The 66619-nt window shown below is 44.5% G+C and overlaps 1 protein-coding gene and 1 long non-coding RNA gene across 3 annotated transcripts; one reads left to right on the top strand and one right to left on the bottom strand.

The window, feature by feature from the left end:
* Window positions 1–18326: 18326 nt before the first annotated feature.
* On the top strand, window positions 18327–36498 carry LOC128080373 (uncharacterized). 2 transcript variants are annotated; one of them, XR_008206630.1, is made up of 3 exons: window positions 18327–18833; window positions 21194–21291; window positions 33921–36498. It is a non-coding gene; the product is annotated as an uncharacterized LOC128080373 (long non-coding RNA). The 2 variants fall into 2 exon arrangements; XR_008206629.1 differs by lacking the exon at window positions 33921–36498 and adding an exon at window positions 25536–25861 and having other exon boundaries at window positions 18328–18833.
* SMOX (spermine oxidase) lies at window positions 20141–65605 on the bottom strand. The gene is made up of 7 exons (XM_052682469.1): window positions 65461–65605; window positions 40918–41152; window positions 36494–36720; window positions 29714–29887; window positions 26598–27297; window positions 21871–22031; window positions 20141–20638 (listed from the first exon to the last, which is right to left on the bottom strand). Exons 2-7 carry the CDS (start codon window positions 41123–41125, stop codon window positions 20501–20503), a joined length of 1608 nt encoding a protein of 535 aa, XP_052538429.1. The 5' UTR covers window positions 41126–41152; window positions 65461–65605; the 3' UTR covers window positions 20141–20500.
* Between the last annotated feature and the right edge of the window lie 1014 nt (window positions 65606–66619).

Here is a 66619-nt window from a genome sequence, read left to right as displayed (position 1 = left end):
TTCAGGAAATGTGGTGGAGTCATCATCCCTGGAGATGTTCAAGGAAAGAGTAGGTTTGGCACCGAGGGATACGATTTAGTGGCCATGGTGGGGATGGGTTGGTGTGGGGACTTGATGATCTCAGTGGTCTTTTACAATCTTAATGATTCTATGGTTATGCTCAGATCTGGTGAACAAACTTCCATCAGGGTAAGCTTTTTAATGAAAACTGAAATCTCAGCTTATTGAAGATTTCTCTAGGGAGAAAAGAAATAGTTTTACTTCTAAAGTTCAAATTCCATCATCATTCACAAAAAAAAAAAAAAAAAAAAAATCCACCAAAAAACCTACCTATGGTGAAATAAAACAGCATTTCACATGCTCCAGCTTCACTTTAAATAGTCTGCTTTCCAAAATGCATCCTGATGATACCAGGCAGCAGTTTCCTCATGGCTGTGTATCATGGGAAGGGCTCTAAGCTGGAAATCCCAAAGGGGAGAACAGGTTAAGAAAAGAAGATAACTGCCCCACAGAACTCTAGGGCAGCAGCATATAACAGAGACTGAAATGTGGTGAAGGAAGAAACAGAGCTCTGAAAACATCCAACAGAGGTATCCCAGAAATAGTTCTTTACAAAGCAAATGATGGAACAGAGCCCAAGGCTGTCTGTCCTACAGAAACAGCTCTCTGACTGCAGCTCAACAGCTCCAGGATGAGGTTGTCATGACTGACCTATGTATTTTGGTTGTGCTTGTGTGTGTTTGAGTCAGGCTGATACTGAAGGAGGCAGATGCTGTGTCTTCTGGCAAGCCTGCAGCAAAGGATGCTCTTGGCTGATGCCACTCTCAGTTTTCTGAAGGGACTTCCTTCCTTTCTGCATGACTGACAAACTAGGCTGATGCCCTGCGTGAATTCCATGAGGAAATTGTTAGTTGACTTTCTTTAGGGCATGATGAGCAAGACCAATGCCATAGTCACAAGGGCTGAGTGAGTCTTCAGAGCCAGAACCACAGCGCTGGGCTGAGCATCTCTCCTCATCCCAAGTTTAATCCATGGAGAGCATTGTATGACTTGTGTAACTAAGGCACAGTCAGGGGATTAGGGTTGTGTAGTAAAGTGTGGTGGTGGTCCAACATCTCTCCCAGTTTGACTCAGCCATTTTGTTTCACTGCAACCCTTAAAAGATCATGTATATCTTCATGTAGCCTTCCAGCACTTGTCTGCATTTGAGACAGCATTTGATGAACTGCTGGGTTTGGTTTCCAATGAGATGAAGCAAAAGCTGAGGAGAGACTGGAACCTGCTTTGGAAGTAGGAATACAACTGTCAGTTTGGGTACAGACTTTTCCAAGGCCAGATAAGACAATCAGGCTGTGACATCTGTGAGCTGGACCACATAAGCTCCTCAAAAAGCTAAGCATACTCTCCTCCAGCTCCCAAGCTTTTATCCCAAGTTTCCTATCTTTCTGCACACGTCAGTGGTCAAACCCAGGTGGTTCTGCCCCTACACCATTCTCTAGGTCATTATGCACACAGACCTACCATCATCATCAACCAAAGTAGGTACATCATTAAACAAAATCTGACAGACACAGCAGAGCTCTTGCAAGAGCTTGGTGAAAATGCTGCTGAGGCTTTGTGAAGGTTGAGATACATCGTGAACCAAAACACTGGAAAAGGAAAGGCAAAAGGGAAAACCAAGAGGGGATGTAAGATGAAAACATTGAGCCGATATCTGATGGCAGGAGAAGAGTAAATAGTAAGGACTTCTGGGAAAGAGTTCAAGAACAACCTGAAAAACAGCCTTTCACCTCTGTGATGTATCTCTAATTTGATTATTGTCTATTCTTCAGATTAGACTAGTTTAGAAAGGGTTCAAAAAAAGGCTGATAAACATGCCCAAAGACATGGCATATCTATGTGAAGAACAATTAAAATAAAGTGCATTTTCCTGCAAAACAGAGATGACTGAGGAATAACATGACAGAGGATGATAAAATCAAGAGTGTCAGGGAGAAGATGAATATGGATGATTGTTCACTATTTCTCATAACACAGGAGCTAAATGACATCAAATCCAATTATCAAAATGAACTAAGTGAGGTAATTCTTCACATGGCACAAACTTAAATTGCAGAACTTATTGCAAGATATTGCATCTGCCAAAAGATTATAGGGGTTAGAACAGTAATGAGGTGCTTTCATGGTAAAGAAGTCTATCAAGGGCATTTGGAAGCATTTATATAATCTTTGATCCAAAAAATCCCTGAGACAGAGACTGTTATCTGCTAGGAGAATATTTCAAGTAATATCATGGTGGGCTTTTTCTTCACCTATATTCTTAACATAGTTCCTACTGTCACAGAACAGTTACTCAGCAAAAAAAGACCTACTCTGATACAGGTATTTGTATGCCCTCTTTGCTTGGACATTAGTTAGCCCATCCATGCCATAGTTAAATTGTTTCTCTGTCCATAGGCCAAAGTGATCACGTAGAGAGAGAAAACTCAATGTTAGTCCTCAATGTGCATTAGGTCAACAAGGTCATTTTGCCATCTCTGTGTTCACATCCTCACAGTAAAACTTCTACTGCTGAATGCCATTCAGAAATTAAATCCCTTGAGTAGACCTGCTTTGAAGACCTTTCCACAGAGGACAGGATTGTTGCTGGAGTTGGGAGCTGCCCAGAGATTTCCAAGGTAACTTCAGCCATTGAGTGCAACGGAATCCATTTCTTTCCCATCTTCAGACACCTCCATGGAGGTGCAGATCATGTGTAGTGACATTGAAACTGTTCACAGCTATGTTTGCTCTCTTTGGTTAGCTTGATGGGAATCAGCTCATGGATGAAGACAACTCCATTACAATAAGATGTCTAAGTATGAGCCAGATGTCTAAACTCCGTTACAAAGATCTAGAGCAAAAAATCTGTTTAGCTGAAGGTAGGTGTTTCATGTTTCATTTGGAACATCCCAGGCTATCCATTCATACACGTGTACAAAATGGTTGCAGGGGCATGTTAAAAGGCATAAGCTGGGAGCAGAAGTAAATACTGGGAAAAAAAAAAAAAAACAGACAGAAAGCAAAGTTCTGCCTCCCCTTCTGCCCTGGGGAATACAAGATATTTACTGTGGTTCTGTGCATCATCAAAATTCAGACTAACATTTGTCCTGGAGGACAAATCACACACCACCCAATCCCTACGGTGTGCTGGGAGGCAGAGTCCCCAGTGGGAAGAAATAGAGATGGTAACCCATCTAGAAGTCCCACGACACAAGAAAATAAAAGGTCTAAGAGCAAAATGTTCAGTTTTGTTCACTTCAATAAGCCAAACTTATCTAACTTCAAAGATTTCTTCTGTACAACCCTGCTGGATAACAGGTATCTTGGGGTTTGAAGGCTGGGGAGTAGGCATAAATTTTTGTGTGCATGCATTTTCTGGAAACACTGTTTTCCTTTTATTATGCCCAGCTCTCCCATTTCCTGTTCACAATGCCGTCCCAAGCAGAACATTTCACACAGTTTGAAAATTGCTGAACTTTCTTCACTTGTCTCCCTTATGTAAAGAAAACTCAAGCAAGGCATGAGCTCTGCCCAAGATGAAGTCAGCTGACAAATGCAACCATCTCAGTAAGACCTTAAACCAAGAATCCAGGTATTTCACCAAAAAATAATTCAAGTCCAGCACCCGTGATCTATATTATCTCCCCCTTCCTCCACAGATATTTCATGGATGGAGAGGAAAACCCCAAGGCCCAACATTCAATTCTGAATTCTTACTGAAATCTAACCATGATTAAGTAACAGCACCACTGCTCAGAGATAACGAAGCTGCCTGTTTCATCCCCATTGCTGTCTCCTTGCAGATCCGTCGTTGCTATGAAGGCTAATAAAATAACACATGGATCAGAAATTTGAATTGTTTTGTGGAGGGATGATGTTTTTCTCAGAAAGAGAATGTCCCAAATCCAGCGTTGTCCACAGCTAGAATGCTTCACGAGGTGACGTGGTTGTAAGCAGAATAACATCATAATTTCTCCTTGTGAAACTGAGTCTTCGGTTGCAGAGTTTCAAAGACACCTGAGGTGAATGCAAAAAAACTAAAACCAAAATGAAAGAAAAGACCCACAAAAACCCAAAGCCCAGCTTTACACTCATTTGAACATCACACTGGCACAGTGAAACTACAGTTACATTGAGTTATCCCAAAAGCTCTTTGTCATTTACAAGTTGCCTTGGCACAGATTGGAATTTCACAACAAACTACTGGAGAAAGGAAATGTCCTTGGGTTACCCTGTTTTTATTACAGCAAAGTAATTTTAATGGGTTTAAAAGTCTTGCTACCTTGACAGCAGCAATGTTAATCTATGTGTAAATTGCCACTGTTTTATGCATGTTTATTACTACAGTTTTCAGCTGGTGATTCATAGTACAGATCCAATTTAACTTTGGCTGCTGTGGCATTTTCATTTCTAACCTATTTTAGGCATACAAAAGTAGATGTTGCTTCACAAAACATTAGCCTGTGGGGGCATGACAGCATATAGATATGTTTTCTTATGGAATTATATTTATGCATATGTATTATTAGATAAGTTTACAGAGATACACGTAGAAACACATAAATGAGTATATATATTGTACTTCAAATACTCATTTATGCTCTCTTGGCAAAAGCATTCCTCTGCCCAGGATAAACTTCAAACCCAGGCTGCATATCTTCCTAAGCCAAAAGATGCCACCCAAAAGATGGTATGTAAAGCAAAGCTGTTGAATCAACATTTCATTACCCATTAGTTAGGGAAGTATGGTTAAGGTCGTGGTTGGACTCCATGATTTTTAAGGTCTTTTCCAACCTGAGTGATTCTATGATTCTATGATTCAACACACACACACAAAAAAAATCAGTAAAGAGTTTTCTAATCATCCATTCCTGAAATTAGTTAACCTGTATGGATGTGGAGTCTCCATCACTGGAGTTTGGACAAATATTTGTCTTGGGTGCTGTTTTAGATCAGATGAATCTTGGTGGTGGGGCAAACTAAGCCCTCTTGGTTCCCTTTGAGCCTTACCATTCTACATTCTGAGCTTTTTCTTATGTTCTCTTCCCTACTCTACATACAGGGCATTAGAAAAACATTTTTTCTAATCTTGTGAGTTGGTCATCCATTGTTAACTGCACTATGGGTGTTAACCCCATCTCCAGCTTTTAAAAGCTCTATAGGTGTAGGGAATTAATTATGGTAACCCTCACCATCATACACAAATGCACCATCAACAACTAAAGTTCAATTCCCAGAAAGAAAAAAAAAAAAAAAGCAACAAAAAAATAAATCCTGTACCAGCACATACATGGAAACAACCAGCACAGTTGTTGAGAACAAATTGCATCTAATCAGTATAAGTATTTCTAGAAGGAGAAAACATGCCCCATATATACAGCAGGTGATCAGTCAACTACACTGACTTTAACAGCTCTGTGTTTCACATGACAGTCTCACAGAAGAAGAAAATGTGATTTGGTTAGAACTATTGCCAGCTGAATGCAGAACCAATGGGAAATCCATGCCTCAGATAGGTCTGGCTTTAAAATATTTGGATATAATCAGGATTGACTCAGATTTCTAAGGAGACTTCACGTGGTCCATCAAGACCACAGCCTCAGATCCTCCTCTGAGCTCTATTTTTAATCTGGACCCAGATGATATATTAGAGATTGTGTTTATGAAAACTAAAGAAATTATGGAAGAAGGAACTATGAGGATTATGGAGGACAGGATTAGATTCTAATTCAGGATCCAAATGGTCCTGGCTACATTAAGGAACAGTGTATGGGAACTATTGAGTCACGGCCTGAACCTCTGATTGATCACCTGAGGCGAGCCATGAGTCAGCCAGAGGAGCACAGGTGAAGGCAATTCACCCCTCCTAGACCTATTTAAGAGCTGCTACCAGTGGGGAAGGATCTCATCTGGAGATCCCTCCTTCTGGTGTTTTGTGGTGAGCTCAACTAAGGGTAAGCCTTCAATTTATTCTCTTTTGTTATCATAATCTACTTTGCCGAACTCTCTTGTTTATTTTGTGATTGTAACATCTTAATATTCATTGATTATGCAACAGTTTCAGACAAAGTGATGCCCTTGACCTGATTTGGCAAACGTAAGATTTAACACTTCAGTGGGAAGAATCAGCTTTCTTCCTTTAGCTTTCCTTTCTTTGAAACTGCAGTTAAAGCTGAAGACCTCAGGTATTCAGTGAAAACACTTCTGATAAAGGTTGCTAGATTCAGTGGACTTTGGAGTTCAACATAATAATCCACACCAGAAAAAGAAAAATAAAGGTTCCCCATCAGCAGCTCAATGTGTGAGGTATTAACATGCAAAACTTTGGAGAGACTAAAAAAAAATGTTTTTTTTTTTTTAAAAAAAAAAAAAGGTTTTGAATATGTGTTCTAGCTCAGGGAGAAGTAATGGGCTTGATGTAGAAGTTTGTACTCCTGCTCTTCCTATAGAGGAAGTCAGGTTAATTTCTCATAATGTGCTGCTTGGTCTATATTTTTATGCCTGACCTGGCAAGTCCTGCTGAGGTTAAAATATTGCTCAGACATTGCACCTGTTTTGGTGAAAGGAGAAAACAGTTCGTTAGTGCTGAACCTCCTACTGTTGACCAAAACGGACCTCAGTACAAAGATCTCCTCTCCTTCCCTTTATGATTTATACAAATGTGAAGGCTAAATCTTTCTATCTTTTTTCCCTTTTCCTTTAAAACAATCACTGATAGTGCTTTCACTGCTCTGTTTGATCTAAGACTCTCAAAGCAAGAGGCTCACCCAGCCTCTCTCATATAGAGCTGCAGTGCAGGAAGCCTTTTTCTCCTTTGTTCAGCACTCAGCTGAGAGATTTCTAATTCATTTGAAGACATTTCCAAATCCTTCCTCATCTATTTTGGTTCCCAATCCCTCCATTAGTGACTGCCTTTTGAAGAGATGCAGGGGCTGTAATGTTTTTAAGACACATTAGGTACTTGTTGCCTAGTGCAGTATGGATTTTGTTTTTTTCATATTTACCCAAATCATAATTGGGAATAAGCTTATTTATGCCAAGCCTGAGATTTATCTGTTTTTTGTCTGTTTGTTTCACTTTGCAAATTCCTCTGAAGTGATGTCATCCACTGAGCTGTGATGGGGTAAAGTGAAAGATCTTCTGCTTTAATAATTCATTGAATAAATGGAGAAAAAAAAGTAGATTAAACAGGCACCTTTCACAGTGGAGAAGGGTTGTTAGAAATTCCCTTAAGTGGTGCTGGAGCCCACACTGGTCACAATATTTCAAAAAGATCCTGGGAAAGATATAAACAGGTTGGTAGTTATCTGTCATTATTCAGGGCAGTCAACAGTTATTCTAAATGCTTGTAGAAGAGATCTCAACATATTACATTGCCAGGTGATGAATGTAGTGCTAATGAGGGCAAAATAATATAGATGAGGAAAAAACTATGCATACGTGGTCATGCACTCAAAAGCAGTCATTAGCATTCAGCGAAGAGATGCTGAATCTTTGTGAATAGCTGAAATGAGAACCTCAGCTCTGTACCCAGCAATGGTCAAAAAAGGCCAGAACATTGTTAGGGATTATTAGGAAAAGAACTGAGAATAAAGGAAAAACATCATCATGCTGTGCACGTAATGATAGTGTGCACTTAGTGATATCCCTGGTGGAATGAGAATTGAAATTGTTGTGTTAACTCTGGCTGTACACTGTGAGGAAAGATGTAATAGACTCAGAAAAGTTTAAGCAGAGAGGATTAATGACCAGAGTTTTGGAAAAAACTTCAGACGGGCTGAGCAGGATGGGAATCTTTGGCTGTAGAAGAGGTGGTGAGGATGAACGTGATGATCTACATGCTGTATGTAGGTGAATTACACCCAATTTGCAGTTAGGAAGAGAAAACATGGAGTTGAATGGGCATATTTTTCAATGATACATCACCAAAAAATACTGGTGAATAAAACCAGATCATGGAGACTCATAGAATCGTGGAATCATTAAGGTTGGAAAAGACCTTTAAGATTCCCAAGTCCAACCCCAACCAATCCCACCATGCCCACTGATCACATCCCTCAGTGCCACATCTCCACAGTTCCTGACCACCTCCAGGAATGGTGACTCTACCACTCCCTGGGCAGCCTGTGCCACTGCATCACTTTTGGAGAAGAATTTTCTCCTAACGTTCAGCCTGAAAGTTAACAAAAAAAAAAGCCAGTCTTTTTCTGGATTTCTCTGAACTCTTTCCAAAACAAAAAAAAAAATGTAAGTATCATCAGCTAGAAAAAAAAAAATTGTGTGCTAACATTGCTGATGAGTGAAAGTAGCTTGTCGTTATAAGCAGAAAACAAATGGAGTGTAATCAGAGGAATCTAGACATAGGGAGATTGAGTCACTTTTATGCTAATTCATCTTCATCAGACCTCCCCAGTGGATACATAAAATGGTCTATTTATTGCAACTGAAGTTTATGATAAAATCACAATCATATTTTCTAGCTCTTGTAAAGGTATGTACACGGGTATATACAAAAACTTGGTTTTTTTCTCTTTTTTTTCCTCCCCATTTCTTTCTCTTTGGAAATCATTGCTTTCAAGATAGGTGAACATAAATAATTTGCTCAGCTGTGCAAGGGTCAGCTCACATGGGCACCACATCTCTGCCTCCTTAGTCCCAAACTGACCCAGCTCTGAAGAATGCTTTCTTTAGTGTTACCAACTCATTAACCACGTGTTGCTCTTCTGCGGTGCTCTGAGCTGGTTCTAGACACGTGGGCCATTCTTGAATCACAAGCATTGCTCCTTTCATCAGTTACCCAATTCTGAGGGCTCTGTTGTCACGATGTCTTGGTTTTGTAGCTCCAAGACGCTCAGTTCCCTTCTTGTCTTGGATCCAAATGGCAGTGTTTCCTTTTCCGTTATTTCCCTATCCCACAGTGTCAATCTAATATAACAGGTGTGACAGCAATTGCTTCACGTTGCTGAGGAACACGACTTCATCTACCATGTTCTTCCTCTTCTCTTTATCCTCCTCCTTAATGACTCCGAGCAAAGAGGAAGGAAACTGCTGCAGTTACCAAAAGGCTCTGGTCTGAAATAGAACTTCAATAAACACCCAAAATGCAGCTTTTAACCACAAAATGCCCTGTCTAAGATGGTAAAATCCACTCTAGAGGGAATAAATGTAAATCTTACAGTTATTCTGACTGTTCAGAAGGATTGTTAATAAGCATTCCCTTATTAAAGTCCACTGATCCTGTAGCTGATCTCCCCTTGTGCTTTGCCTCTCTTGTTTCTGGCCATCCCTGATCTCTTTCAGTACAAGAAGTGCTATGGAACTCATCATTATCTCTATTTATCCCCTTGAAAAATCTTGACTGTGGTCAGATTGGAAGTGTTCAAGGACAGGCTGGATGGGGCTCTGGGCAGCTTGATCTGGTGAGGGGCAACCAAGAGGTGTGATGAGATTAGAAGTTGTGGTGCTGGGATCTGGGGTCTTGGGTCCCACTGGGCAGTCATGGCACTGAAGGATCTGCTGACTACCTAATGGGGCATGGACAGCAAAAATAAGCCCAAGTCACCTAATCAGGTTAAATTCCCCATGTATATTAAGGCAATTGCAACATTTTCATTGTACCCGTGAGCCCAAAATCATGAATGAAGTAATGGTAGGAAGGGACAAAGCTGAGATGAGAACAGATTAAACTATGTGTGCCTATATCATAAAAAAGAGAGCCAGCAAAGTGCAAATTTGTCCCTCTGCAAATGGCACAACTTATACAGAGAAGCAGTCATGTTTTTCCTGTGCTATCAGGGCTTTGACTTTCTGGAAAAGGGCTGAGAGGTCCAAAAGTCCAGAGCCCCAGATCTCAGCTAAGACTGTCTGCATGGCTTTGGCATTATTTTTTTTAAGACCAAGCATTGATTTTTATCTGAAGGCCCTATCAGCATTAGTCAGCATCCCACTATTTATAAAACCTGGTGTTTTGTTGGCTTTCTTGTCTGCAATTACAGAGTGAAAAGAGGTTTGTATTGACCTGTCTGTGCTGATGCAGAAGTGTCACTCTCGAGCAGACACAGGTTATCTGAGAATCCTGTCCTGTCTGATTTGCTTGATTTCCCCACTCTCCTGAGTTAGCTTACATTTTACCAGGGCTTAACCTCCTCTGCCATGCTATTAATTCCCTTGTTTATGCATCTCTGAAGCTCCTCCTTGCTTTTGGCTACCTAAATTAGCTCTGTGCCATCAGCAGATCCATCTGCTTCTCTTTCTAAGCCAGGTATCAGCACATTAACCAGCACAGCTGGGACTGAGCACCCTACCTGCCTATTTAATCCTCCTCTTTACTTTCTCCTAGGATAGCTGCAGAGCCACAACAACAGTTTCCCACTCATCCTGCAACCCCTGAGTTCCCTCAGGAAGGCCTTTAGGGCCTCTGACCTGGTTAGAAACCTTCTGGATCTCCAAATGCACAGAGTGGAGCAGGTCTCCTTCAGCCACCATTTTCCTGGCATGGTCATTGAGTCACAATTCCTCAGTGGGAGCCAGTGGGCCCATGCTCTCCAATCATCAGCATCTCTCTGTGAATTTCATTATCCTGCTTTTAAATATCGTTTCAGACTAATTTCCCTAGGGCAATTGTAAAGAAGTATGAGCTGCAATTCCCCCAATCACACCTTAAGGCTTTTCAAATATGTGTGATCCTTCCCTATATTCCTTGCATGTGGTTGGACTTGATGATCTCAGTGGTGTTTTCCAAACTTAATTTTTCTATGATCTTTTCTTTACTAAGTCAACCATGTCCTATCTAAACTGCTTTATAATGTCTTGCCAGGTGCTCTGGACCACCCAGGAAAGTCCTCCTGAGATAAATTGAGGGTCAGTTAATGTTCATGGCTGGGTTTCTCTCCAACAAACAACAGGGGCAGAGAGCTCTCTTGTCTGCCCCATTCATATTTTACCCCAAAACCAAAACTGCAAGTTCTATCAAGTAGGGAGACCCCAGTGTGAGCCAGATGACATCTGGAATCCACATTGAAATACTTGTGTGGGGCAGTGTTTCAGCTAATGTAGACTTGGGGATGATTAGAAAGAGAGCTCAAGCACCATTTTGAAAGTTGTTTTCCATTTCAGCCACCTTCATCCTCTATATTGAAGCCCATGGAGGAAACAAAGGAAGCCCTCAGTCCAGCACTCCATGGTCCTTGTGGGTCCTTTCTAACTCAGGGTATTCGATGATTCTATGCTTTTTATATGGTCCATGTGTTCCACTTTCCATACTGAAACAGAGTGGTGTGCTTTACTGCAATGAAATGATTTCTGTGGGACTTGGGACTTAACTTCAGAAACTCCCCATAAATAATTCACATTCTACCTCCTTGCGGGAAATGGAGTCATTGCCCAGCAAATATGAAGGGCTGTGTAGATTAGAAAGAATTCTGTTGAGTTGGTGTTGGTTTTTATTTTCTTAACACTGTCAAAACTGCTCCCAGAACCCATTTTCACCCATTTCCAGCCACTTCGAGGTGCATCAGAGAGTCAGTGAAAGCATCCCTATGGTGTGTCTGTAATGCTCCAGCTTTCCCATCAGGAGCAAGTTGGAGTAAGTCACAGAATGGCCAGGGTTGGAAGGGACCTCAAGGATCATGAAGCCCCAACCCACTTTCATAGCAGCCCAGGCTGCCCAGGGCTCCATCCAACCTGGCCTTGAACACCTCCAGGGATGGACGGGGCATCTACAGCCTCTCTGGGCAGCTGTTCCAGCACCTCACCACTCTCTCTGTCAAGAACTTAAAGTCTTTGGGGTTACGTATAATTTGGTGGATCCACAATGATTTACACAAATCTGAGAAACTCTGTCTGGTCAGAGTTTTTTAATACTTTTGCCTAAGATCAACAAGTCCAGCTGTTGCCCCATGCCCACTAAGCCATGTCCCCAGTCAAGGTGAGTTGCTGTAGGCCCGTGTCTCAAGGTATCGGTGGGCTCAGCAAAGCTCCTTCTCTTCCATCCTTGCATTTCCCAGTGGAAATTCTTGCTCTGGTGCAGCCCACGTGGCCGCAGTGACACTACAGCATGGCAAGGATGTGACATGCATGGGCTGAATGGAATAGGGAGGAGGGTGGGGAGTGCACAGCCAGAGTGAGGTTTGGAAAGATGTCCTGGAAGAAAATGAGTTTGGAGCTGGCTTGATTTGTTCAGGATCAGGCAGCTGCTTTAGGGTTCTATATTGGAGCAGGTTGCCCAGAAAGGTGATGGAATGTCCTTCTGTGGAGATATTCAAGACTTGTGGGGAACTGCTTTATCAGGGGGGTTGGACTCGATGATCTCTCCAGGTCCTTTCAACCCCTGCATTTCTGTGATTCTTTACTGGCAGTCCCTGCTTGGGAGAGTATATTGTGGATGTAGATTGCAATTCATAGTTGCAATTCATAATTGTAGCCGCGTAATTGCCATTGTAATCTTATATTTATGAAATATGTATCTATAAAGAGTGCACACACCATGAGAATGTGTGTATATAGATATAAATATACCAAGAGTTTTCACTTCGAGCAAATAAGACTGTGACTCAGCTGCACTGATACCTGTGTGCAGATCCCGATAATTAAAGGGTCACTTTATCCAAATCCACCTTTTCCATCCGCCTCTGATGCACTGTTATTTATTCTGGCTGTCCATCTGCTCCTCCCACTGCTTTTCATTTCCATGCAGATTATCAGAGAGTACAAGTTATTTGAAGGTGGAAACACCTCAGAACTTCTTTTCACGAACTGGGGATTTGTGTTATTTCAAACGCAGCATTTCCATCTGGAAACGAGGTCCTGCAAGACTCAGGATAGAAGATGGAGTTATGGGAAGAGCCTTCCCTGGCTGGGAAGGCCATACAATAAGTCGTGTTGTGATTCAGGCAGAGGAGACACTCGGTCTAAAATTAATCCTGGGATAAAAACGCATTAAGGGAAAAAGCCTCTGTACCTCCAACCTGATTGTGCTGAAGGCCTGCCCCATTTGGAGCCAGCTGTGGCAGCTTGATATCCCCTGTCCTGGGGATGGCAAAGTTTTGGTGCTTAAAAGTAATTGCAGGAAGGTTTCCTTTGGCTCAGCCAGTGGAAATCACCCAGCCCTCCTCAGCAGAGGTTGCTATATGGGGATTCAGCTGAGGTTTTAATTGAAAGACTGGCAGAAACTAGAAGGATGGATTAAATCTCCCATGGCAAAGGAGAGATTAAGTATGTCAGACACAATGAGACATGGAATCATAGAACCACTGAAGTTGAAAAAGAGGTCTAAGACCTCCAAGTCCAACCCAATCCACCCCCACCATGCCCATAACCACGTCCCTCAGTGCCACAGCTCCATAGTTCTTCACCACCTCCAAAGATGCTGACTCTACCATTCCCTGGGCAGCCCGTGCCAATGCTGACCACTCTTTTTGAGAAGGAATGTTTCCTAATACTCAACCTGAACGTTCCCTGGCACAACTCAAGGCCATCACCTCTCATCCTATTGCTATTACCTGGGAACAGAGGCCTCCTCACTCCAACCTCCTTCCAGGCTGCTGTACACAGCCATGAGGTCTCCAGGCGTAAGCATGACCTGGCATTATCAAATACTATCCTCAGGGATGAAGAACCACTTTGGACATGGAAGTTGGCTTGTCAGTAAGCAGGTAACCTCATAGCTTCCAGCTTTATTTCAGATGCTGTGCACCAGGACAGAGAGGGAGAATTTTGCTTCCCCAAACCGAGGTTTTCCTGGAGATTTATGGCCCTCAGCTGGTGGCTTTTGGCACAGCACTGCAGAAAACATTGGTACGTTCCTGTGCTGACAGTTCTGTGCTTGCTCTCCCAGCTCTGCCACCCACAACACTCACAAAAGCCCCAAATCTCCCTCATCCTCACCCTGGGCACCTGCAAAGCCCTCTCTGGACACACACCAGCTCAGCCCTCACTGCTGCCCAGCCAAACAACGCACGCTTTGCTTTGCCAATTTATTTATTTTGCCATCTCTACCCCTATAAAGCAATTCTTCCAGCCTCTGAAGCACTCCCTGTGCAGTTGCTTTACCATTTGGCAATGCTCATTTCCAAATGCTTTGCACATTGCCCTCTGGAAGTCACCCATTCTACCCATGAAAAAACATAGAATCATAGAATATCCAGAGAGGCAATGGACCCATAGGGATCACCCAACTCTCACATGTCCCATAAACTCAGGGAAATCCAACAAATTCAGCACATCACCATTGGGCCCTCCTTTGCTATGGGTCTATTGCTATTATCTCTATAAGGGCTCATGCCAGCCATGCAGTGATGCCAACCTTGGCATTTGTGGGTCAAGCAGGTGAGGATTTACTGTTGCCCAGGACACTGAGAAACTGCCACTAGGTCTCTAAAGAGCCAAAAATCTCACAGATATGGGCTCTGAGAGACTGGAAATCATGACTGGAAATCATCCAGCATCTTCTATTCACTTTCCAGCTCTGCCCCCAGATACCCCAGGGTAGAAATAGGCTGCCCAGGGAGTGGTGGGGTCATCATTCCTGGAGATGTTCCATAGCCATGGAGATGTGGCCCTGAGGGATGTGATTATGGGCATGGTGGGACAGGTTGGGCTTGGACTTAGAAACTCTTTTCCAATCTTAATGGTTCTATGATTCTATCACCTGTTTATGGATCGTCTGTTTTTGGGTCCTTCGTCCTCACTGACAAGAAACAGAACCCACTGATGAACGACACTTCTATGTTTATGTATATAAAGGCTTTTATAGGCCTTGAGAAGTCTTTTTTTAGCCACGAGATGGCAGCACAAATTCATCTTTCCTCGGTTTGTGACACCGTGCGGCTGAAAGTCATTGCAACACCAAGGAGAAACCGGTGGTGTCACCCCAAGGACAGACAGAGGAAGGGAAAAACATCCAACCTGCAAACTGCAGGTCTGAGGACACTTCTTGTATCTTTCCATCACTTTCCATCACTTCACCGCTTGCAGTTTCAGCATCCACTCATTGCACGTGCTTCTGGTGTGCTGCATTTGCCTGTTTTTTTCAGGTCCTTCATGTAGTAACAACAGGGTGCCTTCTAAACCTGCTCTGGACACCCAGATTCCCTCCACTCAACTCCCCTCATCATTTGCCGTGTTTTATAAGTAACATCCCTTGCACATCCTGGATGATACCCACTATGCAAGCAGACACAGTGGGGAAAAGAGTTCAACAGTGCAAACATGCACAGCTCCGTGCCAAAAAATTGTGCTGCAAGCATTACATGAACTAGAGAAGCTGCAACCCAGATGGTGCCTTCATTGCATGACGGCACAGTCATGTGCAGCTTTGTGCCCCTGTGGCACCAAATGCGTTCTCCACTCACCACAGATGCATGAGGGCTTGTAGAAGAAGGCATGTTGAGCCCCAAGCCAGGAGTTGGCCCACAATACCACCACACTTCTGGTGCAATAGAAGCATTGGAAACTCATTTCAGCTTTTCCAAGTACTCTCTATCCAAAGCTTACTGCCATGGCAGCATTTCTTGCTGCCATGTTCGAGGTTCAGACAAGAAATGTGCAGCTGGGGACAGACGTCCAAGTTCCCCAGTAACATCACCGAGTTTTCCTAGGAAATTGGGCAGCCCTTACCATCATCGTTGCTCCCATCTCTGCTTTCTACCCAGCCTTCATCCCACTGTTGAGTTGCCTGTGGAAAAGGGGAATCAGAACTACATGATCGTTGAGGTCTCTTCCAACCCAAGCCATTCTTTGATTCAGTGACCATGATGAGGAGGCCGCTGGGTTTAGAGAAGGCAGAGCAGAGTGAGAGGTCATGGCCCTCACTGATGGGTCCCCTCTCTTCCTCAAGTACTCAGGTGCATCAGAACCTTCTAATTTTAAGAACCTCTTGGTAAACAATTGCTAAATTTAGTGCCTGCAAGAGAAACATTAGCTTTGTTGTAAAGGCTTAACTGCTGGTGATGGAGCAGAGGAACGAGGAGGCCAGGTGGGGTTGCCCCACTTGGTTTTCCTGCAGAAAGGAGGTGTAAATTAGAAGACCTCACACAAAGGGAGCAACTCGCAGACTCATTTGAACATCCAGCAGCTGTTGACCTTGCCAGTCCCATTTGGCTCATTGCATGATATCACAGCAGGTTTTGCTTATGGAGGAACTCTTTGAGTTTTGTTGAGAAATGCTCGGCAGTCCTGGAGCAAGGGCAGCCCTATGGAACCGGATGGTGGAAGAACAAGGTGACATCCTTCTCTTGTGGGGTTTGTACCCAAAGCCAAGAAGCAAGCCATAGAGGGGAGACCCTTCACTCTTCCCACCCCGACACGGTTAAGCAACGTGACTCCCAGCCCAGATGCTTTGTAGGAAACTACCAGGAGAATACACACACTTCTCTTGGGGCAACTGATGCCAAAATAGACACATTCTTCATTTTGCTCCGTGAAAGGTCCTTTGGGCAGCAGCCAATCTTACGGATAAATGACATGCAAAGAGATGAAGCAACAGCTTAAGCACGTGTCTCTTCTTTATTCTGCAAACTTTTTTATCTTTTGGAAAAACATTGCTTAGACATTATAAAACTATGCTGATGACCACATTTTGCTCAGCTGACTTTGAAAAGGATTTATGTGTCTAAGAAAAAAAAAAACCTCTTGTTCCAGAAGGCACTCTTAGCAAGGTCAAGCCAAAATCTGGCTAGTTACTAGCATCTGTGCATACTGACACAGCTCAGGGGATGCTTACATTGGAGAGAGTGCTGCTGTTCAGCAGGACATGCAATTAAAGCATGAAGCAGCAAATGGGACATGCCGTGTACAAGTCCTCATGGAAGTTGTTGTCCCAGGGGAAGAGCAGAGCTCAACACTGTTGGGGTTAAACAGAACAGCTCTCAGCAGCAAGCTGCTGGCCTAGATATACCATGGTTTGTATATCCCTGCATCCTGGGTGAAGCTTAAAGCTGGCCTGAGTTACCCAAAGCCATCCCTCTGAACCCCAACAGTTTGGGGGATCCCAAGAGCTGCAAACCCCACTGATCCATCACACCTGACTGCACCAGCCTCGTCTTTAGGGCATACTAGAGGTGAGAACTGCTGCTGTTGGCTTACTGTTGAACAAAGAAACACATGGGCTGGCAAATCCTTGCCTGTACAGATGGAGAACCCTTCGAGGGAAACAAAACATGCACACACACACACACATATACTCTAGTGACTGAAGCTAGAACCCATTTACAAATAAACAAGTTTCTTCTCAGGAAGCCTGTTTTGGTCAGAGGAGAATTCTCTTGCTGAAAGCTTGAATACAGCACACAGATGGTTTCTCATTTATCACAGTCCTGTTAGCTTTGTACCAGCCAGACCTCTTTCGTCCAAATCTTGTTGCTGGAATCAGAAAACCCCAGTTCTGAGGGATTCAACCATCCAAAGCAGAGTTTACATGGTGTATTTCTGACACTGGGCAAACACAGCTGTTAATTTCCATGAGGGTCTTTGGGCTCTAATGCAAACCAGGTCACCTCTCCACCCTGAAATTCTAGCCTGGCTGTTTTCTCAATTCTAATCACATTCAGTCAGGCTTGTAATATCATCTTAATTCACTCACACCAAGTCAGTTCTCAGATCATTTTCCTTATAAATTCCACTTCTTACCCACCTTTTTCAAGTACATTCGAGGGAATTTTCGAAGTCTGACTTGCTCAGTACAAGAGCTGTCACTGCCTGAGGTGCTCTGCAGGTGAAGTTGTGCTCTCCGGGTTACAGAAGGAGAAGCTGCTAGGCTCAAAACCAACCCCTGCCAGGTATTTCTTACCCTTGGCATGGCGTTCAGTGTCCTCATGACTGAGCAGCATGCCTGCACAAAATATGGAAAAGGAAGGAGGGAATATGAAGGGAAGGAAGGGAAGGAAGGGAAAGAAGGGAAGGAAGGGAAAGAAGGGAAAGAAGGGAAGGGAAGGGAAGGGAAGGGAAGGGAAGGGAAGGGAAGGGAAGGGAAGGGAAGGGAAGGGAAGGGAAGGGAAGGGAAGGGAAGGGAAGGGAAGGGAAGGGAAGGGAAGGGAAGGGAAGGATCTATTCAACCAGTCTTCAGACCTCGTCTGGCCTGGCAATCCCCCAAAAAAGCAACCTAAATCACCATCTCCTAGCCACTAGTGTTGCTGCAGAAGAAGAGTTTATCATGAGAATAAATCTTGCTGGCAAGCTGGGAGCAATTAGACTGACCACAGAGCTGATCACAGAGCTGATCACATAAAGGAAGGGGTGTATCAAAGGTTCTAGAACGTCGTCTCCTGCTGGAAAAAGCACCGATGCGAAAGATGCAGCACCCCTGCAGGGTTAGTTGAGCTTTCCCATCTTGAGGAGAGATTTTGTCCTTACCTCTATAGAGAAAACCCCTCTATGTGGACTAAGAGAAAATCTGGGATAATTGAATTTTGAGAGATTTAATTTAAATCCATGTCAGATACTATACAGAGGCTCCAAGGGATATATATGTATTTTTTATCCAGATATAACATGACATGCTTTCTCGTTCCTTCAAAAGTCAGTGGCAATGGTCTTGACCGCCCCTGAGAAAACTCTTCAGTATCAGTGGTTTAATTTAGACTTCTGGGCTCTTCTCAGGAGGCAGGGGCTGAAAACCTCACCTGTTTTGGACACCATTGCCCAACAAAATGTGGAGTTTCATCACAGGGGAAGTTTGAGAACGCATCTTCTCATGATCCTCCTTCGAGCACACGTCAGTTTGAATGAAGTTTTCTATTTGGACTGCTTACAACTCCAGCTGTAGATTATGCTCCAGCTGTATCTACATTACCAAAGTGGGCACGACCAGAGTGTTTCAAGAAAAAAGCTCAAGGAGGGAAGGTTTAGATTGGATGTCTGGGATAAGTTGTTCATAGAGAGTGGGGAGGTGCTGGAACAGCTGCCCTAAAAGGCAGTGGATGTCCCATTCCTGGAGGTGTTCAATAACCAGGTTGGATGGGGCCCTGGGCAGCCTGGTCTGGTATTAAGTGTGGAGGTTGGCGGCCCTGCATGTGGCAGGGGGTTGGAGCTTCATGATCCTTGAAGTCCCTTCCAACCCTGACCATTCTGTGATTCTGTGACTTACTCCAACTTGCTCCTGAGCCCCTAAAGCAGCTGCTTGATCCTGAACAAATCAAGCCAGCTCCAAACTCATTTTCTTGCAAGACATCTTTCCAAACCTCACTCTGGCTGTGCACTCCCCACCCTCCTCCCTATTCCATTCAGCCCATGCATGTCACATCCTTGCCATGCTGTAGTGTCACTGCGGCCACGTGGGCTGCACCAGAGCAAGAATTTCCACTGGGAAATGCAAGGATGGAAGAGAAGGAGCTTTGCTGAGCCCACCGAGGCTCACTGATGCATACCTTGAGACACGGGCCTACAGCAACTCACCTTGACTGGGGACATGGCTTAGTGGGCATGGGGCAACAGCTGGACTTGTTGATCTTAGGCAAAAGTATTAAAAAACTCTGACCAGACAGAGTTTCTCAGATTTGTGTAAATCATTGTGGATCCACCAACTTATATGTAGCCCCAAAGACTTTAAGTTCTTGACAGAGAGAGTGGTGAGGTGCTGGAACAGCTGCCCAGAGAGGCTGTGGATGCCCCGTCCATCCCTGGAGGTGTTCAAGGCCAGGTTGGATGGAGCCCTGGGCAGCCTGGGCTGCTATGAAATGTGGAGGTTTGTGGCCCTGCCTGTGGCAGGGGGTTGGAGCTTCGTGATCCTTAGGGTTCCTTCCAACCCAAGCCAGTATATGATTCTATGACTCTAAGACAAGCCAAGGTTAAGACTATCCCCAACGAATTTCCACACAAAACTACAGAAAGGTTTCCACGAAGGCCCACAGCAGCTGACAGGCAGATGACACCGAGTTAAATACACAGTGATGCAGAGGGATCTCAGTGCTGACCTACATAAGGCAAACGACAATGTCTCTAAGGCACAATTCCTTGAACACATATCAATCAACTGATACACAGAATCATTCTCAAAATCTCCCTACTCCAAATTTTGTAGATAGGAAGAAAACCTCTGTTTTTGACATCACTGAAAAAACACGTAATAACTGAGATGACTATCCAGAAAGCACCGAATCATGCAGTCTTTTTATTACAACATTTATTTTAGTATAGAAGGCACTTACAATACAGAAAGGAAAAAAAAATGATAGGCACTGAAAGTGCAGTTAGAATTAAAATGACAACAGATCAACAGACAAAAAGAGCACCCTTCCCTGTTAACAATACAGCACACAGAAATGAAGCTATTGATGACCGGGCTTTTAAAACAGGGCTTTTTTTTTTTTTTCTTTTTTCTCTTTTTAATAGGAAAAGATAAAGGCTGTTCTACTGTGAACTGAAATAAAAATAAAATAATAGTAATTAAAAAAAAAAAAGGAATCTCCTCCACACACCTGGAAAATGAATGGGGAGTTGGTGGTGGTTGCAAACATGGGGCCTTTTAGCTCCGGCACTGCAGGAGGTCCTGGTACATCTCAATGAGGTGAGCAGCCTCTCTCTGCCCAGAAAGCACAGCACCGTGGGTAGTGGAATAATACTTCCTGTGAGTGGCCTCCCCTGAAAACATCACCTGCATCGGCTGGAGGGGATAAGAAAAGTGGGAAAGCTCAGCAGAGCTTACTGAAAAGTATGCACGAGGCAAAAAGGAGATGATATTTTTGTGCCCTCCCGCATCCCCCATGAGCTGATATGCTATAGGTGTTCATAGGTGGCTACTGAAGCCCCAGTGTGGTGTGGGACAGGCTTAGCACATCTGGGAACATGCAGCTAACCCTTTCTGGAGGGCCTGCATGTGGTTCTTGGCAGAGCTGCGGCACCATCCCAGCTCCCACAGCCTCAAACAAAGCTGCTCAAGTCACTGAGCATCCAACTTCCGTGCTTTCTGTCCTCTTTGCTTCCCCCAAATCACACCTCAGACTTCTGGACATTAAAGATTTATTTGGGAATTGCAACTTCGGAAGGAAAGGCAGCCAGATCTCAAAACCCACAGGGTGAAACAGCGCCTTCTCTCTCACATCAATAGTTCAGTGCTGGGTAAAATTGCTCCTCGTTCACTTTTGAGGATTTCAGATCCCACTCTTCCTCAAGAATGAATGTGAAAGGTTCCTAAAGCTTCTGCTATCTTTTTTAATAGATTTCCATGCTGATCAAAATTACATGGTGGCTCTGGGTGCTTGTATGGCTGTTTGGAGGCTGCATATCCATCAGACATTGTCTCTGGATTTGGATGGGGTGAGTTTGGATTAATTTATTATTGCTTATAAATTGAGCTGCAGTAATAATCTCCATGTGTGCTCTCACTCTCTTTAAGAAAGTGAAGACAGTATCTGGGGAACAAATCTCTCTGTCCCCTGCCAATGCACAAGTCTCTCAGCCAAGGACTGGATTTCCATTACCCTCTCCTGCCAAAACATAAGGATTTCCTAATATGCTCCTCTGAAATATTAAGACCTAGCCATTAGCAGGGGTTATGCACTTAATGCTGTATATTCTGTGTATGCTTTAAATCAGAATAACTTTTCCTAAGGAGCTCTGAACAAGCTAATGATCCCAATCACAATTTCAGAAGCCACCTGGAAGCTCAGCTCTTGGCTCTTCTTTGGGAGAGGTAGGAATCCCAAGGTGTTGGGATTCCAGTCACTAAGGAGGTAAAATCCTACATCCATCACTTGTCCAGATGGGTATAAAAACATGGAAAACACACTACTGAAGGCCCCAAGAAACTCTCTCTTTCAATCTGCCTCCCAGAAAACCCACTGCCCAGTGTCCTATTAGTCTTCTCGTCACTCAGCTGATTCGGGCCATACTTACAGTAGTTTTGGAGCTCTCAGCATAAGGCAGTGGCTTAGCAAGTTTCTCCACGTCGGCCCCGCTAGACCCAACTTGGGTGTAGGAGTAGGATCCACGGAAATTGGGATTGCTGCCCCAGGAGGACCGCAGGATCCGACGAGGTTTTGGAATGTTTGGATTCCCTGGATGGAAGGCAAGAGGAGAGAAAAAGTGAGCCTGCATTCAAGAGAAAACATCTGTGCAAGTTGTGAGTGGCTTGTATTCAAAACACATCCTGGCAGAGCCTACAGGCTACATGGAAGAGAACCTCAACCAGATCTCCTTTCTAATGCTATGTTCCAGGTTTCTAAATAACAGCATCCCTCTTAACTCCAGTCATCCACTCACAGCCTCACATTTTAGGAAAGATTGTTAAAACATACAGAAGAGATCTGGGAGCTCCAGAGAACCCAGGACACATTCTAGGTGAAAATATACAGCATTCCCTGCTTTCATTCAGCTTCTATACCCTGGTGGTGATCAAGCAATTCATCTCACCTAATTTTAGGTATCTAACTGGGTGCCCACTCTAAACTGGATGATAAAGTAGTCTCATAAGAGAAACTCCTCCAAAAAGAACAGTAATAAGATGAGAAGGCAAATCCTCATTATGCAGGTGCATAGGTAAGCCTGTCAGAAAGTTCTCAAAGCCTGTATTACTCAGTCTAACTGCTACTCAGTCACCACCCAAAAACAAATCTAAACTCCAGCAGACCCATTCTGTGGGATGCACGTGGCATGGAAAGGAGAATGATGCTGGGAGGAAGGTTTCTAGATTGCTGTAAGATTTCAGTGTGGATGCAGGACATGGAGGTGAGGGTAGCTGAGAGAAAAAATTCTAAGAGGCAAAGTGACTGAGAGTTGTCACAGCTTACACAGCTCCTGTGGCTGCTTCAGGCCCTGGCTTTGTAACATTTCAACATGCTTAGCCTAGCACAAAGACTATCCAAACTCTGCTTTCTTCATCACAGCTTAGAGTGGGAGATGCCCAGCTCTAAAGATTAGTGCTACTTAGTTCTACTAAACAGTCATTGTCTTTAATTCCTTAAAATCAGGAGCAAATTACTGCCATGGTTCAGTTACCACTTCTTGGAGTACAATGTGCCTACCAAAATGATGAAATATAAGGCTGAAACATAGCAAAGGCACCTGGGTGGCTTGTTACTGTACCCTGTGAACACTTTCTAACCACTAATACACAGATCAAAATATGGCACAGACCAGCAAACAAACACACCCTACCAACAAATACACCCTATAAATGAATGTTGTTTCAAGACTGAGCATAACAAAGGCTCCAAAACACGCTCCTCCAAGAATCATCAAAGCGAGAATGCCTGGGATGGAAGTGAGAAGCCCAAGGGAGTCTGAGAATAGGGAGCTCTCAGATGCGTCAAGGAAATAAGTTATCTTGTTTTATTTTGAAGGGCTGTGGGAAAGCTCAGGAGAATGCACCACAAACACCATGAGAGGACACAACAGCAAGCAGTCATCCATCGTGCTGCATTACAAGAAACAATCATACAAGTGAAAGGAGTCTCTGCAGTGGGCTGATGATGCTTCTCCTGCATGTTCTTCTATTCCACTGCCAACACAGAGTCAACATGTAAAACATGCCAGTAGAAAGACAGTTGATAGAATCATAAAATACCCCAAGTTGAAAGGGACCCAGAAGGATCACCAAGTCCAACTCCTGGCTCCACAAAGGACCAAAGAAACATCAAGTTTCTACTAATGTAGAAATACTACAAGCAGTGAGATGATGGCTTGTTTGATAAGGCCACATATTTGAAAGACTGAAATTTGTTAACAAAATAATTTTTGGAGTCGTCAGCTCAATTAACAGTGGTATAAATCCTGTAATATTTGATAGAATAGTCATTCGAACAGGTAAAAGCAACAGCTTTGCATCTCTCTTGTGTTTCCCATGGATGATTATGTGCCACATACACACAGAAGCAAACATCAGCCTTCCCAGGAGGAAATTATTCTTCACATAGCTCCTTCCATCACAAGGGAAACCACAGCACAGCAACACGAAGCACACAGATCTATCTGCCAGCACGGACCTAAGGAGCCCTGAGTACTTTATATGGCAGCTGTGTAGAAGAGAAGCCAATCTCCTTCCTCAGCACCACACTGTGTGGTGCAGACAGCTCTCCTGAGATCCCCTAAGGTTTTCCTTTAAGGTTCTTCAGCACACCAGACATGATGCAAATGTCTCCTGTTAAACCTCTTGTGCTGCTGTTTGCAACACAGAAACTACAAAGAGTGGCAGACTCTTTCAAGGAATATATTTAATTGGGCTTTTTCAATCTGCTTTTAAATAGATGGATAAATATGGTGCCTTTGCCTACAGACAAAAGTAACAACCAGCACAGATGTGGAAACTTGTAAGAACTGAGCACTCATTCACTGTCCAGAGATAAAACGTCTAAAAAAAGAAATCAGCCTTCACTAAAATAGGACACATTTTTTATGCCACTGAGTCCCATTTGTGAAGCTGTGGAAGATAAATTCACATGCTTCCAACAGTCCTCTCTTCATTCTGCACATTCACTGGTTATGGGACAGATATGAGACAATGAAGCATCACAAAATCAACATATACCTATCAGCTGAGACACCCAAACTTTGATTATCTGCCAGCAGAGCATCTAAAATCCCATCAATGTTACAGAGATAGGTGGTACTATCTCTATACATCAGCATCCACAGGCAGCAAAGGGATATCAGGACATCTTAGATATCACACAGTATGGCACAGCACTGAAAAGAGATCCACTGCCTTTTGGAGAAATAGAAGGGGCACAGGCAGGACTCCTCAGGGCATCTCCAGCCTAAGCTTGGCAACTCAGAGGGAGCAGGCCTGCAATTATACCTTCTGGCATCTAATGCTCAGAGCTTAGCCAACAAAGAAAGCAAAGAGCAAGACCAGTAATTGCCTGGAGGCATCCCATTTAATCAGCTCTACAGGAGCCTGCAGCCTTCTGTCATCCAGTTGTGAAGAGCTCTGACTGCCAATGGTTCTGAGGCTAGAACAATCCCAAATGTTTTTATCAGCAAAGCCAGATAAGCCCCAGCACTAACCTGCAAGTGAAATTTAAGGTCACAAAGGTATGTTATCTTCTCTTAGAGAGAAATACTCAGCATAATATAACACTCTAAAAGAATGGATTGACCGTAGAGCATGTCCAACACCCTCTGAAGCCAATGGAAAGGGCTCCACAAGCAACAGACCAAGGAAGATCTGAACTACCTTACAGAAGAGCCTCTCTTTCCACCCTGAGGAGCAAAGTTAAAATTAGGAACCCTAACAATTATCCCCAAAAAACTCACAGGTGGGCTTTTGTTGTTGTTTTGTTTGTTTGTTTGCTTGGAAAAAAGTGGAACAAGTCATGCTATATAATGGGTGATTCAAGGACAGGCTGGAGACTTTTGCAGTCTTAAGCACAAAACGTTCACTGCAGGGCGAAGCTCAGTAATATTCCATGTGAATTTCTCCAGGGTTAGATAACCCAGGATTGGAGGTTGAGACGGAAATCATTCAGCTAAGAGTCTGATGGACAGTGACCAGGTGCAGCATCAGCTGGAACAGCAACTGTAGCACGTACCAATGACTCAGTGCCAACCTATTTCCATTCCAGGAGGAAGAGAAGAACATCCAACACACACAAAACAATAACAGCAAAGGAGCACAACAAGGAAGAGGGAGAATAGGAGAGTACACTCCCATCGGCCAAAGTAATACAAAGGCAAGGAATCAACTCTCTTAGATAAATTGAAATGAAAAAGGTGATTTAAGTGAGAAGAGCTGCAGCAAACAAGGTTGTTTATACTCTCAGGGAGACGTCAGCACTAGAACTTGGCTTTAAAACCTCCTGCTGTGCTTCCACAGAGCAGCAGCTGGCCTGCTGAAGTCAAGAGGAATGAAGGCATGTGTGTACTGCTACTGTGACGTGACGTAGGGATACCCAACACCACTGAAAACAAACAGCTCAGGAAACAGAAGCTGCAGCAGAACCACAGGGCCATCATCCATCACGGATGTATCACTGAGAAGAATGAGCCAAGGATTCAGTTTTGGTCCCCGCAATGGAGTTTGTGAAAACAAAGTCTAGCCAATGTTTTCTAAAGAGAGTACTAAAATGGTCAATGGTCAGCTATGCAGGCAGTCCTCAGCTTCCAGGTCCCCTTCTGTAGATCTCTGCCCTGACAGCAGCAAACGGTCTGTAAATGCAGGGGAAAGCTACACTCGTGAAGGCAAATTTCTTCAATTAAATAGAGATCGTGGACAAGAGGTAAGGCTGGAAACTCACTGGGTGTTGAGATTTGGGTAGCATGAGGTAATAGATATAAATAGGTTAAGTGGGGGACTTGTTTCTAGAATAAAACATATCTAATCTTGAAGGACGCTGCTCTTACAAATACTCACAATTTGTGATTAAACAAAGCAGAGGATGTGGAATCTTCAAGCACTTCAGTCCACCACTTCCTGAGCTGGTTATCAGCCCCTCTGTATAAATAGCTTCCAGGCACACCCAAGCAGGAGCTATGCTGGAAGCACTTACCCAACCCAAGCAGAGCAACATAAGATGCCAAAGAACTAAAAATTACTCTAGCACACTTCCTTCCTAATGGTTATTCAACACCCAACCCCCATTCTCCCACTCTTCTCCACTCACCCAATGAACCAGGGCATGGCTGACCTGTAAATTTCCGTAGCATTTCGGTGCAGGTTTCAGCCACAGTTTCATCATCACACTTCTCCATGATCAAAGCCTCTTCTCCACAGATCCAGCCGCTCAGCACGTGGCCGTACCGCTCAGGTGGGTAGAGTACATCGAAGCTGCAGATCTTCTTGTACCACAGCTCCTCTGGGTAAGTCAAGCTCTCGCTCTCCGCCTCATCTTCCCAGACAAATTGGATGCTGTTGCATTCAGAACTCCAGAAAGGCTCTTCGAACTCAAGGAAAATCTTGTCAGTGGTATTGATGCCCAGTTTCTCAATGGCCATCACCTTCTCCTCGGGCAAGCGGGGATGGAACAGGCTCTCGTGGCGTTTCTTCAAGACTCCCAGGGACACGGTCACAATGACGTGGTCAGCTGGGATAAACTCACAGTCCTCGCACTCCACGAAGACATTGGAGCCCTTGTCCTCCTCAGGGAGGTCACTGTTGTGGTCAGCCACTCTCTCAATCTCTTTGCTGACCGACTGGTTCCAGTGGATGCATTTGACCGGCTTGCGGAGCTGAATGACAGATTCAGGAATGGAACGGGCTAAAATCTCCACGATTTTAATGAAACCACATGGAATGATGTGATGAGCCCCAGGGATCTCCGTCCATTCCCCAAATTCGCTGAGCGAGACCTCATCCATGCTGTGGGAGCTGCTCTCACAACTCTCTACCTAAGGAAAAGCAACACAGAAGCAACGTTGCCACAGAGCAACTCACTTTGCAAGGGCAAAAAGCAGATGCTTAAGCTGGGAATCCTGAATCCCTCTCTTAAAGCGCATTATTGTCACTAGTAAAAAAGTGTTCTGCAAGATCTGATGAAATCTGTCCCTTAACCTTGCTTCTAGTTAGAGAAAACACTTTGTTATGATCACAAGCTGCACTGGCCTTGGTTGCATTGACCACAGTTCCATCAGCCATGGTTAAGAGATGATGTGTCTTCTTCTGATGACACTGGGTTACAGTTCTGACTGTCTCCTAGCATTAAAAAACCACAGCCCTGTCCAGGACTCACTGTTTGGCACTCCCACAACAGAAGCTGGAGCTGTGTTAATCGGATGCTCTTCCCCATGTTAATAAACGGCCTCTTGAAGAGCCAGGAAAAAAATTTGGCAGCTATTTCTGCTGTCTGCAGCTTTCAACATGCTGTCAGTCAGCAATCAGCAAGCTAAGGAGGTGGCAGCACCCAATACAGAAGGAACTAAAGGAGACAGGAAAGGCAGATGTCAAGATGTGAGACACTTGCAATTGGCTCTCTTGATGTGATTATCAAAGCTTTAGATCCACAACCTGTAGGTCAATGTTAGCAAGAGCATTAGATAGAGATGCAGCTTGCATCAATCCCTCAAACAAAGGCAGAAATGTTTGGTTTGCCTCATGATAAGCTTCTAATAACAATGCATAGCACACAGTGATCTAAGAATCTTCAAATCACCATTATTCCCACATTGCAGTTCTTTAAGCATTTTAGATGAAGGGAACTTTACAGTTCCATGCCTTACCCTTTCACCCATTTTCCAGGTGCTTCCACACTTTGAAGACTACCTTTGGAAGCTTGGAGCACCCTGATGCAGGGCAGGAATCTCCATGCTGGGCTAAGACATCATGCAAACAAGTCAGATAGCTTTTTAGGAAAAGGTTAAAGTTGCACTAAGTAGCTCACAGGCTGCTCCTGGGACTGTATCAAGATGGTTGCCCCAACCTGAACAATGCACAGGGAAGGATTAAGTAGGAACTGCCACTGGGCCACACTGCCAGCAGATATTGAAGATCTGTCCTCTGAGTCTGCTGTGCTTCTGCCCCATCCGTGCCACTCAGGGTCAGTACTGCTGACCTGTGCCCTGGGTCACACAGCAGAGCCACTCGTCTGGAGATGAGTGACTCATTATGGAGATAACAGTGATGGCTGTTGGGTTATTTCAACCATGAAGGAAAAGGGCAAAACAGTTAACAGGGAGAAAAACAAGAAGCTACCAAGACCATGCTTCAGCTGAAATACTGGTTAATTCTCACTTTCTCAGCAGCCACTCTGATCTGAGAGACTTAAGTCTCAGAAGCTTTATTGTTCTCAGGTGTTTATATGAGAAAAGAATTGCAAGGGCTGCAGAAAACACTTTGGCTGTAGCAACCTGTAGAAGCCACAAATGCCACCACCAGAAGAAAAACAGGAGTGCATCAAATGAATAATATCATCTGCACTGGTAAAACTGCATGAATAAAATAGTAAGTAACTAGTCATTAGGTAATGGAGCTGCCACTCTACACAAGTTCTTCATTTAGGATTCTGAGATATCAGGAAAGTTTTATGATGCCCGAGTTCAAATCTCAGCTTTATCACAGACCTCTTGGGATACTCTTAAGTCTTTATCTCTGTTTCAGTTTTCCCACCTAATAACAGTGAATATCACATACTTACCCATGTGACAGAATGCTGCCTGGCTCCCCTGCCTCATTTCATAAGCCTTTAAGTCATTATAATTGAAAAAGGAATGACTGTTACACTTTACTTGCTTGATGCAGCTTTAACTCCTTGTCCCACAGAGATCTCATTTAGGCCAAGGCATCAAGGAGATAAAAGAACTAGGGAAGCCGTGAGGAAAGATGATTAGAACACTGGTTTATAAAATCTGCCTTTGACTTTATTCCTTTACCTTTCAAAATGCTTTCCAGGGATTTCTTCAGCAAATCACTCACACCAGAGATACATTTCTTCTGGTCTCTGAGATATGGGCAGAGGCAGAAGGGGGTAAAAGATATTTGGTGGGATCACGGGGTGCCAAGTGTAAGGCACAAGACAACATATTACTAGAAGAAGATGGCAAAAGAGTAGCTCCAGGTATAAGAAAACCTTAAATCCAACTAGAAGATTTAACATGACGTAGGAAATCCCATTCTAATTAAAAAGCTAGAAAGCTAAGAAAAAAAGCAACAAATGCATTGTTTCCTACAGCCCACTGTCTCAGCATATGTCCCAAGAGGAAAGGTTGTCCATATAAACAAAAACCTGCCCAACAGCAAGAGCCCACAGACAGTGATTCCTCAGTGATGGGACAGAAGTAAAAACAATGAAACAACAATGTGTGCACACACCTTAAGGTACTGCTGGATCATGGCTAGTTTCAACCTCTTGACAGCCTCTGTGTCATCTGGATCAGCCTTGACACGTTTCCGGACTACATCCCGTGTGAAGACACCCACACTATTCTGGCTCTCAGCATTGACTGGTTTACCTCGTTGGAAGAACTCCTGAGTCAGGTTATAGACCTGTAAGAGATGGGACAAGGAAAATGGACATTGTGATTCAAAACAGCATCCAAGCCCCCAAACAGGACGCTTTTTCCTCCATCCAAATCCAGCATGTTCAGGTTACCTTCCCTTGCCAATCTCTGAGATTTAGTTCATTACCCTGCTCCAACACCACGTGTGACTGCACCCACAGCTGTGCCGGGTAGAAGGAAGGAAACAAGACTTCCCTCCAGGCAAAGACAAATGGCCTAAGATAATCACCCTTACTCGCCAGCAACAGCCTACTCACCATACTTCATTATTAAGTTAATATTAACTATTAAGTGATTATTTATTGGAACATGTGTTTTCTATCACTTGCAGAAGAGCAGGTGACGTAGTCCATTCAAAGTCCTCTTCCACCTCTGTGTCCCAGGTGCAGTCCCAGATCCCTGACATTTTTCAGCCCTGGATTTCCACTCTATCAGCTACTTAAAAGCAAGGAAACAACCATCCACCTTGGCCACTTGCTTGTGGCTGTCCGGAATATGTCAATATTTCTGCCTCTTAAGACTCTCAGAAGAGCATGCATTTGAATCACGGCTCTTCATCTCAATGGAAAAACTCTGAGGAATCTTTTAACAGAGGAAAGCTTTTAAAAAGTGCTTCCCAGAAGGGCAACTCATCCCATTACTGACTTGTTTGCCCAGAATGAGTCACTGTCGTCACCATCCCTGGAGGCTGGGGACATGGTTAGTGGGCATAGTGGTGATGGGTTGACTTGATGACCTTAGAGGCCTTTTCCAACCTTAATGATTCCATTCTCTCACTTACATCTCTGCTCAATTTTTCCCATCTAAGTTGGTTTCACTAAAACTCATCATCTTTCTTTGGAGACAGATGAATTAAGCAAACTGAAGGCTTCAGCTCATAAATAAGTGCTTGGCAGGCAGCTAGCTGTCCATCAAAGGCTCCAACAGCCTTTCATTGTCTACTGATACAGATAATTAATCATGTTCCAGCTTCCTTCACCTCAGTGCTCCTCAGAAACTTGACTTCCCCTGGGGTTTTAGAAGTACTGTGAATTTCAGGAGGCAAAACGGAAGAATAATGAAGATGGGAAGGTGCTGAGAGAAAACATACAGGAGTGGTAGGAAAAAGAGAGAGCAGGTCTGTGAGTAAATGGAGGAGAGAACAGATGAGGACAAGTAAAGAATGAGGAGAAAACTGACAACAAAAACATAGGGGAAAAAAGGGAAGATAAAGTGTAAGAATAAGAAAAATGAGTGGAGGAGCTGAAGATAAGTGAGACTTGCAGACACTGAGACATTAAGGCTCTCTAAGGAGATTTCCAGGTGAGAAAGGTGAAGACCAATGCCCTTTACAAAACAAAGGCTTCCAGCAAAAGAAAGGGAATGGTATCTTGTCTATCTCCTAGAGACAGCAATGGAATTTGGCAGTTTCAGCACCCCATTACTCTCAATCTATAGATTCCCAAGGCCCAGACCATCTCCAGCAAGTACAAGCTGCAAGGACCTTGAGTCAATGCAGCTCAGCTTCCATAAGCTGATTGCACACTATAAGCAGATAACACGATCACAAGACAAGCAAAGCTGTGTTAAAATCCAGCTACCATTTGGCCAAAAGGATACGTGAGCCATGGGTATGTTTTTATTAACTGTTGTACTCTTCATTGCCCAACAGAGAAAAGAGCAGAAATGCCCCCAACTCATTGTGCTCACCAAGGAAAGCTGCTCCTATGGATGTCATCCCATCAATCAGATAATGAATGAGCATGATTGGCACCCAGATTTACTATTTTTTTTCCTCAGAATCCCTGTTATTTCAGTGCTTTTATCCATTATCAGGAAAGAAGCTTGATAATAGATGACAGCAAATCCCACATCGGGACATCCTACATCTGGGTTCAGGCAGTAAAATTAGCCCAAAAAGCACTACCAGCAGAAGCACAAGAAGTAGAATATCTCAAGCAGCTACACATTATAGGCACATTTCATCCCTAGTTCTGAGGATCTACATTCAATCCTGAGGTTACATGGGATTGAAGATGAAATACTAAAATACGATCAGGCGTTAATGGAAAGGGCATGATCCTACAATGGCTTCCCTTCTTCTGTCTCCTTTCTGACTTGCTTGGAAGCACCCAATAACAGGGGTCTTTGAAGGGAATGTGGGCTCTATCAAGGATGTCCCCTCTATTACCTACATGTGTTTATACGTCAGTGCTCACTTACCACAGGAAGAGGCAGTTTCTTAGGAAGAACAAATCTAAATAAAGAAGCTTCTCAGGGCTGAAGGAGGTCAGGAAAGCACATCCCAAGCCACACTTCTTCCTGTCAGTGCCAGTGATGATCCATAGCATTGCCTTTTCCTCACTTTGTTAAAAACTCAAGTGATTTAAATCCCCGGTCAGCCCTAGACCTTGATGGAAATAGGCTCATGTTGTTACTAGGCCAGACATCTGCCAGTGCAAAAGAAAGGCAGGGAGGGAACTCTGACTCTCCATGGCCCTTTGGTCCACCTCTCTAAATAACACAACACACTGGAGCTTAATTGGAGATGGCACAAAGCCCAGCACAGGGTGGGGGTGTGAAGGGTGAAAAACTTTGTCATTCTTTGGCTGCATCCCTCCCCAGTGCACAGGAGAGAGATAACAAGGCCATTAATTAGCTGATAGTTAAAGAGAGAGTTCCTGAGAAGCAAATCATTAGGGACCATGGCCTAACTGAGAAGTCTAAGTAAAAATCTACTGCTGGCGAGTAGAATGCAAAACACACGGGCAAGCATAGTGCATTTAACTGAAGCTCACCACCTCCCTGCCATCCTTCACAAATACCTGGGAACTGGCAATAAATGCTTGTTTGCAGAGGAAAATGAGGACTAAATAGTGACAGAAGTGACCCATCTTAACTCTAAGATAGGCTGTCCTCAGTTACACTTTTCCCCATGCACACACAGATACTCAAGCTGCATACATAACCCCGTCCTTCCCACTCCTGCCCCTTTTCTTTGTGGGTCACACATAAGGAAATAGAGTCCTAAACACTTCTCAGCCCCAGGCTCCCCAAATCATCCTATCCAGAGCAGAGAGAAAGATGGGAAGACCAAGAACGTGTGGCATCACACCCTGGTGAACCAGCCAGTGGCACTGAAGGATGCGGTTAGTGGGCATGATGGTGACGGGTTGATGACTTGCTGATCTCAGTGCTCTTTTCCAGTCTTAATGATTTTATGATTCAGTGCTGGTGCACAACTTTTTCTCCTTTCTTTGAGGGCAAATGGACCTCATGGACCTGAATAGTGCCAGTGCTGCACAGTGCAAGGTCTGAGAGTCTTAAAACAACAGTTGTTCTCAGCTAAGACAGACTCTCATAGGAAACTTTCTGCTATAAAATGAAGATGGCTCAGCTTCCTTGTAACCAGATAGAGGCTTCTGTGAGGCACCCTTTCAGCTGTTAGAAATCCAGGCTACTGCAAACAAAAAGAAGCAAAACTCACATAGAAGCAGAAGCCAGCCAAAAAAGATTGGATAAGTGCCTGGAAAAAGCCTCAGCACTCTCCAGATGAATTAGTGAGGCTAAGTTGGAGATACTGGGATACACTGCTATTCACACAGGGGGAATTCAGTATGCAGAGGAAGACCTCACCTTGTTGGCTGCAGTCTCAGTGATCCCATATCTCCAAGTGAAACACTTGAGGGAGATCCTCTGTGCTTTGCACTCACTTGAATGTGGTATCCAAATGACAAAATAACTGAGACTAGAGAAATACACACGGAGAAGCAGAGGTGGAGGCACGCAGAAGAGCCTAGGCACATGGCTGCAGCAAAAGGAGAGCAGTCTGAGAGCATGGGAAGCAAGCATGCTGTGCAGGGGAAGGCAAGCGTCTGAAGCTGTGACAAATTTAGCCTCTGTCCATTCAGGACTACATTTTCCACTGTTAATGCCAGTGCTCCATCCCTGATTAGGCTCTGCATCATTTTTTTTTTTCTTTTTTAAGTCAGGACAGCTTGTGTCAGTCACAGCCTTTGCTATACGAGTCTTTTCTACAGGGGGAGATGCAGCCGGAGAGATGATGTTGGACCAAGGCTTCAGGAAGGGTCTGGGAGTTCCTATAAGGCAGAGCAGGAGCCTGATGACAGGGTTTGGTGATCTGTAAAATGATTGTTTGTGTTGGGCAACTTCACAGTATTCTAACACCTATCCTAGGAGACAGAATCCTGTCTCCTAAAAGTGAAGAGTGGCAGAACTGAAGACCAAATTTCTACTGCTTCTTCCCAGCACCCATTTCATCACCAGAGAAAACAACAGGATATTGGGCAGCTGGGACCAAAAGGAAGTTGGAATGGACTCTTGTGAAAAATGCAATAAAAAAAAAAAAAGAAAAGAAAAAAAACAAAAGTGGGGTAAGAAGGAGGAGAGGAAAAAAATAGAAAAGCACCAGGCTGACTCAGCACATGTAAACAGAAACATTCCCTGCACTTATGTCAGAGGAAAAGGTTCCCAAAGCCGCCTGCATACTGCACATGTTCCTGTCTTCCCCCTCACTGAGGCATTTGTATATACATACAGTCTTTTTAAGTGGTGATTTTCAGGTCACAGAAACCACTCTTCCTGATGGGTGCAGGGAACAGCTCAGTCTGCCCTCTTAACTCAGACTGTCCAATCTGACACCTTGGAACAAGAAGCTAAATAAAAACATGGGCTGCCCTGCAAGAAATTCGAGCACGTTTTGAGGGACTGAAGAGAAAGCAAAGCAGTCAGAGGCTGCCTGATGTCCTCTCCTTGGGTAAGCTGTCCCTTGTAAATTCTTTACTGTAGAGAGTAGCTGTAGACATTTTTACAGTTCATAAATGCGAAACCATTCTCTGTTTCCTAGCAATAAAGATATCCTGTGGCAACGATAAGCTAATTACACGCTGCATACAGAAGATTAACTTTAAATGTGTTGTTCTCTCATGTCACTGGCTGCCTCCTTTTTCTTGCTTTAAAAGGAAGGGCAGATTTAGCAAATTAATCATTTTTAAAACACTGACACCTTGTTACAGCCTCTATCTTACTGACTGTATCTCAAAGCCAAGTAGCTCTCATCTTTGTAGTCCCTTTTCCTTTCAGAGTCAGCACCTGACACCCTCCCTTTGGTGGAGACTTTCTTAATCATCTCTGAGATAGGATGATCACTGAGCAGTGCAAGGAGTTGGTGGAGTTTCATTTACATAAGTAATGCTGCTCACGGAGGTATTTTCACTTACTTCCTCCTTCTCTTCGATTCTTATATGCTGTTAATCTTGCTCCACATATTTAACCCATCTTTCTTTCTGGCTGGTTGTGGTTCTGTTTTGACCCAGTAGTCTGAAAAAGCAGCTCAGATGAATTACCCCCGCTTACATTTGTCCAGAATGATCTCCTTTCCATGCTGAATTACTAAATAATTCCATACTAAATTCCTAAGATTGCTAAATTCCCCCTATAATGAGGCTTCTTTGAAATTCCTATGACTTTTCTCTAAAACTGATATAATTCTGTGCCATCTCATCACAGATTGCAGTTTAGAGCCCCAGGATGTATTACTAAATTCTTTCCAAGTGAAAAATCCACATCCCTCCTCCACATTCAGTTCTTAATAATTCTTTACAGGCTACAGTGATTTTTCTCTTGGAGACTTTCTAAATTTTGATGGACAGATTTTTAAACAGAAACTATCCAAGGGTAATTCACCCTACTGTGTGTTTATCCATGCATCTGATGCTATGAAGTTCAGTCAGATGAAAATTGAAGGTTGTGGGCATGCCTACAGACTGATGAAAATAATAATGTTTGGCTGTGATTTGGATCACAACTGTGTTGCCCAGTTAAATCAACGTAGTGTTGGTGATTCTCGTCTAAGAATTTAACACTGCCTTACAGCTTCTTCAGCAGAACTTAATCTTTCCATTAAACATTTATTTCCATTTCCATCTTGCAGTCTCCCTTTCAATATTTTTAGGTTCTGCATGTGTAATTGTGCGGGTTTTTTTCTCCTGTTTGGCTCTTCTACCACATCCTGAAGACCTCTTCTGTTCAGTGTATATGAGTAAACACTGAGCACTGAGCAAAAAAAAGTTAGAAACCAAAGCCAATGCTGGCCTGAATCTACAATAAAAGATGTCCTTTCCCTTCTGATGCAGGAAAACTTGCAATTCCTACGACACAGAGTTGACTTTGGCACACTGCACTGTACACTATGGTATTTATAACATCAATAAAATGTCACAGGGCTACAATGTTTAGCTGGTTGTTGCTAAGCTTTTGCATTCTGCTTTGTTTAGTAATTTGATCCCTCCTCTTACCCTTTTCATTAAGTAGCAACTTTCTAGAGCAGATGATTGGGTCTCCCCAGCAATCACTGGAAGCGATTAAATTGACGTCGTGGAAAAATTGTTCAACAACAACAGTAATCCCACACCAGAGACAAACGGGTTGTGCTTAAGATGATGAGCAAAAACTTAGGGTTGATTTTTTGAAAAGAAATTCAAGACATTACTGGATTTCTACCTCTGTAGAAATAGCAAAGGCTCCCAGTGTTTCATGCAGAACTACAACCTCACCTAGTAGTACACAGTACAAGCTCACACTGAATACCAACCTCGTTGTATAAATCACTGAATTCTTCAACCACATCTTTTGGGATCCTCTGCCCGTTGTTGGTAAGATGATAAGCCACCCCATTCTTGGAGTAAAGACTGATCCGGCCAACGCTTCTCTCACCATCAGTAGTCTCTTCAAGTAAACCATTGTCTTCTGCTAGATGATAGACTGGGTTTCCATGTGAACCATGAATCCACGTAGCTCCCAGTTCAAAAGTGGCGTGCCCTGCAGGACAGTAAATAAAGCACACCAGTTTTGGAAGCACATTTTTTTGAAAGCATGAAGGGACGCTTCCAACAAAGATACATTACAGTGACACTCCTCTGATACTTAAGGTGAAATACAGAATCCTTTAGGTTGCCAGTTCCTACCATCATTGTTGTCAGCTGCTCTACCTTTGCTACCCTGTCTGTCTAAATCATCTCTCCTAATCCTAAGACCTAAGAACACAACTGAACAGCAGAGGATGTACTGCTCGTGTTGAAGTTTAAGCTGTGTGAAGAGCTGGGGAGGGAGAAAAAGCAAAGAGCTGTAAGGAGCCACACTGCAACACTGCAAGATATGAGGACACATAAGAAGATAGTTACATAATACAGAAAGAGAATCAAAGAATCATTAAGATTGGAAAAGACCTCTAAGATCATCAAGTTCAAACATCAACACATACCACCATGCCCAAGTATGAGAGAAAGAGCATGTATAGGTTACTTTCAGGTACCTGCTGTACTCTAAGGAGGGGATAGAAGACCAAACACATGGAGAAAAAGCAACGACAGCAGGGAGCAGGAAGAAAAACTGGACTGCCTTGAGACAGCAAGACTGATCTACAAGCTGAACCCATTCCCATAATTAAAAGTGAAAGTTATTTACAAATACGGTTTGTGTTACAGTTGGTTAATATTCAGACTAAATGAAATAGAAAAATGCATTTCCATTCCCCAAATGAGGGAACAGATCCCATTTTACTACTGATTCCCTTGAAAATTTCTATCAGGTTCTTTATAAGCTGCAGGTTAAGCACCAAACACATTTTGCCTTCAGCACTGCTAGCAAAACAGAAAGAGTTTGGTCAGTCCCACTGTCCTCCTTTCCTTACGACTAACAGAGTCTGAACCAGCATTGGGCTGATGGCACAGGACAGTGTTCAGCAGCTGGAAGGAGGTGCTGAAAATAAGCTGAGGTCATGTCTCTTACCCACATTTCTACAGATTCTCAGAAGTCCTGCAGCAAAGTTTAACAGAGCAGCGTCCCAGGCACCTGTGCAGCTCACTCTGCAAAGGTGTGCAAATGCCTCATTAAGTGGGATGCTAATAGGATCCGGCTCGATAAAGGAAGGATCAGGCAGTTAGCAGTCATCAGATACTGTTTAAGATGGAAATTGATGCTCAGCTAGAAAGCCACTGCAGCACCACACTCACGCAGTCAAGTTTAATAGATGAAAGCTTCAAGAAATGTGGCCGAGGCATTGCCTCAAAGAGAAACTCTACATATAATCTCATTTTTCTGAGCAGACAACAGCCTTGTCATTGAACAGCACAACTTTCCTTCAGAATACACATCAGAAGACTTGAGTGCTACAAGTTCCTTACGTGCATCCTTACGTGTGTCTTATGTGCTCCTAACACAAAGTGTGGGGTTCAGAGCGTGCAGCATCCAGGCACAGAGATGAATACTGAAGACACTGCAAATCCTAACACAGTCCCTGCACACCCAGCCTGGTGGAGACGACTGCTGCACATTGGCAGCCAAAGGTACAAAGCTCATAAATATTGCATGTGGCAGTCACCTCATTAAGGCAATCCTCCTGCGAGTCATCACATGCCAGATCAGTAGCAGGAATAGTGCCTGCTGCGTTATGTCAGGAGCTTGCTCTCTGCAGCACTAACAATCTTCCTGCATGGAGCTCTTATTTATGGGGGCATCTGAGCTTCGAAAGAAGATTGGTGCTCAGTTGCATGAATGATGCACTGCTATTTTCAGCAGTTGCACGGAATGTCATCAAATACCAACACATTGAAAATAGTCATTCTTGCCTGTGGGACTTAGAAAGGCACAATCATCTCCAAGTGGATAAGCTAGTCGTTACCTAATGTAAGTTACATGAGCAACTATTTAAAAGTGTCACATTAAAGAACACATTTTTTAAGCAGAGAAAGTTAATTTATAGAAGATTTTTTGTTTCAATCTACTTGGAATGAATCCATCCATACAACAAAAATAAAGTCTACTTCCTACTCTGCAAATGAGATTACCGAGACACAAGCAGCAGTCAAAACAGGCCTGTGCACAACAATACACCAGAGCAGCAGCTTTCCAAAGGAATGCACAGATTGCATATCAAGCCTTCTGACTACGCACAGGAACTCTCCCATTTCCCTTTGAAGCCCTGACTATTCCTTGCGTATCCTGTGGTGAAATATCTGCAGTGGGGACAGATGTCATGGTTCGTGTACAACAAACACCCAGTCCAGAAACAGAAACCCTCTGCCTCACCTGTCCTAGAGGGTTCCCCTGTTCTGCTGAAGATTTAAAGCAGATCTTCAGACAAGGAGTGGCTAGGGAAGTGTAACATTTAAATGCTGTTCAGACAGATGCAGATCAAAGTAGTCACATGTTGAAGACCCAGAATAACCACTTTTGTAACCATTTTTGGAAGTTTTGGACAATTCACAGAAATGAGCAGGTCTTGCATGCCCCAGGTGCAATCTTGCTGTTTGGAAAAAAAAAATAGAACTCAAGATTATACTGACCTTTTGCCTTGTATCAGCAAATACGGAGGTTGTGGGCACTGCTGCTGCTGAAGAGTTCACCACTCAACATAGCTCCAAAATAATTTAGCTAAAGGGAATGTGAATCTGTAAAGCATGCAAGGGGCCAGGACATACTCTCACCATGGGAAAAAATTGCATACAGTCAATCCCTGAACAATATAATCTTGACAACTTGAAAAAGATCACTTGAGTTGGAAGGGAGCTTTAAGGATCCACTGTCTCTCTTTTGCAATGAACGTGGAAACCCACAGCTTCACCAGGTGCCCAGAGACCCATCGTGCCTGACCTTGAGCATCTCCAGGAATGGCTCACATCAGTTTAAAGTGATAACCAAGTGGAAGTAGGTTTCCAAGCAAAGGTAAAGAGATGATGAGTAACTGATGAAGGTGTCCAAAGAAAGAACAGCTCTCTGTACTAGTACCACAGAATTATTTCACAGGTGCACTGACAAAATTATATATTGTTCCCTGAAGATTTCAGATCTTGACACTTCCCTCCTCTTGCAGACACGATCCAGGATATTTTTAATACAGTGCATTGTGTGTAGAGGACACACTTCCCATTTTAAGCTCTATGCCAAGTCTCAGCAGAACGTAAAGTGCCCTATTCAAACCCTGGAAATCAGATTTGCCTTTTTATTCATTTCCCTTCTAAAAGTTCATAGGACATCACTGTTTATTTATTGTGATGAGTTTATATAGTAAAATATAGAAAGTGATGTTAGATTAAAAAAAAAAAAAAGAGGCCAGCAAGAGGCCAAATCTAATAAATATACAATGATATCACAAACAGAATGAGTTAACTGAAATAAGGATGGCAGTTCAGTAGAAGCAAAGAGTTTTTTGCTCTTGAGAACAGACAGGCAATGCCCTCCTAGATACCAAGGGAAAGCTTCACTGACTACTGAGCTGCAAAGGGCTACACATATCACATCATATCATATCATATCACATCATATCATACCATATTATGGAATGGCCTGGGTTGAAAAGGTCCTCAAAGATCATCTAGTTTCAACCCCCCTGCCGTGGGCAGGGTCACCAATCACTAGACCAGCTTGTTCCTCTTGTTCCACTACTTTGCATTTAGAGATTTTACAAGGCCTCCTAACTGACTTGAGAAAGGAAGCCACAGAGGTAGGAAAGTAAGAAGTCAGTATGAAGGATACACTGATGAGGGTTTTCCAGCAGCCTGATTCGCAGGGAGCAGTTCTAGGGAAAGTAATGGGGCTATCAGTGAAACAGAACAGCACTGAGCTTGCCCCTTTGCTGCGATGTAAGTCACAGAGAAAGAGACTACCTGCAAGATTTACTGATTGCTTCTAGCCGGCAGTCCAGCTGAAAACAGTGGTGCAAGCTGTCCTTTACAGTTATTGAATCACAGAGCTTCTTTTATAGAGTGAGTGTTATCATCAGTAAGACCTTCACGTACAGAAACATGGTCCATTTTGGAGCAGCCCTCCCTTGCAAAACAAAGGTAAGCACACTCATACCAACTCATTCACCCTGCAAGGAGCCCAAGATGCACATGCCAAGAAACCTTTTGCAAGTTTCGTCAAATTAACTTCATGACAAAACAAAAACCTGCCAACATTAAAAAAAAAAAAGAGAGCCCAATGGATGATTAATTCCCCTTGAAACACAGCTCTTACCAAGTTTCACACTTTGGACGCGGCCTCCAATTCGATCGGTCGCCTCAAGGATAGTTACATCCGTGAAACCGCTTTCCAAGAGCGCTTTTGCTGCGGACAGGCCTGCAAGCCCAGCACCAATAACTACTATTCGAGGCTGTCGTTTTCTCCGTAGGCCACTACTAAGAGGATCATCCGTGCTGTCTCCAGATATTTCACAACTTTGCATGCCGTCCAAGCTCTCTTTCTAAGGAACCTAGGGAAAAAGCAGAGAAGCGCGTTGAAGGAACCCGGCTCAGTGGTATCCTCATCAAAATCTCAAAGAACTCTGCAAAAAGAAAAGTCCAGCAGGAGAGATAGTGAACTTGGGATGTATAAGAAGGATAACTGAGGTCAAATTGGGTTGCAACAGCCTTTTGGACTGGAGCAGGCTACTGGAAACTGGAGAAATCCCCACCCTCTATTGCCATGCAGACTATTTCCAGTGAAGCCAAAGGATATTCAAACTCCCATCTCTTAATATAACCTTTAGAAGTGGCAATTTTGTGGTAAAGACTTTAAAAGAACGAATGAGAAAACCACATACCCACTGCTGACATGCTCCACAGCACACTAATGAAGCTTCACTTTGCCTCTGTGGCAACCACAAAGCACCAGCTTCAGATCACATAACGATGGGATAAGCTAGAGAGGATTTAGCTCAAAGCACAGAGCTCAGATATCAAAACCGATCATTACCTAAGTGGTACAGATGGACAAAATGCTTCAAATGACGAAAGCCAGCGAGAGACAGTTCAAAAATTCACAGCCATGTGATACAGATCCAAGAGCCAACATTGTCCTGACAATCAGGAATTGCCTTATTCTTAGATGAGGAGAGGTTCAAACCCACAATAGACCTGAGTAGAACAGCTTTACCTACCCAACATATCCAAATCCTTCTCCAAGCAGTATCCCGTGTTTTGCTTTGCAGACTCCTAAAGGCCATCTTTTTAACTGTGTATGCCATTACTTCTCAAATCCCATTGCCCTATTACAGTACACAACCTCAGCTTTGTATTTGAGGGCAGACCTTAATCAGAGATCGCCAAATAGGATGCCATTATACACACATGTCAAAGTCAGGACATTTGGCTCACACCAATCCTCGAGAGCACCAAGAAACTGGGCACAAAGTCCCATACTCCTCCAAGTCCAAGAAGATATCAGTCCTGATTGACAACAAGAAACACACAGCCCTGGATTCTTCAGCTCAGGCATCAGACGGAGCCCAACAGTTTTGGACAAAACATGTACAGAATTCCCAGGTTTCTTACTGCTCTCCTACCCAATACTTACCGAAACCCAAAAAGTTACTATTGCTGCTTACCTGCTGCCAAGCTGCTGGATGCTCCTTTCTGAGCTCCTTCCCAATTCTCCAAACATCTGGCCAGCATCAAAGACTCCTGTTACTCCCTTGCATCACCAGGAGAAGTTTCAAACCTCTGTGCTTGAGAAACTGCTCAACTATTTCCATATATGACCCTGCGTGCTAATTAAATACAAAGCAACAGTGATTTCATTTGGAGAGTCCCTTTTACTCTGGGATCTTAAAGTATTTAAGCATGTTGGCCAAACATCTCCTGCCCTCCGTAACGAAAGTGACACCAGACTGCAGTCCATAGAGATTTCAGCAGTGGTGTGAACAATAAAGTTGTCCTTCTGGTATTCCTGACAACCATTTTGAAAATGTGTAGTTTCAGCTTGAGCAGCTTCAATTCAATTCACTCTATGTGGGCTTACCTGCGAGGGATAGCAGCACAGTGGCTACAACAAACTGCCCATGCAGTGTGCTCCAACTGCCACCAGGCAACGGAACAGGTGACACAGAGCCACATCAAAAACTGCCACTGCTGTTAACAGCCATCACCTCCTGATGTGCAGATCTTGGCTGGCAGATATTTGTCACAGGGAGCCAGCCACAGGTATTTGAAGAGTTATTTCCAAGCCCAAGTCAAACACGTCAAGCACTCAGTGCTTTCTAGTCCATGTGTGGTCATTTGGCAGGTAGGAAAGCTGTGAGCTGCCAACACGAGGTGCTGGACTTACTGCTGAACAAGCCGTCCTCAAAAGCACTGCAATACTTTGAGGAAGTGGTAGCAAGAACATTTTCCCCCTGGTTTTGCAATCATCAGAAAAGTTCTGGAGCAGGAAGAGAGGAGGAGGATGCAAAGCTCCCTCCCTACAGCCCTACAGCAAGCGATGAGATGGGTTAAGATCCCAGCTGCACACAACTTCCATCATTGCTCATCTTCTCTGCAGATTAAGTGAAGCCACTGTATTTCATGGGACTTTGTACCAAAGCTTCTCAAGAAGCAAACAGCCCATGGATCAACCAGTACTACCTTACTTCCCAAGCCAAGCATGCCAATGTATTGACTTTTCATCTAACAAGGTAAGAAGTGAGATTTCTTCGGGTTCTTTTGAGATCTTTAAAATTGGCCATGAACACTGGGACCTCTTTACTCAAAGCCTCAGGGAAGTCCATCACTGCGTATGAAGGGCAAAGAAAAGAGTGCCTAAGAAAGGCCATAGAAAGTCATATTGAGGAGTATGATTGGTACAAATAGGAACAACGCTCTCCTAATTTAAGGCCAGAAAGATTCTAGCAGCAAATCCAGTAGGGATGTCATAAAGTAGAGCCAGCATCCACACCTCTGACTGTAACAACCCCTGCGGTCTTCTTCCCCTTGCATTTGCCTGCTCCATTTTGAACACCTCTCTACTTCTGGCCTTCACATCAGCTCTGTGGTGAGGAGCTCCACAGTCTAATAATAACCCAGCCCTTAACAGAAATGCCTTCCAGACTTATTACAAGCCACAGACATTTTACAACACTCTCCACTTCTCAACCAGTCTCCAGACAACACATCAATGCAAGTCTTTCAGTTGCCACAGTAAAGAAACATCTCTTCTGCCACCTACACCCCATACGAACAGCTGTAGCTCAGCTTTTTAAGTGCAGCTTTCCTAATCCTAGCTTTGGCGAGCTCGTGTGAATTCTTCGCATGAAAGCTTCAAGAAAATGTTTTTCCCTCCCGTTTCAGAATTTTAATACTGGATTAGGTGAGCTGTCTAGACAGATGAGAAAATAACAGGTTGTTTTGTGTGTTCAGAATCCTGATTTAGAAACCACTTTTAATTAGCCAACAACCTTTACTGCATGATCAGCAGGGGAAGGCAATTAAGATTTAGCAAGAACCTGGACTTCCCAATCAAATACACACTTCATTGTGAAATGAACAGACAATAAAGCATCTATGAATCCCCACTGCACTTGATTTCAGTATTATTTATACAGTGGGAGGTTCATAAGTAAGATAAGCACATAAAATACCTTATTTTTTTAGTGTGCGATGCCCTACCATTATTATTTGCCAAGCCACCAGCCAGGGTTACACCCAGTTATGATATATATATGCACATCATCTCCATCGTGTCTTAAAAATGCATCCTTGGTCCTCTTACCTCTTATTTATGAGTGCCTTACTCATGGTATTCTACTCAATTCATTTCTTCTCACTGTCCATCATCATGCTGCCCACACCTCCCTCAGTGCCACTACCCTTCATTTGCCCCTTCTCACTACTGTCCAGTTACCCCCATTGCAAAAAATATCTTTAAAAAAATCCCTGAAAACATTCCCAAAAAAAGACCTGTGGTCAACTGCTGCTTCCCAGCAGGCAAATCTTTACAGCAATTTACTTTCTCCAATGCTCATCGCTGGATGACCAACTTGGAATCTTAAGTTTCCATTCCTAGCATTGCTCCCTGGATGCTGGTATTATCTTCCTCTAAACCAGCAGCAAAACCACCAAAGTTCAGAGGTGTGTCCACTTAAAAATTCTCTTCTAATTTTGCCAGCAAAAACTGGCACAGCTCACAAGGAAGAAGCCAGGGAAACAGGGCTGTTCACAGCTGCCATCCTTATGACAACAATACTCTGTATTCTTCTAGGACCCTTAAGGGAAAGGTCAACGAGGTTCAGACAATATAAAATACAAAAATAAAATAAACAAAAACATTTCTCAAGGAAATCTCCTATTCTTAGCTCACCCGTATACTACCCTCATGGCAGCACTGTCGTAGCTGTGATGACACATGGCAATGCTCTGGAAACAAAGCTTGCATGCTTAAAAGTTTGTCTATCAGCTAGTTTAAAGAAAGACCTTCCTCCTCCTTCAGGTTTTGCTTCATATCACACAGTAAGTTACATGCAAGCTGGGACTGTGAGCTTCCAGCATGCCACAGACAATAATAATAGTCCCTTGAGGTGGGACTGTTCTCCTCAGTTACATTTTGGATGTCAATTTTGCATCAGCTGTCTGCGATCTGTCCATCAATGGAGGCCACCAGAGGGTAATCCAGCCCACTGATTTTCACAGGATCACAGAATCACAAAGGTTGGAAAAGACCTCTAAGATCACCAAATCCAACCCACCATGCCCACTAACCATCTCTCCAAGTGCCACATCTCCAAGGTTCTGGAATACCTCCCAGGCTGGTGACCCCATCACCTCCCTGGGCAGCCTGTGCCTGGGTTCCCATTGGGTCTTCCTATGCTAGATATTAAGCATCATCCTTAATCAGCAACCTAAACAACAGCATTCACTGTGTTTGTCTGAAAGGAACTCGGATAAAAAAGAACAAGATCTCACTTGATAGGAAAGACTAAACGGAAGCAGAAAAATCCACCCTTACTTTTATTATTATTTGAATTGCAACTATTCAGAATACAGTCAAGACATGACAGGGCACTACATATGTGTTTGTAATGGAGGTTCATTGCTCTCAGTCCAGAGAGTGTTTACAAACAATGAATACTTGAAAGCAACCATCTAATTTAATCCAGGCAAAGATAAAGCAAGATTGAGCAACCAAGAGCAGAAGCCAGACCAATTCAGAAACAGAACCAAAATGACTATTTTTAATAGTGACAGTAATCAGCTGCTGAAACACTTTCCATTATAGCCAGTAAGGATATTGTTTGAAGCTTTTAAATCAGAACTGAACCTCTCAGAGGCTCCAGAACCACCTGGATACAGAGTATGGTGCTGCAAATTAGCATGGTGCTATAGGGACAGTGCACACACGGGAGGTTTCTAGTGGTGCCTGAGAAATGGGAAGTAAAAAATAATAATTAAAAAAAAAAAAAAAGCAAATTTTTGGATTCTGTTTCAAAAGCTTTTCTTTTTTTTTTTTTTCTTTTTTTTTTTTTGTCCTAATAGCTGTAATGATCTCCATTATTTCATCAAATGCATACAAAAGAATGGCAGTGCTGCTGGCTGTGGTTCTCCCCAGCTCCTGGCACAACAAATGCCCGTTTTGTAACTTCTTCCCTTTTTCCCCTTTCATCAGCCTTCTCAGAAGCCTGTTATTTCAGGATGCTCTTTCCAAGCTCTCCAGGCTGTAAACATGTCAAACTGGAAGATCCTTCTCTTTCTGTCTTCCCCTCACTCCTCTCTTTCCTAACCCAGCCAGCTCCCTGCCAAACTCACTCCCAGCTCTTTTCAGAGTCATTTACATCATCATAGGTAAAGCACAGAAGCAGAAGGCAGGAGAATTATTAATTGAACTTAAGCCCTCCACATCAGTCAGATGCATGAGCGAATGGAACAGGCAGCTGTTAAATCTGCCTTTTGTTCCACAGTTGTGCAAACACCGACCCAGCGAGATTGCAACAGGTTTACTGCAGTGGAAGCAGGCACGCCTTGTTTGCTCTGCTACCTGGAGAGCTGCAGGAGCAGAATGGTCCTCAGCCATCCACAGACACACCAGGGCCCTTCCTGAGCTTGTAAACCTGTGACACCGACAGCACATGCACCAGTGAGATCGAGGTTAATTCGTGTTGGCTGCGCATGCTGGAAACTCACCTCCTGCAGAGCGCTGTTTCGTCACCATTCTCCTGCTCAGGCTTTATCCAAGGCAACATTTCAGTCTGAACAAGCTTGCCAGCTGGATATGGGCAGTAGGAACAAGTCACCCAGCCCCAAAGCAGTCCTGCTGAGCTCTCCTGCAGGCAGCAGGGCTTGCTAGAGGAGACCCGTTTCGACAGCTCACTAAAAGTGGTGGTCAGAGGCAGCAATTTTGAAAGCAGAATTTTCCAGGGCTTGAAACACAGATCCTTGTGATTTTTTTTTATCCTCCATCATTGCAACTTCAGCCCCTCGCTCCTCAGCACCTCTTCTTGTGCTGTTCATCTTCCCCACAAGGCACAAAGAAGCCAGGCAGCCTTTCACAAAGACAAGCCAGCATTTCCACTACCTGTGCCCTGCCTTATGTTTCTGTGGCTGGAATTTATAGGGGTGGCTGTGAGAGAAAGGCAAGTTTGAACCTCAGTTCATCTACAGAATAACAGAATCTCTTGATTGGAAGGGACCTTTAAAAGGCATCTCATCCAAATCTCCAGCAATAAACAGGGACATCTACATCTCCCAGCCCTACAGGGACGTTCTGAGGGTTGGGGCTTTTCAGTCTAGAGAAGGCTCTGGGAAGACTTGAGAGCAGCCTTTCAATATCTGATGGGAGGCCACACGAAGGAAGGGGACAGACTGTTTAGCAGTGTCTGTTGCGACAGGATAAGGGGAAATGGTTTCAAACATTATCCTCAACTTTCTGAGATTTGACCAGGTGAAAGCTCAAGCTGTCAAATGTGTCTCGAGGCACTGAAAATGCTGCCCTTCAGCAGTGCTGCCCTTAACAACAGCATCGACAAGCCCCACTTATAGACTGCTGACCCACCCCAGTGACACACAGTGCACAGCTGGATCAGACATCAAGGAAGGAAGCACAGTAATAACACACCATGTGTATTCTTAGACAGCAGCACGAACAGGATGCTTCCCATTTTATCTGTACGCCAAACCCTCAGCCTTCTGCCCCAAGCCTCCTCAGCATCAGTTTTTGGAAAGCAGCAGAGACATTCAGGCTGATTTGGCATTGTTCTCCCTCCTGAAAATACCCCCAAAGAGACAGATGGAAATCATAGCATTAACTTTTGCCTATCCAAACTCAGGTCTCCTCTAGTCTAAGAAAATGACCTTACCTGGGCTGACGAGATCTGTAACAAAGCACTTCAGGTCTTACCTACAATAAGACCTCACTTCCAGCTATTTCACCTGTACGTGTTGTATTTAAGACAACTCACCTGTGCAAAACAGCTCAACTAGCAATGAATTTTGGGAATGCATTGGCACAGCTGCCCAGTCAAGTTGTGGAGTCACCATCCCTGGACGTAGTCAAGAACCTTGGAGACATGGTTAGTGGGCATCGTGAGGGTAGGTTGGGGATCTTAGTGGTATTAATGATTGTATGAATGAGAAACAGCCCAAGGCTGCTCTTAGAATCTTAGAGTTGAGGTTGTGAGACTTTCTGCAGGCCACAGGCTCCAACGGCAGCTCCATTTGTAGCCCTTACCCTGCTGGCCTTGAAAATGAAGCAGAAATGTCTTAAGTTCTCCAACACAAAAACAGAAAGTTCTGAGAAACAGCATTTTTCATTTCTTTGCTGAATCAACACTCTGTAACAAGAGCACTTAGTTGAGGCACAGTTGAGGCACTGGGCACCTCATTTCCTGAGCAGACAACATTTACTGGAAGCAAGGTTGCAAGAAAAGACACAGCTGTATGGTATCTGCATCTCTGAGCGCCCAGCCCAGCAGCGCATGGACCATGGGAGATGTGAACACAGAAGAATCTATAATAACACACTCTTTGAGACAGAAAGAAGCTCAGGAAGCCTCCTCTACACTTCAGGCTCATCACAAATTTGCTTATTGGGAAAACCTCTACACTTTTGAATGCTTAGAATTGAAGGTTCTTTTGATTTGGGTTTTTTTTTCTTAAGGGTTACCAGCTCATGCTTTTCATCAGACCACTGCACATACTTTTACCACTGCAATCCAACTTGTTTTAATGCCTCAAACATCTCTCAAGTCAAATGAACTCGTTCAAAACTGATTCATACCAGTGCTACTTTTTCAATTGAGTAGCTGCTGACAAGCAGAATATATTTAACAAGCCCCAAGCATCTTGGCATGCACTGGAAAGACTTCCTATTATGAGGTGGTTTTTTTAAAAGCCAACATATGGGCAGAGCAGGTTGTCTGCCACAGGGCATTTCCATACAGCGCTTGGCACTAACCAGACTGCAAAGATATCCAAAAAATAAACTAAAGAACGTCATGCCAAGAACACAGGGAATGAATCACACCATTTATAGTGCTCTGATATAATCCTCCATTATGTGTTTTTCAAATCCTTCTCATCCGAGGGAAAAGAAAATAAATCAAAATAATTGGCTGGCCTGCGGCTGATTCTCAAGCCTGTTCCTCTGGCTGAATGGCAGCACGAGAATAGAGCAGGTTCAGCCAGCTCCCAGGTGCTGGGAAGGGAGCAGGGTATCTTCAGTATCTCAGGTCCCTCTGACAGCATGGTAGAATGCAGCCTGTCCAGCAGGTCAGCACCATGAGATGTGGGCTGTAGAGCTCTTCCTGCTCACACAGCTGATGAGAGCAGTGCTTGTGCCAAAGGCTACTGCCTTACATAGGACACATTCTAAGGAGTCACAGCAGCAATAAAAAGCAGAGCCAATAAATCCTCTGCTCTACAAATCCCCCAAAGAAAAAACAAGTAGAAGCTGCAGCTGGCACACCAGCATGCCCTTTGTTTTAGGAGACTGTGGGGATAGGTACAAAGGATCCCTTAACAAGCAGACATCTCATAACATCTTCTCCATCACCAGAGAGCTTACACTGTCACAACACTCTGCTCCCACATCAGGAGAAGCCGGAGAAAATAGGGGCAACTGAATGGTATCCAACCTGCTGCAGTGAATGGGATATTCCTATCACAGAATCATGCAGTAGCTTGGGTTGGAAGTGACCTCAAAGACCAAGTTCCAACCCCCTGCCACAGGCAGGGCCACCAACCTCCACATCTGGCACTGTCCAGGTTGCCCATGGCCCCATTCCAACCTGGCCTTGAGCACCTCCAGGGATGGACAGAGCATCCACAGCCTCTCTAGGCAGCTGTTCCAGCACCTCACCACTCTCTCTGTCAAGAACTCTCCCCTGTCATCCAATCTAAGCCTTCCCTCCTAGAGCTTAAAACCATTTCCCCCTTATCCTATCCTAACCCTAGTGATGGGAATCATGATCTAACCTTGAACTCTATAATCTGTGGTGGTAGAAGTCATTGTGTTTCTGCATACTACAGACTATCTGGGACTCACCAACCCCGTGATTTGGCTAGAACCTCAACGAGCAGAGCAAGATGCAGAGGGTAAAGAACTCAGTAAGACAGCTGTTGAGTTACCTGAGACAAACAACCCAACTGGACTCTCTTTTACTGTGTACCTGCATTGTTGTTCAGGGTTAGTTTGGAGACTCAACACAAGCTTGGCAAGCACTGGCTGACCCACTGCTGGGAACCTTCCCCTGATTTCCAGCTCTCAATGACATTTAGCACTAGGAGGCATCTGCTGCTTTTATGCTTCCCGTCAATGGCTTGGTGTTCAGGACTGTAAAAGGAAGGAGAGAGAGACAGCAAACTAAAGAAAAAAAACAGAGGTAACAAGCTGAAACCACTGTATAATGGATCAGAACAATGCTGCAAACAAGTTTCCTGCAAAACTTATGTTCTGACTGCCAAAAAGAGCTGTGCCCTATCCCATCTGCACAGCCATGCGATGTTATCTTCACCACCCTACTTCTCTCTTCAATTGTTTGGGAAACTTAATTGATAAAACCCAGCCTTAATTAAATAGGAAACATGCCCATGTTTGCACAACTCAGAATACAATGGGGTCTCAGTCAAATAAACACTGGTGTCCCTGTTGCATTTGGGAATTCTTTGTGGTTTGGGGTTTTAAATTCATTTCAGCAAGCTTGGGAGCAAAGTTTCAACAGGAATCTTCTCCTCCTCCTATCCTGCGTAATAGAAGGGTGAGACAGGGAATGAATCCACGCAGTGCTCCGCTCCAACTCAATGTGTACATGAGGATTATTTCAGGACACACCATATGAGACATGCTAGCCCAAAAGCAATTATATTTTCTCACCACTTCTCAGAATCCAGACCCAACAAACTGCCCTGAAATAGCAACACAACTTTCTAAATAACGTCGTTTATTCCCCCTGTTTGAAAACAACACCCACACTGAATCTTTGATTTCAAGCCATCCCCAAGCACTTACCACATCTTTACCATTCAAGCCACAGGGAAAATCATTAAATGCAACAGAAACACTGGGGGATGAGAACCAAAATTAGAAGAGCCGAACGCTGCACTGATTTTCTCCCACAATAACTGGGCTGACTTCATCCTGCAGGAGGGCAGCCATGAATCCAGGAAATCTGTGCCTCTGCAGGTGGAGCAGTTTCCAGGGGACTTATCTCAGGCTGTGCTCTGCTGGAATATCACTTGCAAACAACTGTGCTCCAGCTCTGAGACAGCAGACACAAGCAGGGCTGGCTCCGCATGCTGTAACACACAGCTTTCTCCATTCAGCTCTCTGCACTGACACGCTCACACATCAGACAAGAGCCCAAGGCAGGGGAAAATCAGGCTGGGAAGTGTGTTCTTAGATCTCAGTGAAGTCTAGGCTGTGGCTGGCAATGTTTTTCTGAGATTTTTACCCACCAGAGGCTTCCTTTGAAGAAGAAGGGTGCTTTTCCCCATGCTCCTTGAAGTGTGGGATTTGCATACGCCACCTCCCTGTGCTGATGTTCCCAATGTTTCAGTGCAAAAGCACAGACATCAAACACTGTCTGCATTCAGGTCACCTCGATGTACTCGCTGAAATTCTGTGACTGCCATATCCTACATGGGAACGTAATGAATAATGCAGCAAGTCACCCTGCTGAGGGATTTCCCTGCTGAGTGCTCACACGGAGGCACACCAAACAGAGCAGAAAGCAGAAGCAGCTGGCAAAAGACAACGGGTGGGAGAGGGAAGCAATGAGAACACAGCAGTGACACGTTTAGCGTTGTATCTACCTTGCTGCAAACATCAAAACAAAGCCCGATGATGAAACGTTGTCCTCTGGCTGAGTTCTTGTGCTCTGGGGTTGCTGAATGCCCTGCAGGGAACAGCAGCCCGAGTGCTGCGGGATGTGCACAAGTGATGGATTATCCCCCTCTGCAAGGTGCCTTTCATCCCTCCTGACACATCTGAGCTCAAAAGCATTTCTCCTCTGCGACGATCAAGACATTTTACTGAAACAAAGGGAAATTTGGTTTTGCTCTTTTTCATTAAATCCTCACAAACCGCTTTACAGAATTAAGACGAAGCACTGCACAGAAAGGAACGAATGAGACAGATAAAAACACAGGTATTTTAGATCTGAAGTGGTTTCCACAGAGCAGGAAGGCTTATCATGTGGAAAGCGGCAAGGAGTGGGAATGGAGACACTTGTGGTTGATCTGCTCTCCCACAGCTTCCTCACATGATGAGGGTAACAGAATTACAGCCCTATCCACAAAGCAGCTAAAAATACAGTGAAGTTTCAGTGTATCCAGATGAGAGCTCATTGTGCTCAATATGGCTTGCCTCATCCCTAACATACTTCAACTTCGGCGCGTATAAAACAGCATTAGCACCTCGCTGTGCCAAAGAAAGCATTTTGACTGATGCCCTGAAATGAAAAAGAATTAGTATAAAGCATTAGATGCTCAACGGGGCTACCGAGCTACGTGGAAGTCAGCAGAGATAACGAGCCAATGAATTTCAGCTCACTTTCTGCATCCCTCCTGTACCGACACACTGAAACTCACAGAGCCTGCATGTTGGCAAGAAGAAATTGTCATCTCTAAATTTAGCACACACTTCAGCTATTGTGTGATGCTTCAGAAGCAACAGAGACATAAAGTCGAGTTTGTAGGAGATGCATTTAAACTCGACTGAGAGCTCCTCACACTGAGCAAAGTCTTTTCTGAACTGCCTTCCTGTTTGGACAATTGGATCCACTTCATTTTTTCCACCACAACCATGAGGGTCTGTCCTGCAGTGAATGGATGGGTTTTTGGTTTGGTTTTTTTTTTGCTTTTTTTTTTTTTCTTTCCTGGGATAACTTCCAGGTTAAAGAGAAAGGATTTACACTTGAATGAAACATAGGCTCTGTCTTTGGAAAATTTGTTTTGAAAACTTGGGAAGGAAGCAAAGCCTCCTCCGTTTCAAAAGGGACTCAATTAACATTCTCCAACAAATCTTCCTATAGAAAGAAAAGTACTCACTGGGGTACATGTGATCTGAAAGTTTTTCTCCCTGCTCACAATGTCCCTTTCTGAAATAGAGGCCACTGTTGTCGAGGATCTTTGCACAGCTTTCCAAAGAACTGCCCACCACAGCCCTTGACTCCAGACGTACAATGTTCTATGATCTAGGCTCAGAAACTTGAAATACTACCTTAACAGGGAGAGCTTGGGGGCCATGGTTTTAGTGGGCATGGTGGTGATGGGTCGATGGTTTGATTTGATCACCTTAATGCTCTTTTCCAATCTTAATGATTCTGTGGTTCTGAAGACCTGGGCTGGTGCACCCTCTCCCTGAGCACCGTGGATCCCTCTGCAGCAAGAAGGCTGGTCAAGACAGTCGTCAGCCACAAGAACTAAGCATCATCACACATCTCACCACCTCATCTCCCTGAAAACATACATGTCTGGGTTTGGTTCCAAAAGGCTCTGTGGAAAAAAAAGAAATAATACTAAGGACACTAATGACCAACTGAGAAGGTGTTCTCCTTTGGAGGCACGTGGGTTTAATTTGCAGCAGGCGGTGGTCAGACAGGACCCCCATAGTGGTCCTGACAAACAGCTCTGAAAGCACTAGGGCATGTCTCAATAATGCAAACACAGGAGGAGGAAAACAGCCTATGCCATTATTTGTTTCAAGCTAAAACTATAGGGAAAATAAGGTCATTGATGATTTAATATCTAGTTTCATGTCTGAATTCCTTTATGCCCTGCATATGACAGAATATTCTTCACCCTTTAATAAGTATAGGCTGAAGTCAAGCCCAACTCAAAGTTGATGACAGATTGAGTATAGGAGTTTAACATGATAAACAGCAGATCAGGATGAGAGAGAAGAGTATTATTACTGTATATTGCTACAGAAAGTATGCAGCCTCCACCTTAACGCTTTAGGGAGACTGTCCTTAACAGACCACACTAATTCATTTCTTCTGTGTGCCTCAGAATGAATTCTGGCCCAGACACGAAGCAACAAGAGGGAACTTACCTGCAAGTCAGCCAGACTGCAGTGAAGACAAGGACACAGCCTGTCTCCAGAGGTCTCCAAGCTATTTAGATGCTTGGATGTGAATTACTCTCCGGAAAAAAGATCCTTTTCCCTGCTGACCACGCTCTTAATCCAGGCACTAAATTAACTGTGGATAAGCATCAAACCCCTCTGCACTCAACAGCTACTCCCTACTCCATCCAAAATTAAGTGATGGCTTGGGAGTTTGCCTACACACAAAAGGACCAGAACAGTTACCCTACAATCTTTTCCCTTCATTCAAAACAAAAGAAAATCTGAAGACACACGCTAGGCAAGGCAAGCACTCTGGAAATGCAGAGCCCTCAGCACCTCACGCAAGACACAAAGCCTTAAGTTGGGCTTAACTTGAGCCTTATGTCAGAACCTTCTTTCTAAGACAACCTAGGAAACATTTGGCTAGAGCGTGTTTCATTGACCCCATCACATTCCTTTGGGGAAGGATCCCCCATTGGGAGATGCAGTTCTTCCACCCAGAAATACATCCCTTGGGAAACACGCTCTCCCACAATAAGAGGCGGTGACAAGCAATGAAATGTGCTCATGCTTGCACAGTAAAGAAGCTGGCTGCTGGGAAAATCTAAACACACCTCTTCCACAAGAGTCCAACAGTTTCAATTACAGCTTTCAAGACAGCCAACCCACTTTCAAAACTGATAAATTCAGCAAATATACTTCCTCTGAAGGAAAGGGAAGTGTATTTCCATCATCACAGCGCCTTCCTTCCATTTATAGAATGGGTCATGCCAATCCCTGTGAAAGCTTTCCAATCCTGTCAACCCTGCATCTTCTTCAAGCACTGGAAGAAGCTTTAGGACCAGCTAAAGTCAGCAAAGTTCAGCTCTCTGCTCTGGGACCCAAATTCCAACCTAAATGCTGTAAACGCACCAAGCCTGAACCCATAAAGCTCCAGGAAGTGAAGTGATGGGGACAGAGGGCTGCATTTACACTGCTGCTCACAGTCCAGCTTCTCATGTCCATTTGTCACCAAGCACAACTTCCCCTCCCTGCTCAAAGCAGATTAAGCTTAATATACTTATGTAGTTGTGAAGTGCACTGTCTATTATCCAATTAGACAGCTAACGAGATCTGAGTAACAGCACGTAGGCACAGATAACAGTTGGCTGATAGATGGGACAGATTAGACATGTTCTTTATTTTTCCAGCCCTTGCAGAAAGAGGGTTGGGATTCGTTCAAAGGCTGCTTTGAAGACTGGATCCAGGTAATTGTTTTATTTTGTTTCGGACCCATAAACACATCATGATTGTTTCCTCTTGATCTCCCGGAGCTGCGATATGGGCACTGTCCTGTTATGAAAGTCCTGATAAATCTGGAATGGTTCCCACAATTGAACTTTCAGTGGGTGCATCTCATCAGCTTCTGTCTTCAAAATCAGCCTATGAGCAATGAAGGATATATACATCAGCAGGAAAATAAGTGTATGTTTGTGCAGAAGTGATAAGGATATTCCAATATGCAATCTTTATTCACTCTTATGCTGTTCCATGTCACATTCCCATAAGATCCAGCTAAGAAAACATGATCTAGATGTAATCATCATAAGATGGCTGCTTGACAACATATTTCTTGCAGCATAATTATCAAGAGTTTGCTATCTCACTGGGTTTTGCACAGGCACAAGAGCCACGCAATATTTTCATCACCAATCTGGATGATTGACTGGAATGTATGGACTTAAAACCAAGAGATGATTGAAAGCTGGGAGGATGTATAAGCACTATGGGGTACAGGTTCCAGTTTCCAAATTTGAAATGTTGGCCCAACGTCAACAAGAAGAAATACTTACGAAAGAGAAATCACAGGTAGAAATGCAAAAATGGGAAGACTTCCAACACAGCAAGACTACAGGAAAGGCTCTTCCATTTTAGAGAGTCAGAGTACAATAGCAAGGCAATGTTCCACTTTTGCATCAGGGCAAACTTTAGCCTGCAGTGTTAAAGAGATCCTAGAGACACTTAATCTATCCCCATAGATAGAAAGATGCAGATGCTATGGGAAGAATAGAAGGTGGTGAACATTTGTTTGGAGAACTGAGGTCAAAGGGTAACCAACAGACTGAAGTATTAACGGGCATCCTCTGAGGAATGGTGCTCCTCAGAAACAGCCAGCACTCACACTAACACTGTCCATTCTTGACCTGAATGATGGAGCACGTTCAAGGACTGCATCATGCTGGGAGGGCAGGACTGCCCAGCAAGCTGGAAGAAAGCTCATGAAACTGAAAAATACCAGTGTGAAGTCCTGCACCTGAGACAAAGAAAACACACCATCAACACACACTGGGGACTTATTGGCTCTTCACTAAGGCTCATGGGAATTCTGGCAGACAGTGAAGTGAACAGGAATTAACAGAGTGCCCCTGCAGCGATGAAAGCCAGGCACATACTGGGCTGTACTGGGAATGGCAATAGCCAGGAGCTTAGGGACACAGTTCCTCTCTTTGGAGGATACACTCGGAGCACAGTCATTCCCCAAGAAGGCACTGACAAACTCAGTGATGTTCTGATCACTGGAATACATAAAGTAAGAGATGAGCATGAGGGAGATGGGCTTGTCTAAACTGGAAAAGAAATGGGAGCTAAGGAGGGATCTGATCTCCATCTTCACCTGCCTAACTGGGGGTTACAGAGAAGTTGGAGACTTTATGACACACAGCAAAAAGAGACAAGTTGCACCTTTTGCAGCAAGGGATATCCTGGTCACATAAGATGTGAATACTCTTCACCATGAGAGCATTAAGCACAACACTAACTTGCCATGCTTGACTGAAATGGTCCAAAACTGGATAGGTGAAGGTCAGAAGCAACTCACCTTTGCATTTGGACTTGCTTGGAGCAACAGGTTGGATTAGAGAGCTCCAGACATCCTATCCTACCTAAGATATTCTAACAATACTCTTAGCAGTTCTAACAAAATCATCATGAAGAAACGCTGAACGCAAGATTTTGCACAACAGCCTACAGCACTGTATACACCTGCTCAGTGTTAACAAGTGCTTTAGACTCAAAAGCTGTCAATAAAATACTTTCCACATGACTGAAGTTCCCTTCATCTGTAATTAAGGGAGGAAAAAAGAAAGCAAGCAGTAGGGCTGTCACTGCTATTTGAAACTGAACATGAGACACTGGAGACTCACGTTATACGTGTTATCACAGAAAAGCTCTGCAAGAAAACTAAGGAGAGTTCAAAAAAGAAGGAAAAAAAAAAGATATGCACTAATAGTTTAAGCAAACAAAACCCAGACTGCTCCTCCCTACCTGCTCCGTCTACCACAATAAACATGAGTTGATGCCAGGAAGGATTTCAGACCTGTACAAACCAGCCTTCATTGTGGAGTCGAGTCTTCCTTTGTCTTAGGGTGAAGACTCCCTCTATGCAGACATACCTTTCTCACAGGCTTCCTACTGTCTCCCACTGAAAGGTGCAAGAGGTGTTAATAGATATATTGAAAATGCCTACAACAACCTACAGAGGAAAGTTATTCCAACCCCCCCCCCCTTAAGAAAAGCACTCCAGAAAGTGAGGCCCTCCATCACAGTTCAAATGAAACTGCTGCCTTCCTCTGAGTATCCTGCAAAACAAAGCCTACAAAACCTGAAAAAATAAATACAGCCACAGCATACAGCAAGGCTAATAACTGCAAACTGAGGTGTTTCATGCAACGTGGACATCCATCCACCTGTAAGCAGCGAGAGCCAAATTCACCCAGAAAGGCCACATAGCCTTCTGATGTGTGATGGAGCCAGACAACAGCTGTTTGGAATCATTTTCCTAGCCCTGCAATTACCAAGCAACAATCACTTTCAAGGAAATGTCTGATCACTGCTTTAAGGCAATCTGATGCGTCAACCAGTTTACCTTAGCAAGTAATGTTCTAATGCTTACCCACTGTATTTTCTGTCACAGTTTATGTTTGAGTACTCTCCGAAAGATCTGCACAGCCACACTTGAACAGTTTTGCAGACGCAAGGATAACCTTATCCTACACAGAAACAGAGACAGTGCCTACAAAATGAGAAGTACACAGTGTGACCACTGCAGAAGGTCACTCAGAAAGCACAGCAGGAGCTCAGATCAGGGGAGCAACATTGCCCAAAGTGCAGCCCAGCTCACCATGGGGAAAGCCTTGGTGATAGCAGCTGGCAGGGACCTTCATCGTACAGCTCTGGAATAGCTGGTGAAGATCCTGGGGACCTTTTCCTTGGGGAAAAGGCAGCACTTGAGCTAGAAAAGCCTGTGCTTTTTCTTTTTTCCCCTTTAATAGTGAGCAGAGGCACAAACCCATCATGAAGCCTTTCATGACAAAACATGTTATCTGTGCAGATGCCAGAAAGAAAACAAACACATCCAACATGCCCCAAAGTCTCCATATGAGCATCATATGCGTCTGTCAGCTCCATGTAGGGTCGTGCCAGAGGCACACTGCAGCCCCAAGGCAGACTCAACCCAGCTGCAGCTGTGGCCTATGCACAAAGCCTGCAGAGAGGGAACTTAACTCCTTTTGTACAATAACAAAAGGGCAAGAGGTCAGCAATTCTCAACTGCAGCAACAGAAATCCAAGTCAGAAACTAGGAAAATCTTGCTAATGCTAAGAACAACACAAGAACTTCGAAGGATCACCCAGGAAGAATGGGGAAAGCCCATCACTAGGGGCTTTTAAGGACTGGACAAACATCTGCTGGGAAAGTTTGGATAGATGTGAGCCAGCCTTGGGGCAGAAGGTCAGATCAGACAACTTGCTAAGGCCCCTTTTGGCCCTCTGGCAAGTCTGTATTATTTCCTAGCACTTTGCATCCTTCACACTCCACCCTGCAGTCAGAAGAGCTCTCTTTTTTCCTCAGATCTTCTTCTGTTCCTCCCTGGAATATTTTCATGCATAAATATCTTCAGGACTGGATCCCTTTCATGTTCTGAGAAGCTCGGAGCAAAATGCCTGTGAGTCTAACAACAAAAAGACCTTACAGATCATTCTGCTTAGCGTTACAGACTGCTCTCCTATCCAGTACAGCTTGTCCACAGTAAGCCTGTGGAAAATCCCACCTGCACCAACTCTTCATGCAGAAATACCTAGCTTGTATCTCATACCCAAGTTGTACAACCTTCAGTGCTTCCTACCAGCTTAACCATGGCAGTCAGCAATTGAGAACAAAGCTGACTTTACTCTGGACCCCCTGCAGGGCAATAGAACCACACAATTCAAGAACTTATCCCATGGGAATCAGAAGGCAAAAAAAGCGATGATCCAGTCCTTAACCCTAAAGCCCACTGTGTAACACTCAGCCTTTTATCAGAGTGCCTCTATCAGAGACACCAGATGCTACTGTATAACTACAGCAATAGTGTGAGCTCCCCGTGACAATAAAGAGGACATTTATTTTGGCATATGATACTACTGGAAGCACTGTGCTTCTGCAAGTGTTAATTAATGGCACATAGCATTGCATGAGATCAGACAACCCAAGCAGCAGACTGCAAACTTAAAGTCTGGGAGTTCTAACCTTTATCTCAGGGTTAGAGCTGGAACTACCAACTTCAGCAGCAGGAAGGACTTATGAGCCTTTGATTCCTCATGTGCCTTACACAGCTTTTCCAGCTCATCCCTGGAAACACAAAGCCAGCTCACAGTCCTGCCTGTCTGTGGAAGCAAGCAGGGAGCGTGAGAATAAGATGTGATCAGAGGCAAAGACATCCACTCCAATTTGTGTGCACACGTGCGACAGCACATGAAGGCACGGTTTTCCAATGTCAGGAGAATCATCCAAGTTTGCTGTCATTAAGGACAGCCCTGCTCTTTCACCAGCAGTGAGAGCCATAGGGTGAGCAAGGGATAAGTCCCAACTGAAAAACGACCCTATAAAAATAAGTAACGATCTGCTGACAGGGATTGGGAGCCCAGATCAGGATCTCTTGGCCACCAGCAGATAAGCAAGAATAGGACCAACCTCTACACCAGCAGCAGTGCCTTAAACTGCCATTTGTCAGCTGTGGCACTGCGTCCCGATGGGATTGGAAAGAGCTCACACAAGAGAGGAAGCAAGCAGACAGACAGCACAGTGAAAACAGCTTGACGTCGTTTCACTGCTGAAACCACTGCCCTGCCAAAGGAGACTCCTTCCAGCAGCCCAGACTTTCTGAAAGGGTCTGTGGCTCTCAGGATTTCAACCAAAGGGTTACCAGACACGTTAACGACGCGTGTCTTCCTGGCAGCATCCGCTGGGATCATAACTGCGACTGATTCCAAAAACAGTATTGCTTGAGAAAGAAATCTGGAGATCAAAGCAAGAGGTTACACCTACATCCTGGAACATGCATGCTTATGGGACAGAAGAATTTTAAATTCAGCTTCAGAATAAACGTGTGTTTGTCCAACAGAAACACGAGGTTAGCATGCAGTTGTATCTTACACCTGTACAAGCTCTTCTGGAGAAGAAGCTGAGTGTTCCAGCATTCCTCACCTGCTCTGAAACAGGAATTAAACTGAACCAAGGCATTACAAAAGCAAAGAGCACTCTTCTTTCCCATGCAACAGCCAGCATAGGAATAAGCCAGCACTACTGCCAACCTCAGTGCAAGGCATTTTCTGGATACCTAAACTACAAGGTAGTTTGAGTTGATGTTTCACAACAGAAATGATCCAAAGCAAAGCTTTTATTTCCCCTCCTCCAAGTGTGCAAACATCATCATATCCCATCCAATATCTGAGTCATTCCAAGCATGCCAGCAACCTACGCTGCTAAATGCCATTCAGCTAAATCTGGAGAGCACACTTGAAATAAAAATCAGAAAACCAACACACGTTATGCAGAATAATGAGCTACGCAGAAAAGAGTAAATAACCATCCATTGTTCAGAGCTGATCTACCTTTATTTAGTTCTCTACTTCGACGGTCAGGAAAGCAAATATTTTATTATTTATTACAGGGTAGTTCCTGCCTTTGAACTCGCGGATTTTAACAAAATTCTCAAGCCACTATAAAGATTTTGCAGCCCTTGAAAGATCTGTTGGATAGAAGATATGAGTGATCAAAACCAAAGACTCCCCACAAACTGAGCCTTGTTTACATTCAGTGCAGCTCCCTGGACATTGAAATGCTCACTGCAACCTCTGTTCTGCTCCCTATCTGCTCCGTGGCCTCCAGCTCTCTCCATCTGACCTCCTCAGAAGTGAGATAAAAATTGTCCCCGAGGACGATGTGGAAACAGGCTCTGCAGATGGAACACTCAACAACCAAAGCTCTGTACAGCACCACTCCAAGGCTGCAAAATCTGTTTCCCTCAAACCCACCGAGTTCCCAGACACTGTAATTCTGAGCTATCTGAAAGCACTAACCATAGGAGTGTTGTTTCACTGAGACTTGCAGAAAACTTTAAATGATGGCACAGTCACACTCTGAAATAGCTCAGAGACCAGACTCCAGTGTGAAAAGCAAGGGATGTTGTTATCCCCTGCTGTAAGGTTCTACTAGTATCTCATTACCTTCAGAGCAACCCAGGCCTTTCTCAGCCACACAACACTCCCTGCCGCATCCACCCTTACAACCAGCATGCCATGAGGATGCAATATGCACACACACATTGTGATGATGTGATAGGCATGCTCTGATCAGTGCCATTAAATCCACAAAAGCACACACCTCACATCGCTCCAGCAATGGTATCCTACTTCAGAAAAGACAATTGCATGCTTTAAATTAAACCTCCAGAGAACCATAGAATCATTAAGGTTGGAAAAGAGCTCTAAGATCACCAAGCCCAACCCCAACCCACACCAACCCATCCCCATTAACCATGCCCCTCAGTGCCACATCTCCACAGTTCTTGAACATCTCCAGGGACAGTGACTCCACCATCACCCTGGGCAATGCCCACTCCAATGCCCAACCACTTTTCTGAAAAATGTTTCCTAATATTCAGTCTGAAACTCCCCTGACACAAAGCCATCACCTCTCACCCTACTGCTGCTAGGTGGGAGAAGAGGCCAACCCCTACCTTGCTTCAACCTCCTTTCAGGGGGCTGTAGAGTGTAATAAGGTCTCTCCTGAGCCTTCTCCAGACTGACCCATCCCAGTACCCTAAGCCACTTCCCACACTTGTGCTCCAGACCCCTCACAGCTCCACTACCCTTCTCTGGACACCCTCCAGGGCCTCAACATCTGCCTGGTAGTGAGGAGACCAAAACAGAACGCAACACTCAAGGTGCAGCCTCACCAGTGCCACTACAGAGGGACGATCACCTCCCTGCTGCTGCTGGCTGCTCTACTGCTGGTGCAAGACAGGATGGCTCTGGTCTTCTTGGCCATCTGGGCACACAGCTGCCCAGAGACTTTATTACAGTGTACCCAGACTCACAGAAAGAGTACAAATGGGAGTTGAAGCATACAGGTTCCATAAAATACAACTGAGACACAGAGGGGCTCAAGCTCAGGTTCATACAAAGCCATTCATCAGACTGCTCACCCCATGCTGCACCAACTGGCTCACAATGGGGGGCTGTCACTCTTCTGTACGACTGCTGTGCTACAGTCATCCCTGCACCAGAGCAGGGCAGAACCCTTAAGACAGATGGTTTAGACACTGTTAGGAAATAAGAGTTCAAGTTTGTTCCCCATCCACTTCATTTCCAAGAGGTAATTTTTGTACTTCTTCATTATTTACCACTTTGACACAACTTTTTAGCTCATCAGCAGAAGCAAAAAGCTCAGTTATTTAATTTCCATAGACCTGACTTCATGAACTTCTAAAGAGCACTGATGCTTAGAGCCACTGGGAATGGCATTTCTACATTTTTTCCATTTTCTGGTCTGTTAATTATGGTTACTAAGAGAAGGAGACAGAAAGAGTTGTGAAATACTGTACTTTAATATTAGTCAAAGAAACAGAGAAAATAACTTCTAGTTCCTTTTGGTATAATCCAATCACACAAACTAAATAAAGCTACGTAGTTCAGAAGTCAGCATCACCATTCTCCTCAGACCTTCATTTGGGCCAGCAGAAAACTGATGGAGAGTGTTAGACTTCGTTAGTAGGATTATTAATTTATTATATTATTTGTATTTATTAATAATTAATTAATATTATTTATTTATTAAAAAAAATACTAAGCGATATAAAACAGGTGCTGGGGGTTAGAGGACAGGCAGCTCTACTCCTGCAGCAAGCAGTAGAAAAACATCAACTGTAGAAATATCCTTCCTTCAGAGGTAGAGATGGGGAGGAATCTTTTGCAGATGGAGAACGGCAAAAAACCCGAATCATCCTACTTGTCTGAGGTAGTGATCAGTGCAAGAGCAGGACTCACATCTTTTAGACCAAAGGGTAAACACTCACTGTCATAGACTCATAGAATGGCCTGGGTTGAAAAGGACCACAATGATCACCTGGTTTCAACCCCCTGCTATGTGCAGGGTCACCAACCAGCAGACCAGGCTGCCCAGAGCCACATCCAGCCTGGCCTTGAATGCCTGCAGGGATGGGGCATCCACAGCCTCCTTGGGCATCCTTTCCAGTGCCTCACCACCCTTTGTGTGAAAATCTTCCTCTTTCTATCTAACCTAAACCTCCTCTCTACCTGAGCTTCTCCACGCCCATCGAATCGAGTGATGTTCCACCATGCAGGAGAAGACATGCTTAAAAAAAAAAACAAAACACCACAGGTAGAATCATAGAGCCATAGAATGGCTTGGGTTGGAAGGGATCTTAAAGATCATCCAGTTTCAAGATGATCCAGTTAATTGATGCAGTTTGGTGGGATAGGCACAATATATTTCTGGGGGAAAAGTAGGGCCTTTCAAGTGAAAACTACAGAGGGTTATCCAAGACTGCAGAAGAGAGAAGGACACGGGCTCCCAGGACACGGGCTGGATGTTTGTGGAAAGCAATTGCACTGAACAGTACAGCTCAAGAGCAGCAGCTCTGCTGAGCCCAATGGGAAGAACTACCAATGACAACAGCACCCAAAAGCAGCCAGCATTTTCAGGACTTAAAAGAGACAGATCTCCAGACTAGTTCCACACATATAATTTGGCCAAAATACCAGTGAGTAGCTCCTCCAAGCCCAAAGATGCCCACGTCAACATTGGAGTAGCTCTGCTACAATCCAGGAACTGAGTCAGAACAAAGAATCCTTTTGCCAATACTCATCTGTGCGTTTCCCAGCCCAGTTCCCCACTCCACAAAGGGCAGAGCAAGGGGACAAGGGAAAGCAGTTCTGTTTATAAGAGGCAACACCAGCTGAAGCTATGGACTTTGCCACTCATAGAAAAACACCGTACATCTGTCCCACAGGAGCACCACGAAAGATTAGCTCAATCGTTCAGCTAACAATCCGAAAAGGGAAAAGGACCCAGGAGAGCACAACGTTATCGCTGAGTCAACAGAACAACATTTGTAGAAGGCTGAAAACATTCTTACACAAGGCAAGGCAGCACTGGTGAGCTGAGTTCACATCCTCCACTAAACCAGTCCGGTAAGTCCAGGAATAATCACGTACCCGTGTCCGACAGGCTGAGGGAAAAGTGGATCAGCGGGGTGAGCTGAGGACAGGGCACGGCTGTGTGCGGGGTAGCAGGGTGGACGTGGAGCTGATACATATGGTTTCACTTTGATGTAAAGCTTGCATGTGCATCTCATATATCAGGGCAATTACAGCTGGCTCAGCGCTGCCTTTATGTTGGACTTAAAGCTGGATCGGAGACCGCACGCCTACAGAGCGAGGAAAGGGTTTGTAGGGGCGCTCAGACAGCTGAGATCAAGCTTGCTCAGAAGCCTGGCTTGGAGGTTTGCTACCTCACAACCTGCAATTCCTGAACCGACGATGGAAACAACGCAGCGACTCGGAGGAGTCCAACGGATGCGACTGCAAGGTCCCAAGGCACAGGCAAGAGCCGTGACAGCACCGACATCGACACAGCGCAGCAACACAAACACCGAGAAACACGTGAACCCTGCCCTGAGGGGATGCTGCACCTCAGCCCGAGCCTCGCACACCCGCAAGCCGCCCCACAGCAGCAGCGCGGCTCCCAGCGCGGCGGAGGCAACGGAGCGAGGCGGCTGCCCTCACGCCCCTCGCTGCCACCTCAGCGCCGGCTCTCTCCCTCCGTCCCCGGAGGCCCGCAGGTGGCCGATCCACCTCGTCGGTCCGTCAGGACTTTGCGGAGGGCCCCTTCTCCGAGCCCTCCGAGAGAAGCGGGAGCAGCGCGGAGCTGCAGCCCGGCGGGAGCGGTACCTCTCTCTGCGGTGCCGGAGGGGACGGGGCTCTCGCCGCCCGCCCGCTTCGCCTCGCTCCCCGCGTCTCGCTGCTCCCGGCCCGGCTGCGGCGGCGGCTCCTGGCAGTGCGAGGAGAGAACCAGCGCCGGCCTGTTTACAGCCGCCTCCCCTTCGGTCCGCCCCGGCCCCGCCTCGAGGTTTCCCCCCCGCTCCTCCTCCTTCTCCGCCTCCTCAGCGCCGCCCGCCCCGAGGGGCCCGAGGGGAGCTGGGGTGAGGCGTCCTCCTGCTCCGTCACCCAGCGCTGGAGGGTCAGTCCAGCTTACCACAGAATCGTAAAGGTTGGAAAAGAGCTGTAGGATCGCCCGACCCATCCCACCGTGCCCACTGACCGCGTCCCTCGGTGCCACATCGCCACGGTTCTTCAACGCCTCCGTGGACGGTGACCCCACCAGTCCCTGGGCAGATGGACCTTCAAGGGCCATCTGTTCCCACTCCCTGCACTGAGCAGGGACACCCACAGCTCCATCAGGTGCTCATAGACCCATTTTGCCTCACTTTGGGTGTCTGCAGGGATGGAGCGTTCACTGCCTCTCTGGGCGACCTGCTCCAGTCCCTCCTGCCAATCTGGAAGGCTTTCCTCATATCTTCCCAGTTATCCCCCATTATCATCCTCTAAAGGGCCATACTTCCACTTGGATAGCCCTTTCTATCTCATTCCTGCACAACAAGCAACTCAGAATGGAGACCTGAAACCCTTCTGACACTTTCCTATCCACGATTCTAATTCTTACCATGATGCTCCAACCAAAGAGCATCCTTTAGCTCAGAGGAAAAACTCATTTCTGCGGCTTTCTGATGTTCAAAATACAGAACTGAGCCTGGAAACAAACACACCATACCTACAGTATTGTCCCTACTTGTTTGATATATGTGACTTCCCATGAAAGCATCCAGCAACTTGCACAGGCCAAGGAAATTCACATCCTTCTCAATTGCAGCCTACAGCCAACCCTGTGCTGCAAATTGCTTTGAAAAGTCAAAGCCCTGGGTTTAATAAATCCTTGAGTACTTCTTTAGGACAGATCTGGGTAAAGAACTGCTCTGGGAAACACAGCGCTAACCCACAGTGCCTCTCAGAGATAGAATCCAGGCTGACTGTAGGATATACATTCAAACAC

This window comes from Tympanuchus pallidicinctus, unplaced genomic scaffold, assembly GCF_026119805.1.
Source record: "Tympanuchus pallidicinctus isolate F22 unplaced genomic scaffold, pur_lepc_1.0 scaffold2, whole genome shotgun sequence".
Taxonomy (NCBI): domain Eukaryota; kingdom Metazoa; phylum Chordata; class Aves; order Galliformes; family Phasianidae; genus Tympanuchus; species Tympanuchus pallidicinctus.
This window is presented reverse-complemented; position numbering and strand designations above follow the sequence as displayed.

Coding starts and splice junctions, on each gene's coding strand:
- SMOX (XM_052682469.1), bottom strand. CDS start 41,125: ATGCAAAGTTGTGAAATATCTGGAGACAGCACGGATGATCCTCTTAGT. Junction 29,888..36,493: donor TCAGTGATTTATACAACGAG/GTTGGTATTCAG, acceptor CATCTCTTACAG/GTCTATAACCTGACTCAGGA. Junction 27,298..29,713: donor TGATCCAGCAGTACCTTAAG/GTGTGTGCACAC, acceptor GCTTTTCCTTAG/GTAGAGAGTTGTGAGAGCAG.